Source organism: Hakea prostrata, chromosome 2, assembly GCF_041222555.1.
Source record: "Hakea prostrata isolate BN-2017 chromosome 2, UWA_Hpros_2, whole genome shotgun sequence".
NCBI lineage: Eukaryota > Viridiplantae > Streptophyta > Magnoliopsida > Proteales > Proteaceae > Hakea > Hakea prostrata.
The window spans coordinates 60,253,994-60,311,775 of NC_142601.1; the positions used below are offsets into that span (position 1 = coordinate 60,253,994).

Genomic DNA, 57,782 nt, shown 5'->3' on the forward strand with positions numbered 1-57,782 from the left:
TGTTATCTCCCAGGCCACAGACCTGGTCAGATGACCCTAGGCATCTGATCTACTGCATTGTAGCCATAGAAAAATTCTTGCTAACTGTTTCAGTTTACGAACTGTTCATAGGCTTGTTCTATATGGCTGTTATATTTCAACATAGAACTAAATGAACATTCCTGATGGCACCTTCTGGGGGAGCATTAGTCCCTACGTGTGTGTGTGCGCTAAAAGTTTTGTCCTGAGAAGAAGTATGTCTCTCCTGTACTGCTTCAAGCCTCCTAGTAAGACATTTACCTTGCTGAAACTTTATTTTGACTATTGTTCTAATTGCCATTAGTCTTAGCCAACCTGTGCTAATGCCCTTTTACTGCTCAAAATTTCCTGTTGCTGGGATTGTTAAAACAAACACCACGAAATAGCCAATCAAAATAGAAACAAAACAAAAACACACAAAGATTTAACGTGGTTTACATATCGATGTAGTATGCTACGTCCACGGGCAAAGAGGAAGAGTTTTTCACTATGCAGAAGAAGAACAAAAGGAGATCTCACAACCAATTGCCAAGAACAGCGTTACAAGAACTCTCACTCAATACCCTAATCGAAAATCTCAAATCTTTCGATAATGTGGTAGGCAAAGATAAGATACAAACACACATATATAGACTCCGATCGAGTAAACGGGTCATACTGTAAGATATATATGTCTGAAACCTTCTCGGCCATATCAACCTACAGAAATTGGTAGCAGGTTTTGGACAACTGATTTAGAAAAGTTAAAAAAACCACTAAGAGAATGATCCCACTGGTGAGGTTACCACTTGTCCTCGAGTTTCACCATTTAAATCCCTGCATTACAAATCCAAGGACCTCCACAAGCTCTGCATGTAAACATCAACTTCCCCAGAGACTCCCTCAGTTCCAGGGATGCAAAACTCATGTTCTTGGCTTTAAGCTCCGAAACAAGTGAATGTGGTGGTTGTAACAATCTGAATAGCTTGAACCACGGGGCTTTGGTGTTTTTAATTAAGGCAATCTCAGCACTTCAAATATCAGAAACAGCCCCAAATTGGATAGTGAATATGCGGACGCAATTTATATGCTAAGTCAAAACATTAATGCAATCAAAACTTCCAAAGGATCAGTTAGATTGAGAAACAGTATTGAGACTTGCATCTTCAACATCAGATTCTGAAGCAACCCACATGAACTGAAGTAATTGTTCAAACGGAAACCCCTAAAGCTGCTGCAAGTCATTGGGAACTAGTGGTGACAAGAAATAACCAGGAAAAGAAGAAGAGAAAAACAACTGAAGAGATATCTGAAAGTGATGCAGCAAAAACACCGCTTAATGGCAGCTCACATGCTCATGTAAAAAGCAAAGATGGCCACATCAAGGCTAGATGTCCGGGTAAAGAGAAGCAAAATCTAATTTGAGGAGTAATAAAAAATGGCGATGGCATTGAAGATGAAATAGGGAATATGACAAAATTCATTCATGAAAGGAATAGAACATCCAAAAGGCCTTGATAAGCAGTATGTAGTGTTAGTCTATTCCATAAATAGTTCTTTCTTGTTACCATCCATGGTTGGAGAGATGTACAGAGAGATGTTAAGTGGTATGAGATGTTTGTGAGGCTTAAACTTCTACTGTCGAAAGACCTGGTTTGAAACCAGCAAAGATGTAAGATGCCGCTCCTCTTATGATCATAACATTTGATACTGTGGAAATGTCTTGTGCACTTCTCCCCTGCCCCTCCTATTGTTGCACTTGATCTGTTTGGTTGCTGTCTCAATTATGTCTCAACAAGCATCATTTGAAGAAGAAGAAGAAGAAAGAAACGGTCACTGAACCATTCTAGCTATTTTATGATCGGTAGCTCACTCATTTGCCCTTGCCTAGTCCCCCCCCCCTTGTGGTGCTTGACTTACAAGCAATCTAAAATCCTCGAAGACAACCAATCGATAATCCCAACTGTTGGAGTGATTGAAATCGGGTGTATGTTGGTTAATAAACGAAGTGCAAGAGCTCTCATTGTGTCAGTCAAATTATACAGAAATACCAGAAGCCAAGTTACTTATTACTCAGAACATGACCTTCTGGAAAAACAAAATCAATAATATTTGTTTTTCCATAGATAATTGCAGTGAAAGATCATCTAGACAGCAACAATCTTTAAATCAAACCCAAAAACAGAAGCCCTAAAATTGGTTGAATTCCAAATACTGGGAAATTGGAATCTTGTATCAAATGATTGTACTCTCCATACCATTTGAAACCTTGAACTCCATACACAGATGCCATCATAAAAGTTCTGCCAGCACAATCTTTTTTTTTTTTTTGGATAGATAAGAAAAGGTATAGCAGAAGAAGAATTAATTGTTTCAGCTGAATTTTTCACTGTATAAACATACCAAAAAAATCAGCCAGTCATAACTTTCAAAGGTCTTACATGGGCATCAAAACAGAGTTTTTTCGGCTGGATGGGAGCCTTGGTTGCTATTACTTTTTGGTGTAACCTCAGTTTTTAGATCACTTTGGATCACAACTTCACAAAGATGTTCACATTGATAGGAAAATCCTTTCTAGTACTAGTGCTGCAACTAAAACAGACTTTGTTATAAGGAATTTAAGACACACAGGTAAATCCAAGTTAATTTACTCAGAGCATAACATTTTTTCTCCTTTTTTGGTAACCAGAGAATAGGCTTTTTAGGATCTAGGAAACTCTGATCCTAGTGTTACTCGCTTCAGTTGGTACAAGAAGCTTTCACTTTGGCAACCATTAAGCAAGAGCAAAGCCACGTTATGTTCTCCTGGAAACATGACTTTTGATTGCCCTAAAATCTGAACATAGAAGGGCTCAATGTACCTATTCACTTCTCCACTTATTTAACCAACTGACCCAAAGAATGAGCAAAAGTCATGGTTAAGAGTGCCAAATGGGTCTTCTTGAGTTATGAAGTCTTTAACTAGATAGTTGTCAACTTGAAAATCATAGAGGCCTTAACTATCTTGTGATAAGTTTAATTACGGTTATTCTCTTCGGGAGGTCACCAAAGTTTGTCTGAGACAAAGGATGATTCTAAGAAGCACCTTGATGCCAACGCAGAGCTGTTCTAGTGGTTGAAACTAGGGGTGTCAATTTTCAACCCAAACCGTTAAAACCGGACCGAACCGGCCTGTTATAGCCCGAACCGGCCCAAACCGACCTCCTGACGGCGGGCGGCCCGGCCCAGCCCGGGGGCCCGCAGCCGAGTCTTACATAAATAAAATTAAAATATAAAATGTAATTAATTTTTTTTTGGTATTGTTTAAATGTAATTAATGATCCATGAATTGGTGTTTGAGACGTGAGACTGAGTTTGAGTAGTTGAGTGTTAACACATTTAACGGTTAAGTTTTAAGTTTTAAACTTTTAATTTCAAATTTTATTTAGTTTTATTATTTTAAAATTTTAAATCTTAATTGATAACTCAAGTCTTTAGTCAATCTAATCGTAGCTTTTAATTTCAAATTTATTTAGTTTTATTATTTTAAAATTTTAAAGTCTAATTGATAACTATTAACCTAAGTCTTAATCTTAATTGTTAACTTTTTATTTTCAAATTTCATTTAGTTTTATTATTTTAAAATTTAAAGTCTTAATGATAACTATTAAGCTTAAAATCGAAGCCGGACGCAATCACGGAAATGGCACGGATTCTAATGCATCACATCGTGATTCTAGGAGTCTCATCCTCTATCTTTTGTACTTTGTGTGTAAGAAACTAGGATTTGAAGTTGAGGAAAAATAAAATAAATCAATATTGATTTTTATGTCCAAAATAGCAAACCGACCAAATATTAGGAAACCGTAGTAACCCGACCACCACCAAAGAGAAACCGTTATCTTTAAAATGGGGGTTTTTCAGCCAAACAGCCCGAAACCGCTCAACCGACCATTGACACCCCTAGTTGAAACCAACACCTCTTAGTGAAGAATGTCGTGGGTTTGACTCTCTGAGACATATTAATATCTCCATACCCCGGCTTAATAAAGCCCCTCCGGCCCTCCGTAACAAAAAAAAAAGAGAAGCACCTTGATCGGCATAAGTTTCCTCTCTTGGATGTTAGAAAAGTTTATTCTTTTCACTAATCACTGTTTTGAATTAGTCAATAACCTTCAAGTTAGTATTAACATCAGAACTGCATAACATATCCAATAACCTATTACAACAACAACAATGGTAGACGAATGGTGTAATCATTTATACATGAAGTATGTTTATTTAGTATACAAGAAAAATAAAATTCCCATCTCTTTTTTATATCCTCATGTCGTACTATTATGTTTCATATATAAATATGAGAATTCAAGGTCTTTTCTAGTATATCCAGTACAGAAATATAAAACATAAATACAAGATAATTAGCTAAAATCCCAAATATTGTACAGACACAAGTATCATCATTTAGGATCAAATTGGAAAGACAAAATGTCGAATTACAGAATGTGATTGATCATGACCAAAGTTACTTCAGAACCATAGATGTTAAAGAGGAAGAACATCAGTATTTCCCCTTCAAAGAGCTAACTTCATACGTCAATTACAAGAAACTGCTGCAAAAACAATAAAATACACCATCATCCCAAATCCAGTCATCAATTAATTTCTTCCCAGCGGGAGAGATCTGCAACTATACGTCTCTTTAAAATTTGATTTCCTCGAGGAGGTGAAAATAGAAGCGTAAACTTCCTTGGTAGCATTAGGTGGTGCAATATCAGTTGCTTTGAAACGTTTCACTGGCGCATTATTTGTTACCTTTCCAGCACCAGCTCCATTAGCAATCTTCCCATTTCCTTCAGTCTTAGCCCGAGCCTTCTCTATAGCCTGATCATCAACACCATGCTTTGTACCACTTAACCGATGAGGTTCCAGGCAAGCAGTGTCAGACCCAGTTACTTCCCCATTTTTCATCTTCTTCTCCTTCTTCTCTCTCAACTTCGCCTTCTCTTCTTCCATCCTTTCCCTCAAAGCCGCCACTTCCTCAGGGCTACCATTAATTACGATCTTATCAGACTCTAAGAATTCTTTGTGACAAACCAGACAAGCCGAAGACTTAACTTCCTTCAATGCTTTGGCACTCACAACATGGCCGCAGCTCCTCAGCGCAAAGAACTTGTACTTCCCGTTGAACTCAAGACCCGTAATTGGGCATTGAAACTTCGTCTCGAAGCTGAGATCATCAACTATAACCCCAGGAATAGCAGAGAGCTCAATTGGGATCATATCCTTCAAACCCTTAATATGCCCAAATCCCTTTGGTAACTTTTTCCCTATCAACGCCTCCACAAGCGGCTCCTTATTGAACACGTTTCCAAGGCGATCGATAACGCAAGGATGCTTTAGGGGCTCGAAAGAGAGAGCGCAATTCGTCCAACGCGATAACCTAGTTTCATTAGGATCCACTTTATCTGGCTTTTTCGTAGCATACATGTTGAGATAGCAATCGCGAGATTCGGCACCCGTTGCACCGCCATCCCCACCACCACCAGAAACCTTAATTCGAAGAATCAAATTGGAGAAAGGGAGAACTCGGGAATCAAAGAGAGTGGTGGAGTCGTGAAGGGGTTTTCCGTTGAAAGAGAAGAATAGGGATTCTAGGGTTTGCAAGGGAGTGGTTGGAGGGAGAAAGGAAAGCTTGAGATGGCGGAAAGTCTGATTAGGGTTCACAGTTAGGGCACGAGATGGGAGTCGAAGTTCTGGGGATTGAACAAATACCTGCATCTGATCTTGCGATTTCATCGTATTTCCTCTCCAAAAGAGCCTACAGCTTCCGTCTCCAATCTGTGAAGTTATGCAATGACAAAGGATGAAACAGCCGTTCTGCTACTTGCTTCTTGCTTCTTCTACGCCGTTCTCAACCCGAGAGTACTTATAACTTCGGGGTTGGGCTAGGCCTGGATCGCTCGATTCATGGTGTCGTCTCAATCGATCGGTTTCGGTTTCTCAGAAAAATACCGATTTTGATAAGAAATCGAAGGGTTTCTGGGTTGGGGATCGGTAGTTTGGATCCCGTTTTAGAGTAGGACTTAAACTCTGCGTTGTATACTTTTAGTGCCCAAGTTATAGATTGCACATTCTTAACATTCAATCTAAGATTCTGTTAACTCATGTCTTAAATGTTCATATTACTCTCATTTAAAGGTGTCAATTGGGTACCGAAACCGTTTAACCGTATCGAATAACGCTGTCTAAAACCGCACCGTACTGTACCTTTCAAAATTCGGTATGGTACATACCGAAACCGAATTTCTTAGTATGGTTCCGGTTTTAAGTACTCATACCGTCGGTACGTACCGAAACCGTACCAAATTGGTACGGTACCAAATTAAGAGATATAAATTGTAATTTTACAATTAAAACACTTAACCTTTTCCCTATCCCTAATTTCTTATTTTAATTTTTTGTTTCAACATTCACTTCTCTTCTTAGATTTACTTGTTTTGTCTCTATTAGTTAAATTTATTTGCTTTATCTATGTTAATTTCAAATTATATCGATTGGTTGATCACAATTTCATTAGGAACTTAATGAACTAATAACAAAAGTGGCATAAGTTCATTTGTACCAAAATTGTACCGCACTAGATACCGTGTTTAAACCGTTTTTCCTTACCGATTTAATACCGAAACGTACCAAACTATTTTTGTAAATACCGAATCCGTACTGTACCATTTAAATTCAGTACGGTACGGTTCTGGTTTTCGGTATTCAAAGTTAGTATCGCACCTAAAACCGTACCAATTGACACCCTTACTCTCATTAAAGCCAAATGATATAAATATCTTTTTTAAACCCTTTATATTCTAACTCTTGAAGTGGGTTCTCCCTTCACCCATTTTCTACCTACACTCATTCCATCAAAAACTGCCACCATTGTTGGACCCTGCTGAAAAATCTCTCTTTCTCTATGATGTGTCTAAGAATTGTTCAGCCCTTGGATTCATGAAAAATAACGTCATATATGAGCCGACTCAGCAATTGGGAAGCCACCTCCAAATGTTAAGTTAGTAGTTAAAACACCACAGAGCTCTGGCTAGATCAGAGCTTAATTAAATAACGTTAATGGAGGGAAATGATTCAGATACATCTACTTTGTGCGACTCTTTAGTTTAGATAGGGTTTACCTCTTATTCTTTATCATTTTGGGTAGTCGGAGAGTTGAATATTTTGATTTGGTTCATCAACCACCATTTTCTATAGTCAAAAAAATGTTCTACACTTGTTCAAGAAGTCACCATGTTTCTGTGGTTGTGAAGCCATATGCTAAATCGCGAGGCGGAGAGTTGTTCGGCAAGCGAAGTATTAGCATTAATGCTTGTGTTGGATCAACCCCCTTTGTTGGACGATCTTGCCCTTGGCCCTCTTATACTTTATTTTTGTTGTAAAATTCCTTGATTAACCCTTGATCGTGGTTTTCATATTTTTTGCAACAATTGCTATTTAACTAAGGAAGGAAACAAAAGAACCTAAGGATTCCATGGACCCATTATAGCTATTTATAATAGAAATTTCAAACTCTAGTCTCCTTCTACAATTGACCAATTTGGTTTATCTCAAACCCAATGGCAATGCATTGCCCGATATGTTAAACTCATATCAATTATTAACCCTACCAATTAATCCAAGTCCACATATTATTTAGGATTGTTAATAACTAAAATAGTCATTCTATGATATCCAACCTGACCCAGGTTTAGATGGTCCGACCATCTGTTTATATGACTTGGTCCGACCATACGGTCTAATGGTATATGGTAGAGCCGACCACCATATTGAGAATGTAAAACTTTATTTGATGTCAATCACCTAGAAGGATAAGATAGGTACCTCTCTATTCTGGGTGTTGCATTTCGAACATAATTCTTCTTAAACTTATATTTCAAGTCTAACTTTTATATATAAAAAGGGTAATTTTCATATGGACCCCCTCGCCAGCCTTCTTTTCGTCCATGTCATTTTTTGTCCAAAAAAAATTGAGAGTTTGTGTCATTTTTAGTCCAAAAAAGCTAAAACTTTGCATTTGCCTCCACAGTACTATAAAAAAGTAAATTTAAGGATAAATTGGTCACAGAAATGATAATTTGTCATTAAATTGACTTTTTCTATTGGAATGGGGAGGCATATGCAATGTCTCAATTTTTTTGAACTAAAAATGACATAGAGCGAACGTCAGGTCCATATGAAAATTATTCATAAATAAATTATATAAACACCTCAAGCAGCAATAACAAAGAAATATCATAAGAACATTGGAGAACATTGGAGTGTCTTCCTGATCCTTCTACAAACTTCGTCTCACCTCAAAAAATTAAATAGAATTGTAATCCTGAAATTTCTCAAGAGTTTCGATTCCACTGGACATGGCGGCCAGAACGAGTAGGCTTGCAAGGTCAGCCTATGCTGCTATCAACGCCGGAAAGAATGGAAAGAATGGCGTCTCTACTCTTAATAACACTGTCGAACTACCTGTTGTGTCAATTTCTTCTTCTTCAAAAGGTATTTCTTCGGTTGCTTACTCACCGACTGGACTCAAAGATGGCGTTTCTGACGGTGTTGTCAAGCCTACCAAGTCATTCAGTGGGCTGGATAAGGGTCAGCTTCGTCTGTTTCATTCCTCTACTCCTTCGTATTCTGCTTCTGCAAGTTCCTCTCAGGTTGGCTCTTTTTATTTTGAAAGTTGTTTTGATTGGTAGTACCATTTTATGTTGAATTCAGAATGCTTGGCTTGTTTCTCTTCCGTTTGCTTAATTGGTATCAATTGGATTGGAGGAATGTTACTAAACAGCGTTCCTGAAATATGAATGTTGTAGGGGCATCCAATTGAAAATTACATGCATCTCATGATTAGGTTTGTTATTTTCTGCAACTGATCTACACCTTCCTTGGTTAAATAGCAATTGTGTGCTTTTCTTGATCATTTCGAATTGGCATTAATTCGTATATGAATACTTCTCCGTTAGATGCCCCATTTCAAATAGGGGAAGGCTAGCATTTCAAGTAGTAGGTTTTCGACAAGCAGTGTAGAAACCTGGCTGGAAAAACGTTGAAAGTTCTGCAATCCGTGTGGCCTGGAACTTGTGAATCATATGAATGATTTTTCAACAGCTACTAGGCTTCAACCGGGAATTATCAACATGTTAACATGTTCCTCTGAGCATTATGGATCAGGTCAACTGCGCTTTAACGTGCATCTCAGTATGTAAATCATTTGTATTTTGACTATTTTGCCATTGTTTTATCACTTTTCAGTGATTGTGTGGTAAATAGAGTGGTCTGATTTGGTTCTTTTCTCTGGTTCGGTTCCCCTGGTAGTGTGGAATGTAACTAGATGAATTGTAGTGTGCATATTCATTACATACATCATAAACATGTTACTTGTGCTAGTGTTGATGGTGCAATCATTCCAATTTAACTAGATTACCAATGGTATCTAAATTCATTACAGACATTCTGCAGAGGTTAATTGTGCAATCATTCCACATGTTGTGTTAATTGTGCACGATCATTCCATCTTTGTTTTATTCTCTTCCTGTTATTTCTCAACTAGTTGTAATTGTCCTTCCAAATTTTTCTGATCCGTATTATTGGCTACCTCATTTTCTATGAAAACATCAAGGTCTGCAAGCACTTATTGACCTCTAAGCCAAAGAATAATTCCCATCTGTTCACATGCACACACCCACTCTTACCTACCTATTACCTGTCCGTTGATCCATCCATTCAGCCAGTGTCAGATACATGACACTAATCAAACAGGGGAAGCACTTGAGGACTTGAAGAAATGGTAGGTTCTTTGCTTCTTTCCCTGAAGGAATGCAAGTTATGCAACCATCAATGGAGAATAACTTCTATTAGCAGGTCTGCAGCTACAATCTCTTCATGGTTTATTTTGTTCTTATCAGGTTAATCAGTCAGAGTTCACTGAGATGGCATGGGAGGGAATTATTGGGGCTGTTGATGCAGCACGTCTTAGCAAGCAACAAGTGGTGGAAACAGAACATTTGATGAAAGCACTTCTAGAGCAAAGGGATGGTTTGGCTCGTAGAATTTTCACAAAAGCAGGCATTGACAATACTTCAGTCTTGCAGGCTACCGATGACTTTATCAGTCAGCAACCTAAGGTACTTGATGTGAGCTACATATTAACAATTTAACACTAGCATAATGGTGGAGTTTTAATGACTTATTTATGGTCGCAGGTTATGGGTGACACTAATGGCCCCATTGTAGGTTCACATCTTCAATCTCTCTTAGACAATGCTAGGAAACATAAAAAGGAGATGAGAGATGACTTTCTATCAGTGGAACACCTACTATTGGCATTTCTGAATGATAAGAGGTTCGGTCAGCAGTTATTGAAGAACTTACAACTTGGTGAGAAGGAATTGAAAGATGCTGTCCAAGCTGTTCGTGGAAATCAAAGAGTTACCGACCAGAGTATGGACCATCCCCTTTATATGTTTGATTTTCGAAGACACTATGGTTACTTATAAAATTGAATTGTTATCCTTTATTGGACACTGCTGGTTGTTTCAATGAGGTTGAGCTTTGGTGCTGTGTCAATTCCCATGCTTACTTGTGAGGAAATCCTCCCAACCTGCAACCTATATATATATATATATATATATACACACAACTATGGTCTCCATTCTTCTCCTCTTTCCAGGAATAGTTTGCAAGCATTAAAAGCTGATCTAATTTAGTTGGATAAGGCTTAGTGTTTTCATTTTTATAAGCTTGTATCTGTTGTTTTGTGAATCGGTTGGATGCTTAAGTTATATAGCACACACAGCACATGCCAATATCCATTTTTAGTTGATTTATGGAAGGCTTTTGGTGATCTTATGGAAGAGCAAAGAATTATCCATTAATAAAACAAAAATGTAATTACAATTATACTCCCATCCCAGTGATTCTTTTATATATTAGTATATCATGCCAACCAAACAAATGCTTACTCAGCCAACTGGCCGTCAATAGTATTTCCAAGAAAGAGAGCTTGATCCCAATGAATGCGGGTCTGCCTACATGTGGGTACTGTTTTGTATAAGTCCTTATTCCCGATACCCGTCCATTTTCTCTGAAGACATCCCTCTTCTGCGTTTTCATTGTGCCCAAATAAATTGCAAAAGAAACAGCATCTGTTGGATTAGCTTTTATCATGGATATTAGTTATAGTGAGATCATCTGGTTAGATATAGATCTGTCAGTTGAAGAACAAGCAAGACATTAATAAGACAGCCATGCTACTTCACACTTCTATAAAAGATTAAAAGGTGTATTTTAGTCTATTTCCTTGCACAGGTAGCAGTCAATTGAAACCATTTTCTCAATAGTTTCCCCTCTGAGATGATGCTGAGCTCTTCCAGCTGTATTTCTTTTAGCCTCTATGTACGGACTGCCATAATATGATATAGCAGCTTAGATCCTGATCATTTCTGTCAATCAAGCACAGTTCTCCCTAAGAGTGCCAAATCTGCAACCCTACAATCATTGAAATAGATTAGTGAATCTTTGTATTCTTTGCCCGAAATTGGGGGTTAAACCAGTGAGGTAGCCTCAAGTGAATGAGGACCAGTTCTTCTAAGATCTTTTAAGAGAACCAACTCATATGGGACCAAGAAAGGGTTCCTTGAAATTTTGGTCTTGGGGTGTATGGGTGGTTGCTCCCTAATTGGTCCCTAACAATCGTGTTCTAGTTTCCTGCTTGGGGATTGGTCGGTTTGATGGGATATAGATGGATAAAGGTATAAGAATATTTAGGGTATCAAGATACTTTGACCCATCCCACGAGAGGTTGATAAGTTCATTGTTATGGAGTATATTTGTGACGGGATGAAAACTTGGGGGAATGGGATAAAACTTGAAAAGAATATATATTTTGATCCTTAGAATAATCTTTCAAGTCTCAATGACTCTGGATGGGTGGTTCAGGAGACACTGGGGTTTCTTGATTTTGGAGGGAAAATAGGGTGCTAATAGCAAGGATGGGTAAATATAGGGTTTGGTTGGTCCTATGGGGCTGAAATGGGGATGAAAGGTCACTAAGGTTGGGAGGATGAGGTTCCTAAAGGTTGGGACGGATCTAATGGTTAGATTGGTATAGATGTGACCTTGAATTTTGGCTCTCTTAAAAAAAAATCCGAGATTTCAAGAAAATAAAAAGAGGATGACATGAGAAGGGGGATGGAATTAAGTGTTGACTTGTTCCTTGTAACACAAGCCTTGTAATGGGGTGTGATGGAGATGGAAAGAAGTGGTGGCAGGGCTACAAGCGCTGCCAAAGAAGAACCCTTCAACAAGAAAACTTAGGTTGCTTACTTGATCACGTGGAGGTCTCTTACACCTAACAAAAAGCTTACAAGTACATTGCTCTTAGGCAGCAACACACTTGATTAATTGTATTCTCAAATTTGACCTATGTTAAATGCCCAGGGGCTTTATTTATAGCCTTACATAAGAAGTCCTGGTGAAATTATGAATTGGTCAATGACTGCATAAACCTGTTGGACAAAGACCCAACACCCATATCTATCAACCCAAAGTTGATTCCAAAGGGAAGTTGGCCAATTTGGTGCCAGACTTGCATCAACCAAACTCCCATTTACCATTTGTTAAAACTAGCCATTGTAATTAAAGACTGCCTATGGTCATTAATTCTTGGGTGCTTGTTTCTTACAAGTTGCCTATCCTACCAGCAAAAAATTATTGGATACTATTTTTAGGAATGACATTCATTTGATCTGGTTTTGGTTGGTCATTCATTATCCATCTTAGTTTCTTGGGGAAATCGGTTTTGGTTGGTCATTCTTTATCAATTTTAGTTCCTGAAGGCTGTCTCACTCTTTTTATTTTTTCTTTTTCTTTTTATTTAAATTTTTCTGTATGGCTTATATTTGACAGAAACAAACACAGACACACACACATGTACACAGTGAGAGAGAGAGAGAGAGACTTTCTTTTTCTGACGATGCATTATTCTTCCCCTATTCCCCTTCGGAAAAAAATGGCATCGTTTATTTCCCTGTTGCTGGAGACAAAATTATGTCCATGTTATACTGTTGAGCTGCTCTCTAGTTTTTGTAGCCTTACATGTGTTATCACCTCAATGTAGATCCTGAAGGAAAATACGAGGCACTAGATAAGTATGGGAATGACTTGACTGAACTTGCAAGGCGTGGTAAACTTGATCCTGTTATAGGTCGGGACGATGAAATCCGGCGTTGTATCCAGATATTGTCTAGGAGAACAAAAAATAATCCTGTTATCATTGGTGAGCCTGGTGTTGGGAAAACTGCAATTGCTGAAGGGTAAGCTCTAAAAGTACTGCCCTTATAAGCTTTGCTATATGTACAAGGAGATTCCTTTCTATCTGTGACTGAGGATCGGTTGATTTCAGTAATATTTCCTTTATGAAATTGAAACATTTTTCTTTTGCAGGTTAGCTCAAAGAATTGTGCGAGGAGATGTTCCTGAACCTCTACTGAATCGGAAGGTTACTATCTTCTTCATCTACCCCCCCTCTTTTTCTGTGTGATATCACGGGAGAATGAGAATGTTCCTTTTTTCTCTATATTCATTTAAGCACCATTTCACACAATATGCATATGCGCACAAACTTGTTAAAGAACTGTAATATTTTAGTAATGGAAGAATGTGGAGCATTTACGAGGAAAGGAATAAATTTTGGCTTTGATCCTGGTTTGGTACGTCCAATGACTTTATTCCACATTACTATTGTTTTTTTATGGTCTCATTTTTGTTAAATGACGCGTATGTGTAAGTTTTAAAACCATCCCCATGTCTTTACCCCCCCCCCCCCCCCCCCCAAAAAAAAAAAAAAAAAACCACCTCCATGGAGCAGATTACAGTCTAATGGAGTGAAATTGACATTTGGGTAGTTACATTATAGGTTGAGCCGTTTATTTTTGGGGTTTATTGTTAGTGATCTTAACTCATAAAATCATTAAAGGGGAACAAAGTTAGTGCATGAGAGTAGTAAAGTGTTTGACTAATTTCCCCCCCCCCCCCCAAAAAAAAAGAAAAGGAAAAGGTTAAATTGGAATAGTTAATTGCTAAATTGTGTTCTGAAGTCTATTTTCTTTATTGATGTTAGTAAAACTTTAATGAGCCAAATCTATGTTCTTTATTGATGTTAGAAATTAAACTTTAATGAGCCAAAACAGTGCAGCAATAAGAAGAACAGAGAAGAAGAAGTGAGAGGAACCACACAACACCTGCGATTCTAGCTAGGAGAACTAGAATCACAAGTAACCTTTATTTATAGCCTTCAATACTACAACTTGAGGGACAAGACGTTTGTCATCCAATTAAGAAATAAAAAAAATACAATATGTGGACAGAAAATACTACCTCTTTAACTCCTAAGATCTGTTCAAAATAGAAACTACAGAAAAGTAAAGTTTTAGAATTAGTAGCTAAAGAAAATTAGAAAGTATGAATTCCAAAACTCCCAAACCTTGTTCACCGTGGCTCTTACACCAAAAATAGAAAGTAATGCAACACATCCAAAAGAGGAAAGATCCTCAAAAGAAAGCTTGTGCACCAAGGCAGCAACCTTGGTGCTTCCACACATTCTTCAACGCTCCCCTTCAAGCTGGAGCATACAAATCTCCTATGCCCAACTTGCAACAAATAGTCTGAAAACTTGGCTTGAACAGAGCTTTGGTCAGTTGAACTCACAAAGGGAGTCTCAATAACTTTCTTTTTGACTGCGTCATGAACAAAGTGACAGTCAACCTTTGTATGCGTTGTCTTCTTATGGAACACTGGATTATTGGCAATATAGGTAGCAACCTGAAGAAGAATGGAATGGACGATGGTGACTTGTTAGAGGATGTCCATCGTTACACGAGTCTTATTGGAAAGCTTATTTATCTCACCTTTACTCATCCTGATATTTCCTATTTTGTTGGTGTGTTAAGCTAGTTTATGCAGTCTCCTAGAAAGGCCTATTGGAGTGCTGCGATGAGAGTACTTCGGTATCTTAAGAGTGCGCCTGGGAAGGGACTGATTTATCAGCCAAATTAGAGTATGGATTTGGTGGCTTTTTCTAATGCTGATTGGGTAAGGTCTCAACTGATCGCTGGTCTACTACGGGTCATTGCATTTTTGTGTGGAAATATTGTAACTTGGAGGAGTAAGAAGTAATCTACTATTCCCCGATCTAGTGCTGAAGCAGAGTATAGAGCCAGGGCTCACACGACTGCCGAGTTGATGTGGCTTTATTCCGTATTAGGGGAAATGGGATTCCCATTTACTGTGCCTATGAAAATGTTTTGTGATAATCAAGTTGCTACCTATATTGCCACTAATCCAGTGTTCCATAAGAGGACAAAGCATATAGAGGTTGACTGTCACTTTATTTGTGATGCAGTCAAGAAGAAAATTATTGAAACTCCCTTTGTGAGTTCAATTAACCAACTGGCAGATTTGTTTGCTGAAGTTTTTTTTTTTTTTGGATGAATAAATAATCAAAATAAAAACCAAGAAAGTACAAGAGAGACCAGCCTTCAAGGAGACCGGAAAGATGATCTGAGACCCCAAGAGACAACAATAAGCTTGTTTCTTGGGTATCAACAACCGGGGGGTGGGGAATGGAAATGAGTCTAGCCGAAACATCAAAATAGATGGCATTCCAAATCATGTCTAAAGAGCGGGATTTGGATGTCCATCTTCTAAGGTTGCGCTCCCACCACAGATGGTGGATAGTGGCATAGAAGACTAGCTTATCGATCCGGTCACAAATGGAGGAGCTAGAAAAATTTCTCAAAACCCAAGACCAATCTTGAGCAAAGCCAAAAGAACGCCTCAAATAGGGCCAAATGGAAGCTAGGGCTTTTCCCCAGAGGAAACTAGAGAAAGGGCAAGAAAGAAAAAAAAGGTGTTCGGGGTCCTTTAAACCATTTCAGCAAGGATGTAATTGGGGCTAACAGGGATATGGCGGCCAATAAGGAAGGATTGGGTGGGGAGAGCAAGGTTGAGGGCCTTTCTAAGGGTGAGAGAATGGCAAGGGATGTGGCCTTTAAACCAAACCAGAGGGAGCCAAGGGGGCTAAGGGGAAGGGGTACGAAGAAGGTTCCAGGCTGAAGTAGTGGAAAAAGTTTTGGTTGGGGACAGGAGTGAAACAGCGAGGTCGTGAGAGGAATCCAAAAGGGTGGGGAGCGAATCCCAAACCTGTGTGAGACTAGGGTTTTTTTTTTTTTGGGGGGGGGGGGCCCAAGAGCCATCAGTGATGAAAGTGGAAAGGGGGGATGGATTTGGGGATGTGGGTGTCATAAACAACAAAGGGACCAAAAAGGGTGAAAAGAATGCCATCGGATGCCACTGGTCAAGCCAAAGAGAGGTGGTGGAGCCAATGGAGATAGAGGTAGAGATAGCAGAGAAAGCATCTAGTCTCAACAGGAGGAGCTTGCTCCAGATCCATAAGGGATTGGAGGGGGCAGTTTAAAAGGAGTCGGATTGGAGGAGATAAGAGTAGACCCAATTAACCCAGATGGAATCATGCTTGGAAACAATTTTCCAGATGAATTTAAGGAGACAGACCATGTTGACATCAAGAATCCGACAGATTCCAAGGCCACCTTTGGATATTGGACGGTAGACGGCTGACCAGCTAACGGGATGGATAAAGCGTGTGGCTTCCCAACCCTTCCAAAGGAAAGCATTAAAAAGGGACTGCATGGCATGGATGGTGGATTTAGGGATGGAGAAGATTCCACACCAATAGAGGTAGGAAAATCGGAGGACAGAGCGAATGAACACCACTCTACCAGCAAAAGAGAGGAGCTTGTGTTTCCAAAGTTGAAGCTTCTTACGGATATGGTCAAGCTTTGTTCAAGCCAAGTTTTCAAACTATTTGTTGCAAGCTGGGCATGGGAGATTTTTATGCTCCAGCTTGAGGGGGAGTGTTGTAGAGTGCACAAAAGCACCAAGGCTGCTGCCTTGGTGTGCAATCTTACTTTTGAGGATCTTCCTCTTTTGAATATGTTGCATTACTTTCTATTTTTGCTGTTGGATCCTTGGTGAACAAGGTTTGGGAGTTTTGGAAGTCATACTTTCTAATTTTCTATTAGTAACTAATTCTAAAACTTTCCTTTTCTATTTTTGGACAGATCTTAGGAGTTATAGTGCTAGTATTTTCTGTCCACAAATTGTATTTTTTATTCCTTTTTTGAAGGACAAGTTTCTTGTCTCTCAAGTTGTAGTGTTGAAGGCTATAAATAACAGTTACCTGCGATTCTAGTGCTCCTTGCTAGAATCGTAGGACTTGTGTGGTTCCTCTGACTTCTTCTCTGTTCTCCTTATTGATGCACTGTTTTGGGTCAATAAAGCTTTAATGCCATGTTAGAAAATAAACTCTAATGAGCCAAAACAGTGCAACAATAAGGAAAAATAAAAAGAAGTGTGAGGAACCACACAAGACATGTGATTCTAGCAAGGAGCATTAGAATCGCAGGTAACCTTAATTTATACCCTTCAACCCTACAACTTGAGAGACAAGAAACTTGTCCTCCAAAAAGGAAATAAAAAATAAAAAACACAATCTGTGAGTAGAAAATACTAGCACTTTTAACTCCTAAGATCTATAAAAAAATAAAAACTACAGAAAAGGAAATTTCTAGAATTAGTAACTAAACAGAAAATTAGAAACTATGACTTCCAAAACCGCCAAACCTTGTTCACCAGGGCTCCTACACCAAACATAGAAAGTAATGCAACACATCCAAAAGAGGAAAGATCCTCAAAAGTGAGCTTGCGCACCAAGGCAGCAGCCTTGGTGCTTCTGCGCATTCTTCAACAATTGAGTTGTGTGAGAATAGGAGTCTTTTCTATTGGTCAGTCGGGATTTTTTTTTTTTTTTTTTTTTTGGGGGGGGGGGGGGGGTTAAGGTCATTTAGGGATTTTAGGAAGTCCACCACCATTTGGAGATGATTAGTGTTGAGTTAAAGGAGATTCCCTTTTAACAGTTTTGGTGTCGTTGGGCAATGCATACCAGATTGTTGTTCATATGCTTGATTTCTTCTCCTGTTTTCCAACTACCTCCGGGAAGATCAATCTCATCTCTTTCCCTCACAATTTATCGATCTTATCACAGATTCAGTTACTGGTTGCCTCAAGATCCATAAATAGGATCTTTCAGATTGCATTTTTGGTATCAAAGCTGAATCTTGCAATGATGACCTCGTGGTAAAAAATTCGAGGGAAACTCAAGTTTCGACCGGGTGAAAATGGGAAACTTAGGTGGAAACTTGGGAAATTTCGAGGAAACCGAGGACTTTTCCGTACAAGTTTCGACAGATTTTAGAGAGTACTTTGGGGTGGGATCCTGTATTTAAGCTAATTAGAGTATAAAGAATGCATTTGTTGTATTTTGCTAAAAAAATCAATGTAGATATGTCATTCAATGTACATAACATCAATGTAGAGTTGTCCAAAAGTACATTAAACTTAACTACTTAAGCACTTAACATTCAATATATAATTTCTAACTTCAAAATAGTTGACAATAAAAGGAAAATACAACTTAGTGTTAAGAGGAGTGCCAAGAGTGGATTCATCCTATGAGCTGAGTAGTACTATGCCTGTAACATCCTCTCCTCCAACCAACGAACATAGACATCCCATGACATTTTATGCCTATGGTTGTCAAGTTAATTGACAACTGTAACTTTATGAGTCTGGTCATCAATATGCTTAAAAGAAGTAGATAACCAACCTGAGGGAATACGCACTTTGGATAGAGAAGTCCTGATGGAGGGGGTATTTGTTGTGGGTATTTGGGGAAACATGAAAAAAACAAAAAAATTGAAAATTTGGGAAGCTACAAAATTTACAGGAAAAAAGTCCCAAGTTTCCACAAAATTTTCCAGGTTTCCACGAAATTTCCCAAGTTTCCACGAAATTTCCTAGGTTTTCACGAAATTTCCCAAGTTTTCCCAAAATTTTCCAAATTTCCCACAAAATTTCCCAAGTTTCCCACGAAATTTGGGAATTTTTTTCCTCATGAACCAGCTGGGCCAACTGGGTTGAACCAAGTTTCGACAAGTTTCGACAGGTTTCGATAGCTTTCGAGGTTTCGCCAAGTTTCGACGAAATTTCGAAAGTTTCGATAGAAACTGAGGACTTTTTTTGGTCCTCATGAGTTTCGTTTCGCATTTTCCAAAATGGGAAATTTCGGTGGAAATTTCGCAAGTTTCGATGGAATTTTGTTCTATGGATGACCTACATTTCCATGACCAGAGTTCACCTCATCATCTATGCTGGAGATGCCATCAAAAACCAATTGGACCATCATTAAGTTTGAGAATGATGTCATCTATGTCCTCGTTGAATTCTCAAGTTTTCCTTGCCATGAGATATAATACATATTTGAGGTTGTTTGACAACAAATGGAAGAGCAAAATGTGTAGTTTGCTGTGAAAAGGTCATATGTTTCAAAACCCTTCTCGTTTTCAACATAATTTACTGATATACATATATTATTATTATGATTTTTTTTATTATTATTATTTTGGGGGTGGTTGCACTGGTTAACAAAGTGGGTAGGGACACCAACAATGCAGTCATAGGAAGAGCTGAACATGCCAACCAAAGGGAAGACCACTTCGATAACGGACCATAAGAAATGGCTAAGAGAGATTTGGCAATCAATGTGAGTGAAGAGGGTAAATGAAGTCTCTGCAGTGATAGATGTTCTACATATTAAGATTGTTACCCCCATATACTTCAATATGGTGAAAGGCCATCAAAATTTCGTCTTCCATTTCATGATATTGGTATGGAATATAAACATTCTCCCCAGCTCTTATATTTCAACTTTCTGTCAGCTTTATTACTAGTTCTCTTTTGATTGGGGAGGAACTGATGCTGTTGAATTAGACATTAATTGCAGGAACTTGTAAGTCTAGAAGGGTTCCTTAGGAGGAGTTGGCTGTCCAATAGTGTTGAAAACATGGATTGGGGTTTCCTAATTAGAATAGGATTATGTTTCCTCATAAGTCTAGAGTTTTATTTTTATATTTCTTTTTCCTACTTAGTATAGGACTTAACTAGGTTGTAACTATAAATACCCTATTCGGGTCTTGTTAATAATATATTTTTAGAGGAGCAATTCCTCACATTACAACAAATAGACTAAGATTGAACTTTGGGTAGTTGTATTTTAGGCTTGGCCTAGTTCTATAAGCCTATAAATGGGCATAAATTTAGTCAATAGGATTAGTGGTTGAGTGTTCGAGTTAGATTAGAATACCTGGTAGCTAGATAAAGTTATGTTTAACTGAATAATATTTTATTCGAGTTAAAAGTAATCATGGTATGTAATCTGTGGGAGATTTTTTGAGTGTACAATTTATGTTTTATTTTATGTGCTTTGATTTGTTGAGCAGTGCATACAAGATCGGTATTCAAACTAAGGGCTTCGTCTCTTCCAATTTTATCTTTTCTCTTCTTCCTCCGACTAAGATTGATTTCATTTTTTTCCCCCTTCCCTTCTGTCAGTCATGTTGGTTCTCTTTATCTCACCTGATCCTAGATTTGATCACTGCACTCGATCTGACATCCATAACCTGAGTTTTGTACTGTATTATATTCATCCTGAGATCTGAAGTCTAAACCGTGACTGACAACAATGTAGCTGGAAGGTCTCGCATTATCCAGAAAAGCATGAAGAGGAAAAGATAATACATGACTGCATTTTTTCCTTTTATTGCCAAGGCTCAGTTTGGCTTGTGAGAGTTCTAACACAGGTTTTATACATGGTGACATTAGTGGTGCTGGTGTATTAGTAGACCACTTGAGCCACTGTATCTCACTTCTCTATGAAAATTGGGTTCCAGAGCTTGACTTCAAGATATGTAATGCTGTCTCTTGATACAATCACGGAAGTCAAATTCTCACAGTTTTAAACCCAATTATGACATGGTTACTTTGTTTCCCATTTGTTTGTCCTCTTGAAATCTAAAATTGAATTTGAATTTCTTTTAAATACCCAAAGAGAATTTGGGTATCGTAGGGTCCTATATGATTAACTTCTTGCAGACAATGCAATAAATTGTGATTGGAATGATCTCTGTACAATTTACCTGATAAATCTATGCTAGGCTTTTATGTACATTTTATTCAAGAGTTCCTATCATGTTTAGGATTTCCTTTCTTCCCAGTTACATCCTTTCATTTTCATTGATTCTAACTTTTTCTTACCTCTAAGTTGGAATTTGAATAATTGCATACGGTGACGCTGTACATATCTAGTCTGTACATTTATACCTCAAATAGTTGGATGTATTGTGGATGGACTGTTTCTGAATGGAGGATATATTGGGGCATTGCAGTGTAAGTATTCTGTGATAGCTGGATTAGTTGATGATGGAGTTTGGTACTGGATGATCTGAGAAAATGGTTAATTCTAGTCTATCCAAAGCTTCTTTTTATTTATTTTCTATTTATTTTTTATGAATGTATCTGAAGCTTTTAGTTTATCTATGTCTTTGATATTCTAGGATGTAAAAATGTTCTATTCTTGTTCACTTTAATCAATTCTTGTTTATATTTGTTCTGGTATGGGTGCAGTTGATCTCTCTAGACATGGGTTCATTAGTTGCCGGTGCTAAATTCCGTGGTGATTTCGAGGAAAGACTGAAAGCTGTCTTGAAGGAAGTCACTGCTTCAAATGGACAGATTGTCTTGTTCATTGATGAGATCCACACTGTTGTTGGTGCTGGTGAGTTTTTTTCGCTATTCAAGCTTTATTTAGTTCATTTTTGTTTGGACAAGAAAACACAACTATTTAGCCTGTTTATTTTACATTTCTACTTTTTTATTCTTTCTTTCTCATGAGTGCTACTCTAGGCCTTGGAAGTATCCTGCTTTGTTTAAGCTCATCTTTAATTAGTAAAGAAGAGAAAGGAGTTCTCATGCTGGAGGGAAGAAGGTTTTGAGTGCTTATGAAATCACCAAATTTTGCTTTGAAGAGATTTTGGGTAATTGTAATGTTCTAACAATTGAACAAAGTCACCAAACTTTACAGTAATGAGACCTATATGAACTGTTTCTGGTTTTTAATTTAGCGAGACTTTATGCATTACTCTCAAATTATTCTTTCTCTCGCGAGGGCGCTCTCTCTCTCTCTCATTTATTTATTTATTATTTTTTTTTTTGGGGGGGGGGGGGGGGGGGGGGCTTGGCTGTGCTGGAAACCCTCTCTCTCTGATCTTATTCTTTTGTTCTCTCTTGGCTCCTTAGCCTTCTTCCGGTATCTCTTTGATATCTCTCTTCTTGTTTTTAATCAAATTTTATTCATACAAAAAAGGTTCAGAAAAAAGTTTTGATTTCTTTATTTACTTTATTCACTTTATTCTGTAAGTTGAAAGGTGAAACTTCTTATAAAAAATACAAGTTCATCTTGTTCTGACAGAGCATCCAGAAGCTCAATGGAAAATGAAATGAAAGAGAGAAATAACTGAGGAAAAGAAATCAATGCTCCATTAAATAACCATTTTTATCCTTAGGCTCTAACTTATTCATTCGAGGTTCTTGTATTTTCTCTTTCTCGAAAGGTGCTGATTAAGGTGGCATTCTTGTTGGAATAAATGTAGGGGCTACGGGTGGTGCAATGGATGCTGGCAATTTGTTGAAACCAATGCTTGGTCGAGGTGAGCTCCGATGTATTGGAGCAACCACACTAAATGAATACAGGAAATACATTGAGAAGGATCCTGCTCTTGAGCGTAGATTCCAGCAGGTATTCTGTGGTCAGCCATCTGTTGAAGACACAATTTCCATTCTTCGTGGATTGCGTGAACGCTATGAGTTACATCATGGTGTTAAAATATCAGACAGTGCCCTTGTTTCAGCTGCGGTTCTTGCCGACCGATACATTACGGAGCGCTTTTTGCCGGACAAAGGTATAAAATGCTGCTAGCTTACAGTTGGATTGTTTTAGTCATATTTATTCTGCTTTGACCAATGCTCGAGCTGCCAGAAGTAACAAGGAGGAAGCTTAAGCTGTTTCTGCTTTGATACACTTAAGATTGAATGACAGACTAATGGATTCTCCCTGCAGCCATTGATCTTGTAGATGAAGCAGCAGCAAAGCTGAAAATGGAGATTACATCAAAGCCCACTGAGCTGGATGAGATTGATAGAGCAGTCCTGAAGTTAGAGATGGAGAAACTTTCTCTTAAAAATGACACTGATAAAGCATCTAAAGAACGGCTAAGCAAGCTGGAAAATGATCTAGATTCACTCAAAAAGAAACAGAAAGAACTCACGGAACAGTGGGATCATGAGAAGGCTCTAATGACACAGATTCGATCAATTAAAGAGGAGGTAGGGCTTTAACAACTTGATTCATGTCCTGTCTGGAGAAAATATAATGTGGAATATCCCTTTTACCACCTGTTGAATTTGTTTTTGTAGATTGATAGAGTCAACCTAGAGATGGAAGCTGCTGAGCGTGAGTATGATTTGAATCGTGCTGCTGAGCTCAAGTATGGGACACTGATCTCTCTTCAACGGAAGCTGGAGGAAGCTGAGAAAAACCTCTCTAATTTTCAGAAGTCTGGCAAGTCACTGCTCCGAGAAGAAGTCACAGACCTTGACATTGCTGAAATTGTAAGCAAGTGGACTGGTATACCACTCTCGAACCTGCAACAGACAGAGAGGGACAAGTTAGTCTTTCTAGAGCAAGTTCTCCACAAGAGGGTTGTTGGTCAGGATATCGCTGTAAAATCAGTGGCTGATGCAATCAGGCGTTCAAGGGCAGGGTTGTCAGACCCAAATAGGCCGATTGCAAGCTTTATGTTTATGGGCCCCACTGGTGTTGGTAAGACAGAGCTTGCAAAAGCTCTTGCAGGTTATCTATTCAACACAGAGAATGCACTTGTTAGGATCGACATGAGTGAGTACATGGAGAAACATGCTGTTTCACGGCTGGTTGGTGCTCCACCTGGTTATGTTGGTTATGAAGAAGGTGGACAGCTGACTGAAGTGGTTCGTCGAAGACCATATTGTGTGGTCTTGTTTGATGAAATTGAAAAGGCACATCATGATGTGTTCAACATTCTATTGCAGTTATTGGATGATGGAAGGATTACTGATTCACAAGGCAGGACTGTTAGTTTCACAAATTGTGTTGTTATAATGACATCGAACATTGGGTCCCACTATATCCTTGAAACTCTTCGTAACACACATGATACTAAGGACGCAGTGTATGATATGATGAAAAGACAGGTGGTGGAGTTGGCAAGACAAACTTTTCGCCCAGAGTTTATGAATCGTATTGATGAGTACATCGTTTTCCAACCTCTGGATGCCAAAGAAATTAGTAGAATTGTGGAGATACAGGTAATTACCTATTGAAAGGATTTTTGCTAAATCCATGTACTTTTGTTATTTATTTATTTTCTTATATTAAATCTTTTCATATGTTCCAGTACTATTTATGCTTCTTTGCTGTTTAGGTAGTTAATTGCAACCATCTAGTGCAGCAAATTATTTAAAATCATCAAAGATTTTCAGATACCAATAGTTTTTTTCTTTTTATGGTTGAGATTTTGAATGTTGTATAATTTCTTACCGATCCTGTATATGTGCTCACTGTTCTTGTTAATATGTCCTTCGCAGCTTAACCGTTTGAAAGACAGGCTTAAACAAAAGAAGATTGATCTCCATTATACAAAGGAAGCTGTTGAGCTATTGGGCACATTGGGCTTTGATCCGAACTTTGGAGCAAGGCCTGTCAAAAGAGTTATACAGCAGATGGTCGAAAATGAAATCGCTTTGGGCGTCTTAAGAGGAGAATTTGAGGAAGAATCATCGATCATCGTTGATGCCGACACATCTACATCAGCTAAAGACATTCTTCCACAAAAGAAACTGGTCATCAAGAAACTGAAAGATGGTTCTTTTGCAGATGCCATGGTGGCCAATGATTGATGCTGCATATTTCTGAGCCGTAAATTCTAGTGGTGGATTTAGTGAGCCAGTTGCACTGATATTCTCTCCCACTTATATGCAGCTTCCGGATTGAATTGTAGAAATATGGGAGTCTATGGTACTGAGAGAATCGCCCTAGTTCATTTGGTCCTTTTTGGGGAGGGTTTAGCAGTTTAGGTTTAGGTTTAGCGTGCTGAATGTTTGAGGAAAGCTAGGGAGGTATGAAAAGGAGTTGGCTTTTTTGTTTTGAACAGAATAATTTCTGTCTTTGAATATATTTTCCTCAACACCAGTAGGGATATGTATGTTTGTGGATTGGTTTTCACTTTTTTTCCTTACTTTTCTAGTCAAGAAAGCTTTTGGAAGTGTAAATGAGATATTCCAATTCTAAAAAGGAATGGGTGTAGAGATAACATATCCTAACATTCCTCAACTGGAGGTGTATATTTCTTACGTGAATTATCCTATCTGGTTTTTCCAATCTGTGGATTTTTCACCATTTCTCTTTGTTTAGATGTCCATCTTAGACAATTTGATCCCCACCCCAATATTGGTAAAGGTGCTCCGGCTCCCTTACGTATTGAAATTTTGCACTGTAACTCATTTTTGTGAAGCCCTTCATTTCTCAGTAGTGTTCAGATAAGCCAAGTTTTTTACTTGTCAAAAACGTCATCTCCCATTCTCCTGTGTTTTTATGTGTTTGCTCGTGCTCGACGTATGTTGAAAAATGTTGAACAAACTCTACTATGGAATCATTCAATAACAAAGGAGTTTCTGAAAGTGCCAGGCTTTGTGACACTGGAATGAGATTTTATTTTTCTTGTAAATTCTCTCTACTCTTTTGCCATTCTCACGTAATGTTTTTTGTTTCTTGTGTTTCTTATTAGTTTTGGAACAAAAATAGTCCAACATTGTATTCTGTTAGTTTTAGTTTTTTTTTTTTTTCGTCTATATATATATATTTCTCTTTAAAAGGTTGAGGGCAGTCTTTTTTTTTTTTTTTTTTTTTTACATCAAAACATAATCTTTATTTTAAAAATTCAATTTTTTCAATTTTATTCGTTCTTTTTTATTATAAGAACTTTGTTTTACATACAGAACTGTAGGAAAACAAAGAAATGTTAATACATTCTCTTATTGCCCTATTTTTTTTCTTTCGGGTGAATCTATTTTTTTTATTAAAAAATTAAAAAAATTACCGTATTTTTTTACTTAAATAGAAAATTATTGTCACATAAGGCGTCAAAATAACATGACTACTGACTAATTGTTTAAGAATGGGGCTAATTCGAAGAGAGGGTCGAATCATCTTCATAGGGATTCTCTCTTCTCAAGAGTTTTTGATTTCGTTTTGTTTTGTTTCTATTTCGTGGGTCTATCCTAAACAAAAAAAAACAAACCATTGCGCTATGGCTGATGTAACCGTGCAGGTACACAACCAATCGGGTTGGCTTCAGTGCTTGCCTTAACGAGCTTGAATAGTTTTTTTTACTTTCTGAATTACCCACTGAAACCCAAAAACAAAAAAAAAAATGGTCGAGACTCGAGATCATCATTTTACATTTGGACCATAAGTAGTTCAATTTACAAGAATGGGCTTACAATACTTCGAATAGCGTCCTCGTGTCGTGCGCAGTGCAGAAGGGTGTTTTTGTAATTAAATAACTATTCACGCTCGTTAGGGTTTCTTCTACTACGGACTAGGGTATAAGAACACAACTAGTCATTTTTGCCTTGTTTCCTCTCCGCTACGAGATCGAAGAAGAAGGCGCTGCCCCCTCAGTGTAGGTAAAGTACCGACGTCGCCTGCTTGAGTTCTCAGTTCTTCAGCTTCTTCTTGTAGCGTGTATCAGTAATTCTCATTCAGTTTTCTTTAAAAATTTTGTGTTTGATTATGGCCTTCAGCCTTTTCCTTTGATAATAATTATTGTTCTCTGTTTCTTTTCGTTGTTCATATTTGATTGGGAACGTTAGTTGGTCCTGTTTGTTGATTGAAAAGAAAATTCCGGGGTGTTAATTGAAAAGAAAAATCTGTATTTTCTGTTTTTGGTTTTAAGGCGAATGTGGTGGTATTTTAAGTGGAAAATGTGTCAAAATTTTCGAATGTACACATATTGGAGTAGTCCTAGGGATCAATATAGAATCGTAGATCTATCCTGTAGGAAAATCCATTTATGTTGAAGACCGTGATCTGATAATGTTGACTAAGATTCGTTTGTCTCATGAAGAAACCTCCTCCCACTCAGTTGATGATCACCCTATATTTTGTGAGGTTGAACCGTGTGTAGGAAGCTCTTTTGGTCATTCTTTGTCTTTATACAATTTGACTGTTAAGAGAGTTTTCATATTTGATCTCATGATAGAAGTCTACATTTTTGCGGCAAGGTAGTTGATGAAATTTCATCATATCATAAAACAGTGCAAGTTTTGTCATCTTTACAGGATATATATGGAGTCCTTTTTCTACCTGGCAGAGGCTGATTTCAATTATCTGTTCTGGTTTTCCTTTATCTAACCTGATTCATTACCTTTCTTTAATTACAGGAAGGAGATCCTAGATTTGAATTTTCGAGTGCAAAAATGTCTGGGTATGTGGATGGTTCTTGTTTATTGTTTGTATCTCCTGCTGATTATTATGTTTTGCATTACAGTCTGTCATCTGTTTGGTAAAAGTGAACAATGATACTCCTAAGACAGTTTGACGTAATTACAGAACTTTATTCATTGAAACTTTCATTTATGGATTGTTTTCCAACTGAATGTCACTTATAATTGTTGATCAAATGAATAATGCATTTTGCATTTTAAGAGACTGAATGAATTGGCAAGACTTTGTGCCTTCAATCTTCCTTAAAAGCATGGAGAGTTTCTGATTGCAGAGCATTTTTTATAGCCAACCTTCTTGTGGGGTGTCATTTCGGTAGGTTTTTAGAAATGTATTAATAAAATTATTAAGCATAGTATGAAATTTTCTCTACATTCATACAAGGAATAAACTTCTGAGAATGGCAAATAGGGAAGTTGTCCATAATGCTTTGATGGTCAATCTTTTTTGTGACCCTTGCACGTAGGGAACTCTTTTGATTTTACTGACCTATGAATGATAAGCATACTTTCTTAATTTAGCAATGTGTCAAGTTTTGAGTTCATCTTTGTTTGTGGTACACCGTGTTAGGAGTTATTTTGAGTAATTTGGGGCATGTTTTGTAAATTTGATCACCAACTTAGTTCCCATGTCTCATATACATGGTCCATTAAGAAAGATTGCCATGAAGGACCAACCATGGAATATTTGCCTTACCAAATAAATTAGTTATCTTGTAGGCCAGCAAGATCTTTGTAGGCATTTAAAGTTTTAGCCATATAAGTAATTGATCACTTTTTCTTTTACATTTTTTTTCCTCCAGTTTACATTTCAATTTTATCTTTATAACAAAATAAAGGTTGTTGCTATTTTGAAATCCAATGTTTTGATGTATTTTATTTATTTATATTTTCAGTGAACCAGTGGTTGAAGTCGAAAAGCCTGTGCCTGCTCTTGGCGAGCCCATGGATATCATGACAGCCTTACAACTTGTCTTGAAGAAATCAATGGCCCATAATGGGCTTGCTCGAGGGCTCCATGAAGGTGCTAAGGTTATTGAGAAGCATGCAGCACAGCTCTGTGTGGTGGCCGAAGACTGCAACCAACCAGATTATGTAAAACTGGTCAGAGCACTTTGTGCAGACCATAACGTGAGCTTGATATCAGTACCCAGTGCCAAAACTCTTGGTGAATGGGCTGGGGTAAGTATAATTCAGTCCCATGTTTCACATCAGCAATCAATTTTTTTCTGGAAACAACACCCCCCCCCCCCCCCCCCCCCAAAACCCCAACCTGCCAAAAAAAAAAAGAAAAGAGAAAGGAAAAAGGTAGAACAACAAAACAAATTCAGAATTAAAGGGAGTTCCTATTCCATCAAAATTTGTTGTTTCTTGTTTATAGGACAGTACTGGGTTCATTTTACTTGTAGAAATCTTAAATGATCAACAAGGTGGTTCATCACATCAGTTAATTGGGGATTTGCTATATGTTTTGAGGCACATTATGAAGGAATGTTTGAACGTGCTTGTGATTGCATGTGCAGATGTACTATTTATATGTACTTCTTGTCGAAAGATACTGCTAAATAGACTTCATATTCAAGAAATTAATAGGTTTCTTGTTCGCCCCCCTTTTTTCCTTTTTTTCTTTTACAGTTGTGTAAAATTGATGCTGAGGGCAAGGCTAGAAAAGTGGTGGGTTGTTCCTGTGTTGTTGTGAAGGTGAGGGCACATGCAATACATTCGATGTTTGCTCATTTGTGCTTTAGGATTTGGCTGATAAGTTTTTCCTTTTTATAATGTTTGCAGGACTATGGAGAAGAATCGGAGGGTCTTAACATTGTGCAGGAGTATGTGAAGTCACACTAAGTTAAAATAGTAAGGAACTGAATTTTTTGACCTGAGAATTGACAATTAGCTATCTTCCTTTAAAATTTTCCCCTTATGTTTCAGGGATTAGTCAGGAAGTTCTGAACTTAAACAATTTTTGCTGTATGTGAGCTACAAGGGAGAAACTATGGTTCTCCAGAATTTTCATAGTTTAGATTTTGCTTACAACTTCTTGCCATTGATTTTTGTCCTGCTTTAGTTGAAAATTTTGGGGTTGGGAAGTTTTAAGGTTTATAACCAAAAATAAGTGCAAAGTTGTTGCAAGTACAAAAAATCCAACTGTGCCTAGTGTGAGAGCACTTGACTTAGAAAACACTCTTGTAGTTGAATATCCTCGAACTACCATTCTCTAGTTACCCATGCCTGACGACTTCACTCTGTTTGATTTGGGAATCCTGATCAAATCCTAGTCTCTAATCAGTATTGCGGTGACTCTAAGGAAAAAGATACCAGCATTCTCTTACTAAAGATGTGATTCTCTCTTATTTTTTCTCTACCACATGTGGAGATCCGTGACAGTTGGACATTAAATTGAATATATGGGTTTTCCACAATTTCAAAAGTATACTCGCTTACTATAATATTTTCACAGGTCGATTTTCAAATTGAGATTCCACTTATGTTCCTACATGTGTACTTATCCAGTTATCCTATTCTCTGTTTTCATTTCCATTGACCGCACCATGGATACTTTGCATCACTCTGAAATTTTTTCTATTCGTTTTCTTTGTAGAATTTGGTTGTAGTTTTTTTTATCATTCGTCTCAGATCTGTTGTTAACTCCTCCCTCTATTTGAACCCTCCTGTTTGGGCTGGATTTCACTTTTTTCAATGATGCAGAAGCCAATATCCTACATGAAAAGTGTTCTAGTTGGTTCTTTGGATGTTGCATTTTGACATCTGGAAATTTGGTTCGTCGCCAATGTGTCTCTTTAAGTTCTTTGCTAGACGTAAATCAGAAATTTTAATTTGTTACCCGGGTTTTGAGCCTTCCAAATTCGTTGTCAAAGGTGTTTGGATTCAATTACTTTGCAACATTAACATAAAGCTGAGCTAAAATGTGAAATTTCCAAACTAAAAAAAGTTAATCAAACATCAAGATTAACATGAAATTTGTAAATTCACGTAGAGTAATTTGACTGAACTACTTCGATAGATTTGAGTTAAGTAAAAAGTTAATTTTTTAAACCATCATGGATTTGATTTGATTTCATTTCAAATTTCTGAATTCTTGTAACCAAACTGCCCTAATGCTTTAGCAACTATGAGGTTTTTTTTTCTTTCTTTCCCTGTGATTAGCCTTGAAGAGAGTTATAGCTCTAAAACCTAAGGTTATTACTTATGGAAAGCCTGATGGCCAGTGTGAAGTGCTGGAACAACACCAAGTGTCTTCTTTATGAATGAAAACACTACAAAATTTTTATCCTAGTGAATACAAACTTGATGATTTGAGTGCTTGAGATGAGAGGGACCCTATGGCAGGGTGTTCCTCATGACCAGGGCTCAAATTCCAAATGCCAGGCCATCCTTTTACACTTCTAGGGTCACAGATTTCATGCTAAGTCACATCAAAATGGTACATCTTCTTAGTCTTTGGGTCCTGTGTTTTCTTTGGCCGAGGTTAGCTTAAACTCAATTATATTTTGGGTTTTAGAGAACCAATTAATCTTGCTACCAATAGAACAGTGCTGTTCCAAGGTAGGTTGGCAGTTGGCTAATGGTTTAAAAAGCCTCACATATCGCCAGCTAACAGAATGGTAAGAAGAGAGACATAAGGCATCAAAAGTCCCACAGCCTTCCTAAATGTGTTACGAGCTCAAACTCTTCTAATATTTTATCAAACTGGGAAGCTAGGTCTTTTGCATCCAAGGGTTTCTTTGTTTGGATAGTTTAACCTAAAACGAAGATGAGGGTGAAGGTTTGCGTTATTTTCCAATTACTTTTAGGAAGATCTATCGTGCTTCTGTTTGAAAATTGGGCAAATTACATATACACCACCCCTTGTGTTGGTAATGAATTATGTCTACTACTCTTGAAAAAAAGTCAATTACAAATGCTCCATGCTATTAAGAATTGAAAGCTATAAATGGGTAATTCTACTCAGCTAGTAAAGGGGCATTTGTAATTGATTTTTTTCCAGTGATAGTAGATATAGTTGATTATAAACAAGAGGGGTCTAAATGTAATTTATCCTTTGAGAGTTAGGTAAGAAAGAATTGAAGTAAAATTGTCTGGGCACCCCCTGAATTGTGAATAGAACTTCAGTGCTGTGCAATTAATGTTCATCATTGAGCTATGTACAATGAGGATGGAACTAGTGGTTGAGGTAAAAATCTCCACTTCTTTTTTTTTTTTTTCTTTTTCTTCAATTACTTTTTCAACCATACTTGTAACAAAAAAAAAATGCAAAATGAGTAGTCAGAATTTTGACCTCAATTACATTCGATCTTGATCATAAGTAGCTCAGCGCTTTGCATTTATGAAGGTGAACCTTTGAATTGTCATTGCTATCAATTTTATTCTTTCCTTGATCTGAAATTCCTCCATTTGACTAGACTGAGAATAGACAAATTACAGCTGTTGTACTTAAGAACTTGACTGACGAAGGGTAGATAGGGTTTGGTTGTTTTGATAGTTTCTGAAAGGTTTCAATATTCGTTTTTGTTAGGTTTTGGTAACATCACGAAAAGGACTATTGAGTGTAACGCATTGCTTCATACGGATAAAAGTACACAAGATCCAGCTGGTGGATGTCTTATTGGGCAGAAGATGCTGTTTGGTTAGGCAGCTCTTACATTTTCTTTTTTCTCCATGTTTTTTTGGGGTAAAAGCTCCTACATTTCAAGGGAGATTAATCAATAATGTTACATGCCCATGTTTGGATTTTATTATGAGAACTGGAATCTCAAAATCTCGAAGCTGTGCATATTTCATTTTCTTCCAGCTTCTTGATATGCACTCACTGTCTTCAAAATTGAAATACGTTTACCGGGGGTGGTGTTCTAGTGGTCCCAAGCTTACTCCCAAGTCGTTTGGTAAAACTCATGTTTTAGGTTTGAATTCCCTCTGCTCTGTTTCTTGCATTGAACAAGTTGTGTGTTCTTTGGCTTGAGCATGAGTCATATCAACTTCTGTTAAGTATACTAGGCCTCCGATGGGGCTTTGCTGACGGAGACAGTGCTTGCACTGGTAGTGCACAAGGCTAATGCTTGCATAAGTTGCATTCATAAAAAGTCCGAACATTGCATAGCAGGGGGCGCTAGATTACCACTAGTGCATCACCTTTTTTATTTACCTAATATATATATACACTTCATTTTATACTTCATTTGCCAGTCAAGTCAACAGCAATTTATGAACCGTGGGAAACCTTATGAAGACAGTTCCTTATGATGCTTCGTGTCGTACTTCCTAGCCTCATCATAGGAGAACTGTTCCAGCCATTTATCACCTCCTTTTACTCTTCCATCTTCGAGTATCATTTTGTCTCCAATGGTTTATGTTGTTTAACACTTCAACATCTAATGGTACCCACTGCATTAAATCATTCAGATGGTTATCACTCTCAGTCTCAAATCTTAACCAACAACCCCTTTTTAGATTTTTGATAAAGTTTCAATTCCAAATTAAAACGTGGGCCACTGTACAGCTGATGAGAAGCAATTGCAATAATATATTATGATGTTGAGCACGAATGACTGCACCAGTTTGATTGGTTTTCTCTTTTGTGTTTGTGTAAAGGGTCTTTCTGGATCACTTCAGCTTCAGCTTCATTGCTGTAACTCTTCTTACATGAGATGATGGAGTAGGCATTTATTCTATTTAAGAAATAAATAACAAAAAGATAAACATGCATTTATCCCATAAGTTATAAATAACTTTTTTTTTTGGAAGTTGAAGTTCATCGGCCAGCTTGTGCGCACCTTGATTCCATTCTCAGGGGAAAAACGTTGTCTGCAAAGGTTGAACCCACAACCTCTCCACTGAAAGCATGAATTTCCACTTCAGCCATTGGGTTTGGGCTATAGAATACTTGCCATGTGATAGACGTTAGTGAATCATGTGGCATGTTTTAAGATCAAATATATTTCTCATTAGTCTATATCTTTTTTGGGGGTTTTTGTTCTTTATTTAGAGTTTCTTCTTATGTTGATGGTTATGTTAAATGTGGAAAGGTTTTTTTTTCTAATTTTAAGCCAAGGGATTTTTGGGTTATTCCTTATAAGTTCAAAAACTGCTATGTTCTCGGATTTCTTAAAATTTGCCTACAAAACAACATTAGACGTGGGCCGAACGTGCGGTCGGAAAACCACCTCCAAAGGTCAAGTCAGTAGTTGGAACACCACAAAGCTTTGGCTAGTTGCAGAGTTTAATTGAATGACGTTAGTGGAGAGAAAACGATTCAAATATCTTCATTGTGTGTTAACCTTTAGTTTATATTGGATTTACTTTTCATTCCTGATCATTGGATTCGTTCATGATCCTTCTTAGTGGCCATCCAATCATAAGGTTTTTCCCATTTTCCGACATTAGTTGCAATTTCCTAGTATGACACAATCATGGATCCCGAATTTCACGGGAATACTTTTCTTCCCATAACCGTTGGGTTCCTTCTTCTTCATGCTACTTATCGGTTCACCCCTCGAACCAACCCGAGCCCAGTTCAATGTTATTTTATCCTTATCAATTCCAAGAAGAAAGGGAAAAGAAAAAAAGTTAAAGGATCATGGGATTCGACTTTATTATTGTTTTCCAAACTGATACCTATCTTATAAGAAAATTTTGTTAATTTCTATAAACTAAAAATATAATTGTTAAGAGATTGAACGGCAACTTTTCTGTTTCCTTTCACGTTTTTAGGCAAGAAATAGTTTTTCTGTTTATATACATTTAAATAGTTATATATATATTTTTTTTGTTACCAACTCCGGTTTTCAAGGCTTTGCCCTGACTAATCCGGTGTTCGACCTGGGTGGCACACTTAGCTGTGGTGGGTGAGTCTCTCAGCGAGAATTTTTTGCATCCACAAGGTTTCAATATCGGAACCTTGCTTAAGCGAACCAAGCTGCTTACCACTTGGACCAACCCCCGTTGATGAGATGTGGATTTAATTTTTGGGGAAAGTTTAAATATTTATTCTTTCAGAATAAAAAAAATGAACATATTTTAAGGTAAGCAATCACATGAGGAATCCATGGTGGGTCTCCTAGTAATCATGTCAATCAATGTACTTCCACTGTAAAAATTTATTTTCTTACTCCAACATGGTGGAGAACCCTCTTCCCCACCCCTTTTAATCTAGTGTGTGTAATTATTTGATTGACCATCATCCCTAATTATTAGTCATTAGGAAAAGGAAAAGCTAACTAATTCGTATGCAAATCAATAATTAAGGTTCCTTTAAAAGTAAATTAAAAACTTCAACATACTTTCATGGTCAAAGATACCGTCTCTTTTACTTGTCTTCTGCTAAAATGGTTTTATTTGCCATGAACAGAATGGTCATAGACCATATTAGATTTCAAAGATCTCCATATGTCAAAATTTTCTCCCTAAAATTGAAACCTCTTTCTTAAAATCAATCAATTCATTGAATAAAGAAAAAAAAATATTATACTGTGGACCTGTGGTTACTGATCTACAATAATTGAGCCAATTTGCTTTTAACAACTTGCTTGCGTTATGCAAGGACATAAAGGGAGTTCTTGGGGAAGAAGAGGCACTTTCTGATAGATTGCATGTGGATTTTGTCTTATAGGTTTGTTCTTTCTTTGTATTGTAATTAAATTGTGTTTCACTTCTTATCAAAAAAAAAAATAATTGTGTTTCACTTCTTTTAAGGAATTTATAGCTCATCTCCAATAACATATTTCTCTTTGTATCAGTTAGCTTTCTAAGATCATACCTTGTAGGTCCTGTTTATCATTTAAGTCTTGACACTTTGAACATTAGAAGGACAAACTCATCATTTCACCATCTATATAAGTTAAGTTATTTTTTTTCTTTTTGGAGGGGGTGTTTAATATGGTCTACCATAAAAGTTGTAGTCTCTTACATCTGATGAACACATTTATGTGTGAAATCGTATGGCATAAAGCATGCATTTTATACACTTATAGTGGAGCAACCTTGAGTTTTACTGTGTGCGTGTGGATACTTTTAATTTCACAAACATCTCCCATAAGAGTTGTAGTTTCTTACATAGAAGCAGCTAGTTCAAGGAAGTTTTAAGTTTAAGCATCATCCCTCCTCACTTCTCCTTCTCTTTTTCCCATCTCTTGGCCTATGATCCTCAGCCTGCAATGGTGGTGGTTACCAAAGAATTGGTTTGATTGGCAATGATCAACATCTCTTAGTGAAAAATCCCGAGTTTAAATCTCCTTGTGGTATATGAAATAATCTCACTCTCGACTTATAAAAAAATAAATAAATAAATAAAACCAAGGAGAGATCACATTGGAATAGGGCTACAACAGGGCTAGGCGTTTGCAATCCCAAACCTAGTCCTATATATTCTAATCCAAGCTCATTCCCGCTCTAACCGTAATTCAAGTCCAAGAATTATTGTTTTTGGCCCTAAGTCTTACAGGGCCAAGCCAAACCCATTCCCGCCCTAATTGGCCCTAACCATGGCCGTGATTGGCCATATATTTGGCCATGTCCCTAGCCTTAATTGGCCATTTATTTGGCCTTGGCCCTCATTGGTCCTATCATTGTCTTTGTTTCTAATTCATTGAGATCAAGCATCAAGGATAAAATTAAAGCTAGGATTAGGGCCAAAATCAGGTTCAGGATCAAGGCCAAAAATCAAGAACGGGTATGGATAGGTATGGCGGGCCAAAGAGTAATCTCAGGCTCGCCTTGGCCCTAATCAGGACCATAATATTTTGGCCATAATCCATCTTCACGGTCAAAATCTTGAGCCCCCGGGCCGGGAGCAAAGGGCAGGCCAAAAAAGAACAGATAGAGAAGCCCGACGGGCAAGTCTCGGCCCGCCCTTAACCCTAATCAGGACCATAATATTTTGACTCTAACCTATCCTTACGGCCTATCCTTAGGGCCAGAATCTTGAGTTCAGGTCCTATTTTGGTTCAAGGCAAACTTAAACTTGCACCCTTACATCGTATACTAACCTCACCTTCGTTCTTTTTTTTTTCAAAATTTTAGGTGAAACTCTCCGGACCAAAAAACCCCTCACCAACCCCTTCCTTCCCTGAAGTGTGATACCAAAGTTACCAACCCCTTTTGGCTTGATTCCATGTCTCTCAATCCTTACTCCCCTCCCAATTCCACGGGCCCACCACCACGTCACTTTTGTGGTAAAAATCCGTTGGAATCTCCTGCATTTTTTATTTATTTATTATTTTTTCGCCCAAAAAACTGAAGCGGCATTTTCCTTGATATACCGCGTATGATGTTCGCTCCTGCCTAATAAATGCAACGTGGCCTCCCACAGAATTCTGGCCAGAAAAATAAATCCCACCACCGTGTGTCCGCTAACCAAACCTCCTCCAAAATCAGTAGTCATGTCCTCCAGATCAAATCATCGAATCTCCGACTCAGTGGCAATCAGCGTAAATAAACATAAAATGGTGCCTATACGTATAAACAAGAGACACTGCTTCCCAAGATTAGCATTAAGTTTCTCGATTGACTAATCACCAAAGATTAGTAGCTCCCACTGTCCTACACACTCCTCCACACACTTCCACTACCACGTCTCCCAATCCCCAAGCGTTCTAATCCTTCTTTATTAAGAATTAATTTCCACCATTATCCTAATATTATAAATATATTAAAACCTTCTAATTCCATTATCCGTTATCCACACCTCGCGCATGCGCTACACTTGTTTTCTTAATTCGCCCCCACGTTTGCTCACATGCTTAAGATAAAACTTACTTTTTTTCTGCTTAAAACTTGATACCAATCGTGTGGTTCCGATCTTCTCTGACAACTTGGCATTTTCATATGTATACGTATATGGTACGCGCTATACAGTGGATCCAAACGTGACCCAACACTCGTGGATCACGCTTTGTTTATTGTGGAATGGACGGTAGAGATGGTACGATTTCTTTAATGTTTTTTTACCCTTTTGGTAGAAAGAACTCAAGAAGATCGTACAGGTTAATGACGGAGGGGAAGGAGAATTTATATGAGCTGGAAGGCAGAGGGAGAAGAAGCAGCAGAGTTATGGCATGAGCGCGCAAATGCACAATACTCATAAGTCTACCAGAAAAGCAAAGCAGACCAGAGCATTGAAATGGCTTCTTTAAATGGAAGACTTTGTTGGTTTCCTTGGGTCTTCTAGACTTCTAGTACTCTTTTCTCATCGTTGCTTTCGCTCGCCATCACTCACTCACTCTGGCACTATAAGTTTTTATATCTTTATACAGTACAATTCAATAGATCTCTCTTTCTTTATTTCGTACCTTCTGAGGCTCCGTTCGACTTTTCTTTTCTTTCTCAACTCTCAAGGAGCAATGTAGATATTTTCCGACAAATCTGCTGCGAAAACAGGTGGAAAATGACGAAGATTCACCGTAACGATGTCGGATCTTTGGTTCTTGACCGTTCTGGCGGTGGAAATTTTAGGTTATGGTCTTCATTTTCCGGTGGTGCATTTCGCCGGAAACTCTTCGATACAATGCTATGTGGTGTTTCTCGGCACCATTATGATGCTGATGCGGATTTTGTTGAATCACCTGTTGAGAAACCGTACCAGAAGCAACAGCAACAGAAGAAATCGGATTTGAAGAAAAATGCTGGATCGGAGAGGTTAAAGGAGCTTTTGAACCTTTCGGAAGGGTCGGAGACTGGAGTGTGCGAAGTGGAGGTGGAAACCAAAAGAAGGTTGAGGTTTTTCATGAGCTTCAACGAGTTGTCAAGAGATTGCAGTTTGAAGAGGGAACACTACAGAAGGAAGCAGCTCTGGACGTTAGGAGGCTTGCCAAGGATGATCCCGAAGCGAGGTCGATGCTCGCCATGCTTGGAGCGATTCCTCCTCTTGTAGGAATGCTTGATTCTAGTGATCAAGATTTTCAGATAGCCTCGCTCTATGCTCTTCTCAACTTAGGGATTGGAAACGATGAGTAAGTTGAGTTCAGTTTTCTTTCAAATTCATCAGCTTCGACATTCTCCTGTCACACGCTTGTTTATGTGCTTTTTGATTTTTAGTTTCTACGCTTCCAGCATTTTGAGTAGCCTTGAATTATAGTTTTCTCCGAGATCTGTTTTTCGCCTCTTTTTTTCGGGGCCTGTTTTCTGAATTTCATCAAAAAATTGCTAGCAAGTAGCAATGCATTTCTCATGCTCTTTTTCTTCCATACGGATTAGCATTATACTTCGTCTGTTTCTAATTGTGGCGGATATCGCGCGGATTTTGTGACTTCCTGTTTTTTTGTTGATCAAGGTTTTCGTGACTTCTTGTCTTGTTCAATGCTTTTGATCTTTCTTCCGTTCAACGAACGTTACTCTAATTTTTTAGTGTCACACTAGCTTTCAATTGTAGGTACCTTTATTTATTTATTTATTTTACTGCTAATAAGGTTGAAATTCGTTTGGCTTTTTTCACTTGAAGCTGAATGGAATTCCTCTTTCTTCATCTTCTCTGTTCTTGCAGGAATAAAGCAGCTATCGTCAAAACCGGAGCTGTTCACAAGATGCTTAAGCTCGTCGAAAGCCCTGACGAGTCTCCAAATTTGTCCGTTTCGGAAGCCATAGTTGCAAATTTCCTCGGTTTGAGCGCTCTGGACTCGAATAAACCGATTATTGGCTCATCTGGCGCGATTCAGTTCTTGGTGAAAACCCTCCGGAACGTGCACAACAGAAGCAGCGCCCACGCAAGGCAAGATTCTCTCCGAGCTCTTTATAACCTTTCCATCTCGAGTTCAAACATTAACCAAATTCTGGAAATGGACTTCGTCCCTTACCTCCTGAGCATGGTTGACGACATGGAAGTGAGTGAAAGAATCCTTTCAATCCTCAGCAATATAGTTTCAACGCCGGAGGGAAGGAAAGCAATTAGCAGTTCACGGGAAGGATTTTCGATTCTGATCGACGTTTTGAGTTGGACGGACTCGCCAGGTTGCCAGGAGAAAGCGTCCTACATTCTAATGGTGATGGCCCACAAATCTTATGGAGATAGACAGACCATGATCGAAGAGGGTATTGTATCGTCCCTGTTGGAGTTAACACTTCTAGGTAGTACATTAGCACAGAAGAGGGCTTCCAGAATACTGGAATGTCTCAGAGTGGATAAAGGGAAGCAAGTTTCCGGAGGCTATAGTGGGGCTGTGATTTCAGCGCCAATTTGTGGGTCATCGTCTTCTACTGTGCCGAACGGGGAGTCAAAAGAAGGATTGATTGAGGATGATGATGAAATGATGAGCGAGGAGAAGAAGGCAGTTAAGCAATTGGTACAGCAGAGTTTGCAGAACAACATGAGAAGGATAGTTAAGAGGGCAAACTTGCCGCAAGATTTTGTTCCTTCTGATCACTTCAAGACTCTCACCTCTACTTCCACTTCGAAGAGCTTACCATTTTGAGTACCTGGTATGATATCTTCTCGTCGGCATGATTAATTTACTACTATAGCTTATATTTTTCCTTTCAAAATAATCTTTTAGGTCCTGTGGAAACTTGAAGCCCAATCTTTGGTATGATAGATCATGGTTTAGTCTTAAAAGCAGATCTTGTTGTCCCTTATAGGAAGTCCTTACACTTGTCAACTTGTGGGCTTTTGACGTTGTTGTTTAAAAGATGCGTGCGATCTCTATGCGTTCGGATTGTCTTTTGGTGTTTGGACAAGAAGGATCTGCCGAAGTTCCGGTGAGAATGACTCTCAAAACAATTATAATCTGATTCTGGAGAGTCATATTCTTCGGTTCCATAATTGGAGCCTTGGGAGCTTCTTCGGTCCAGAGTTTTAACACCGAAGAGTCATTTTCACCACTTTGGTCGAGATTCGTATTCTGTAATGTAGTTTTTGTACGTATGTATGTCCAAACACCAGATACGTTGGACGGAGTGGTGGTGGCCATCTTTTCCTCTTCAAAATTGGCTTTTATTGTTGGCTTTCATCTTTTGGTTTTTTTTCTTTCTTTCATGGAGAGTCTTAGGATAATTAGTTCAAGACTTGAGATTTGAGTTTCTTAGTAACTGCAGAATCAATTAACAACCCCCCCCCCCCCCACCACCACCTCCTCCCTTTTAGCTCTCTCCCCATGTTTTTCTAAGTCAAGGGTGCTTAGTTTTGTGATCAACCCGGTGAATTTTCTTTTAACTGCCATTTCCAAAATGAAAACGACTGAAATGGCAGTTTTTTCTAGTCTTTCGTTGAAAGAAATAATATACAGTATTAAACAGACAAAAAACTAAAATCACAATTTTCTTTCACCAATTGTCTACCTTTAATGCTCTGCCTTCTATAACCGACTTCTTTGCTCACATTTTTTTCAGGGAGCAGGTGAAAGGGACTAATATCCAAGTGAAAGGAACAGAGTAATAGAAGTTAAAGACAGGTTATTTTTGTTAATATCATGTGTGATTTCTTTCCCTCCCCGCAGGTATATAAATAATGTTACGTCCATTCGCAGGATTTAGTTAGTCACCATAATTTTCCCTCCCTATCGCATTTCTTTTGCTCTCTGTAAAATTTTACCTGTAGTAATTTCATTTGCCCGTGAGCAACTTTTGATTAGTTCTTCATGAACTTGATCTAATGGTGTTTGCCTGATCTGCCCATCAGTTATATGACTATTTTATGGAACAGGTTTGCTATTAGAACTCAGGGTAACTTTTTCCAACAAAATAAAGATACATCATACAAGACCTATTTCCGCAGGTTGAGCTGCCGTTGGTGCAATTGAACTCTAGGTTTCATGGTTCTGGTTGATTTTGGATTTTCTGGGATTTTTCCATTTTCAGAACGATTGACCCCATATATTTTAGCGTTTCCTCTTGTCTTTCTCACCCACACCTTATCTCATCTCGCATATCCAGACTCGGCAATCGATGCTCGGTTTCAGAATGTGCGCTGTAAGTCTGCTAACTTCTCTTCTTCCAAATTGACCCGAACGGTCGTGATCATGGGACACAAGAAAAAGGTACGGTAGTCTTCTAAGTCCTAACCTTAAACCTATGTGTTTAACTTCAATCAAGATCTGCACAATCTCATCAAATAAACAAATCTGGACAAGTGGCAAGTTAGGATGGTCAAAAACCTTACGCATATCTAACTTGAAAGAGATGTAGAATATTTTTCCACCCTTCTGATCTGAAAAGGGGAGAGAAAATCTATTCGAGCAATCATTAAATTGTGGGTAATTGAACACTTAGAATGGTTTATGATCTCATTGCCAATAGACATGTCTGTTTTACCCTCTTGATGCGAGTATGTGGATCTTATTTGATTGATATCTTTTCTAGGACAACACTGGTATTTCATTAAGATTCATCCCCACATACTAATATTAGTATGAGAGGGACCTATCCTCAGAAAGAAAAGAAGAAAAAAAGCACGTTAAAGTAGAACCTGAACGTGGTCCAGGATCAGAGAGATGATGATGCCAAAGCATGATTTAGGGACATGGAATTCATAAGCTTTATGAGATTCGCTATCACCCTCACATTTATTATGACTGTCGCAATGTGAAGATAAGTTATCAGTTTTCTCTTCACCCATTCTATCTTTATTGTGGTTGAATGGGACTTTCAAGTGTTTGGATTTTCGCTGCAACAAGTAGGAGGGTGAAGAGGTATAAAGTCCGACATGACACTTAGCCCAAAAGAAAAAAAAAAAAAAAAAACACTTTGCCAAAGAGAAGATCCATCATTGTGCATGGATTTTCTCATGCTGCCAGCATGGGAGTTTTCCTGCACCCCACCAATCACGGCACAAGAGGAATGATTCGTTTCACAGAAGGCTCACATGCTGTTTGATAAAAGAGAACATTAGCGTTGAGCTCACAATTCATTATCTGAGAGGCTGAGAAGGCATAGGAAAGAATCCCCCTGGCACCTGCTTGTGAATCCTTTTGCTGTAAGCTTTCCCTTCATTTTTCCGCCCTTTCTTTCTTCTTGCAACTCTCCAGCATATTGAACCCTTATAATTAGCCCAATGACCTCTCCCTCATCTTGCATCTCCGAATTGGGTTATGGACCAGAGACCAACAGGTTCACCATCGTTATGATTTCATGGAATCATGTTTCTGTTGAAGGGCTGGGACCTTTTAGTGTTGTCCTGTCCATATTCCTTCACCTTTACTGCCTTGGAGAAAGGAGACCAACAAAGTGGGCTTCGCCAGTGTTGTCCTCTTCATTTCTCTCTCTACCTCGTTTCTTTCATAAACTTCTTTTTAAGGACTGTATGGATTGATTGAGGGTACTTTGGCTGATGCGGGACTCGAATAAAGTGGCGCAAATATAGGTCTCACTGATTTTAGTCTTTTGCGAGAATTGGTTCTCGGTGAGAGCTGGGTTGATGGTTCTCCCAGAACGAGAAAAATTTATGTTGGGTGGGGTCTTACTTTTGCTTGCCTTTTATTATTATTATGACATGACCTTGTGATCTCTCGATCTTAGCTGTATTACATATTTACATTCTTGAAGGATGATCACAACCATAATTGTGTGATTAGCAAACCACCACATATAGAAGAGAAAACCTCAAAGGTTTAGCAATAAATATAAGGTGGGGTCTTTATATTTTGTTTGAGGATTTCAAGAAATTTTTAGGTCACTGTGTCCTCTAATTTTCCACCGACCATATTTATGAGGAATTAGACGATACTAACAGGGACTTTGCTTGGATTATGCGCATTAAATGCACATAATCATCAAGCCAAACATTTCAATCGAGATCTCGGTCCAAATTCAATGACTGAAACTTCTGATCAGGCTTGATGGTCATGCACAAGACCCAAGCCAAATTATACCAACAGGAATGTTGTATTCCTCTAATTTTGACTTGTGGTTATGCCATAACTCAATCGTTGACAATTGGCCCTGATTTTTTTTGAGATACCTATTAGGTGGGTTAAGATTCCCCTAGCTGTTGGGTGGAAATGCAAGGTAGAGTCTGGCTTTACCGATGCATGGCCCTAGCAGGTTAGCCTATCGGTGCTATGGACCATAACTTGCTTTGTTTAAGCAGATGATGGAGAGTACCAAAAGTGTCTTTCACATTATTAGGATTTGACTCACTGTTTTCTGGTTGTTAGTCACACCTGTGGTTGACAATTGACGTGACCGTAATATCAAATAAAAATGTAGATAGAGTGTGAAAGTGAAACCCATTGAAGCCAGTTGTCCATGGCCATGCCTATAGAGTCATTTTCAGGATAGACCGGCCAACCGGCCAAGCGTGATCTAAATTTGGTCGAAATTTTAACTGATTTAATCTCGACTATTGATTTTCAACGGCCGAGATCAAGATTTCGACAGCCGATTTGGTTGGCAGGACTGCCCTGTGCTATTATGGTGTAGATTTGAAGCAAAATCCCACGCATGGATGGATCTAGGTGACAAACCTAAGTGAGATTATCTGGTGGGCCAAACCACCATCGATGACTTTTGGGTCCCCATGAGAACCAGGCCCGGCCCAGTTATTTCCAGGTAATAACATATTAAACATTCATGTAAAGACTACAACGACAAAATGACTATACTTTTCCCGAGGGTGATAAGGATATCCAAACACCTAATTACTTTAATCAGGGTGCACATAGTCCACCACATATTTGGGGGCGGAGGAGGGTAGGAATGGGGAACAAACATGGTTAACAAAAACCCAATGTCTCATGTGGTATAGAGTTTTAAATAGTAATAAAACTATAACTTAAGAATATAATCAAAGTGCACGCAAACTGACCCGTACAAACTTTGGTACTTAAAAAAAAAATGGTTAGGGTCGTCACCAAGGGTGAATGCAATGGACAGAAATAAAGAATATGAGGTTCCCAAGAAGTTTGCAATGGTAAGGTACACTAGCAAGAAAAAGACACATCCAAGGGTTATATAAACTATAAAATCCAAACACAGACACCATATCTAACTTCCATAAGATCTACCAAAAAAGATTGATGAAGAGGTTTCTAGATCTCTACACGGTGAGTGGAAGCTCAAGTCTACAAGCATACAAGGGCTCTCGATATGAATCAGTTGATAGCTAGTTACATGGATTTGATTATACTACTGTATTGCTCCTGGAAGTATGCTTTCAGTACCTATTATCACCATAACCTGTTTCTCTCAATCTTTTTTCAGCATTAGCAAGAGCTGGCAATGAAGTCTACTTAGTTTCAGTGACTGGAAGGTATACTCCTTCTGCTGCCAACCAAACATTATCAGGACGTTTATCTGGCACACCGCAAACCTGTGGGTGTATGAGCATGTCAGCATACAAATTTCCACCAATATGACATTCCAAAGTGAAGAATTTCACATTGATTCATGTGATCTTAAAAGTGGCACACTAATTTTAATCTTACCTCTTGCTGACCTCCAGCTATCCTTTGGTATTTCTTGTCGTGACTGAGTAGATAACCACCGGTGTCGACATGCTGAAGCCTGATCCTTTGGTCTTGCCGCCATGTTTTCCCACTCCCTTCAATCTCAAGCCTGCGAAGAATACATGACGTCATCCATCCCATCAAGAAAGACGTTATGGGTCACTTGAAAATTTTTCCTACAAGCTTACCTCCAATAATCGCCTGTATCAGATGAATCATCTCCTCCAAAGCAGCTAACCTACACGAGCAAGGTAAATTAGATATAATTTAGCACGAGAATTAAGCATATGTTATGCAACATAAGAAAAGGACACAGGATTCAAGCAAAGTGATTGAGTTTTCCAACAAGACCCAATCCCATGCATGAAATACTGTGCATCTATGCTTTGAAGTGTATGGGAACTTTACAGCAAATTGTTAGCCCCTCACCCACCACTCCAACTCCTTACACACATGCACCCCACACACATGTCACACACACACAGAGACAGAGAGACAAACACACACATACACGTATAAAAGAAAAGGCTAACAGAAAAATCAAGAGAATAATAAGCAATCAAGGCAAGGAGGCACACCTTGCATGGATGCACCGGTATGGTTGTGCTTCACGATCGTGTACAGGCTTAGATGGGAGTGAGATTTTGCACAGGGCGTGACAAGTGACAAGTGAGAAGTGAGAACTAATCAAGTTTAAGATTCAAGCGGTAGCACATTCTTGTTGGGAAGTTGAGATATAGAAGCATGATAATGGTTCTAGTTTTGGGTCAACTTTCTGGTTCACACCCATGGTTCTAAGTTCAGATTTAAACCAGCAAAAGCAGTCCCCCTATCATGAGGCATTGTTTCTTACTTTAGCCTCAATCTTATCTTGCTACTTCTAGTAGGTGAGCTCCAGCCTGTAGGGCCTCTTGTCTAGCCCTTTTTTATCTTGCTTGTTAGATTTAAGTCCATATGATTTATGAGTTTTATTCTTCTATCTTTTGTTATCCTTTATTTCTAACTTGAAGTAGTAGATAATATAGTTCTCACACATTAGAACTCCATCCTATCTTATCCTAACTATTGCAGTAAAATTTCAAGTTAGAAATACTCTAAAAGTAGAGGTCTGACAAAGGGAGTTCCTCTTCTGTTCTATTTGTTTGTTTCATTCCTTGTTGAGTTTGGTTTTCATTCTTTTCCATTGCTTTTAAGTGAATGCATTAACCAGCTACAGACCATGATTTGATGATAATAGAGATTTGCATTTGAAGTGAGATTAAGATCTCCCCATCTACCCTCACTATTTCCCCATCTCACCATAACCCTTTTTTCCCCCTCTAGCAGATCACTCCTCTGCCTCCTTCAATAGTTCGATCCAAATTTCAAACCCGATCACCCCCAATTTCTCTTCTGTCTCCACATTGCAGTACCTATTCTTCCCCTTCACTGTTAGACTGCTAGAGGTACCAAAACAACGCCATTCCACAGTCTGATCTTTACTACAAACAGAAGAAGAGTCAGCAAAGAATCCCTCCCCTATTGTTCAATTAAGTAGACATGATCCCAGCTATACCTTGAGACCCACCAGCGGCAGATTCATCTCACCAAATCAGCATCAAATATCCTTTAAAATGGCCAAAATGTGCATGTTGTAAGCATTAAAGACATTGACAAAGGACATGATCATCTCCCAAGATCAAAGTTGCGGAAAGGGGTTTTATGAGGCAAAACATGATTTGCTACCTTGACATGATGCAAAAGTACAAATATTTGCAAACACCAACAGCATAATTTACAAATCAAAATTGTGAAGAAGGGAGGTGAAACACTTGGGAACTACTATTGTATCTTTTTGTATTAACGTGGTACATTGAAGTTTTCATTTATTAAGGATTTCTGAACCTTTGGGAGATCAAGTAGACTGTGATATGTCAGACAATAGCAAAAACAGTTAACAGTGACTTTGAGGGGCCCAACAAAAAAAAGAAAACTAATAACAAAAACTTGACATATTAAAACCAAAGACATGGCAGCAACAGTGATGTGATCCTGGGGTTCAAAAGCCCCTAAACTTGGGCAACTTTCGGCCAACCCAAACAAGTGAAACCTGATGGAAAGGATCATTCTCAATCCTGCAAATACAGGGAAGGATCCCTGTAAATGTCCCCATTTAGTTGGAATAACGCTGAGAAGTGATTGTAGCTGTGGTTTAGGGTATGATATGGATGAGCGAGACACATTCAGGACGCCATTAGAATCCAGTCACAAGTGATGACCAGTCCACAACAGAATCGATAAATTCAGGTCCAGCAATGCTAATGCTTCAATTGATTCTCAGCTTTGCAGGAAATTCAGAATAATAAAATAAAACAAGGAGGAAATAAAAAGAAAGAAGATGGGGTGCTCTATAATCTATATTAAACTTCAGTCACCCACAATCTTACACATACTTTCCTGCAAAGAGAAGCACAAAGCTATGTTTTTCTCCCCTTAATATCATTAATTCAATTTACAAGGCCATATCCGATCACAAATCAGAAACTTATACAGAAGACTCAACTCAGAAGGAAAGTGATGCCGATCTGCGGTTCCAAAATCCAACAAGGAATGCAAACAGGCCCATGTGATCAACCAATAGCTCATATCTATTATCCAGTGAATCTCGTAAAAGAGCGAACCCAGAGCCAGAAGCTTACATACAAAGTGTCCAGGGCAATTTTCCTATGCAGCATCATCCCAGTAATTTTGCTGAGAGGCTGTTTCGAAGCCTTGACCACAGGCTACAACTGCACTCCTGTGAATTTCATAATATATCAGAAATTTCATGGGGGCCATTAAGCAACCCCTCCACTCCCTTATACTTATTTTTCAAGCAACCATCTCCATATTTACCTCTTCTTTTCTTTCTTTCCAAGTGTGCAACAATCATTTCTAGAAAACATTTTCACAACTCCAGAAGCATGCCATGGTAACCATGGTTGTGAACTTCACTAAACGGCTTCATTATAGATCACATTGTGGTTCATGGTTAACAACCATAGGTGGAGTGTCAATATCACAGTACACCTTTTATCTTCAAGTTGGACTGGTACTTCAGCTCCAATATTGAAGCTAGACTAGAATACTAGGATATCTATTCCTATAGCAGTTATGTTTCACTTAGATTACAGTCTATCATATAACCTCATTTCTCTGTTTCTCTCTCTCTGTTCCCAGCTCTCTTCTTCTTCCCTTTAAGATTCTGGTTTGATTTCTTTTGTCTTCCTTACAGGCTTCAACATCATTATTCAAATGTTACTGATCCTATAAAAAAATAAAAAAATTCATCAAAAGTCAGCTACCTGACAATCTCAATGGGAAGCATATCAATTTTGCACATTCCAAAGGATGACTTTTGTGGTTTCCCATTCTGCTGGAAATGAGTAAAGACCTGATCCACTTTCACACTAGATACCTCATGCTGGTCCAGCATAGGCTACTTTTCTTTGGGCCACTTTCATACAACAAACCTACTGCTCCTCCCCACTGTAAAGATGCGAGGAAGAGTTCAAACCAAGGACTTCTAGGGCATTGATCCAGGAGAGCTAGCGAAGCACATTCATCGGGAGATGAATGTTTTCAAGAAGGGGAGTATTGATGTATCTACCACCTAGGCAGCCCCAAAAGAGCCTAGAAGTGGCCCAAGACCATCCAGAATAGGGATCAAACTAGGGGGCCCAAATCTGACCAAGTTGCAAAATGGTCATTTTCACCCCTCAGGATTGAGTCTCTGTCAGTAGGGTTGAGTTCAGAATAATTTCTGATTTTTTTTTCTATTCCATTTTTTAATTTCGAGTCTTAGTAGTTGAGTTAATGTTGGTCTTTGATTGTTAGTTGGAGTTATTAGTAGGTGAGGATAGGGTTCCCTAATTTTTGGAACCTTATTTGAAAAGGAGTTCTATTTTAGTTAAGCTCTATTTAAGTGGATAATTGGACACCAACTTAGTACAGATTCATTAAGTGAGTCTAAGAAGGTCAGTGCAGGGTATAAATAGCCTAGTTATTCATGTAATTTTTCAGTTTTTGAGTTAATGAAAATTATGAGTTGAAGAAAGACTTGAGAGAAGTCATGGGATCCCTGGGAGGGTGACTTGTGGCTGAGTTTTGAACTTTGTTTCTGCAATTTTCAGTTTCTTCTTCTACTTCCAGCAATCAAGCAACATTCACAGCTTTCCATCTCAACATACAAGTAAGCTACAGCCCCTATTCCAAACCCTAGAAGCCATCTCCCATCCCCTCCTTCCCACGTTTTCAGATCCAGCCCCAACAAGGATTCCCTCATTCTAGCGCCAAAACACCCCATTATACCCTTCTTAGGATCACCCAAGCCTGCTGAACAAAGATCTAATCTTAGTTTCTGCAAACCTACCTTCGTTAGTTTCTTCTAGAAATTCTGCACTTCATCTTCTTCGTAAAGAAAGTTGCAGAATTCTTAAAATTCCAGAAAACCCTAATTCCTTCACACCTTAACCCTTCTTCCCCTAAATCAGTTTCTAAACTATAGATTAGAGGCACTACCACTTCTAGACTGCAGAACAACAGCCCGATTCCCCAAACCCTAACTCAACTAGGATTCAAAATTCAAGTTTGAATTTTGAATCCTAATAATATTCAGGTTTGATTTATCATATCCAGCAGCTATATAGGCCCTTTAAACCCTAGCCGAAACACCTAGAAGCCCTACAGTGCTGGTTCTTATTTAAGAGGGTCCTGGATATCCAACCCTAAACCCTGGGTTGCATCACTCCCCTTCCCTCTTCTTACCCTTAATTTGTTTCATTGAAACCCAATCAGAACCCATCGAGTTAACACCTAATCCTGACCTCAGAAACCTATATTCCAAGAAGGGACATTCATCAGTTTGATCCCAACTTTCAGTGAAAGATTCCCCTCTTTAACTCGTCCATTTGATACCTATTACAGTCCCAGCTTTGATACCTAAACTTCATTAAAGCTTCAACTGCCTGAAACCCCCTCTCCTTCTTAGGGAATCAGAACCCCCCCCCCCCCCCCCCAAAAAAAAAAAACTACTCTGCCCTACCTCTACCCAAAACCCAGCCCAAAGGAGCCCCTTTGGACCCCCACAGACCTTGAATTCCTAATTCTTCTCAACCACCCTTCAGTTTGGGAAATCACAAACAGCCATCAGAACTGATGCAGTAGGATCAAATCACCTCCTTAACCCTTTCATCACTGTCCCAAAGTTACAGCTGAACTGAATAGGTCCCTTAAAACCATAAACCAATTCCCCTTTGTGACACCCAAAACCCTAACCAACATTGATTCTCGTTACAAGATCTTGGTTTTGACCACCCCCTAAACTTGAGGCTACATCGGCACTTTTCTTGGAAGTTATAAATCAATATCAGCAATAGAAATCACAATTAATTGCTATTCTCCCTTAGATGAGAATACATATCCCAAAAAAATGAAGTTCATTCCAAGTTTGCCGTCTGTTTTTCCTCTTCCCAATGCATCTATTTTTACAAAGACAAAAGAAAAGAACCAGAAACCATAGAGGGAGAAGTAGAGGAGCTGGGAAGAGCACTGGACCATAGATGATGCTTCCACAAAGAAAATATGAGAAGACTGTTTTTGGCATGTTGATCAAGTGCTCACTTTCTGAATGCTTGATGGGTTCAAGTCTGAAACAGTGGTAAGGTTGCGTATATATTGCTAAATGCAGGAGCATTATGCACTGGGTATGGCCTTTTTTGACAAAGGGTATATGAAACTAACACCTAAAAGCTCATATCTAGATAATCTTAGAACCTAATTACTATAGGAAATTGGAACATAATGCCACCTAAGAATGAGCTCAACGGTATAAGTAAAAACAAGGTTGAACTATTAATAGATCATCTTTGACATGAACTGATTACGGATAGTTACTGAAGTAAAATGGTTAAAAAGAAGTGACTAACATGGGAAACTGAATCACCACTTGTCTGACTGAAGTCAAATTGAAGGTTAGGATCTGATGAGTTTGTTAACTAAGAGAAACATAGAAAACAAACAATTGTAGTGTTTGCCTCCATAAAAGTAGGATATCAGGCAGAAAATTGATGTATATTTTTATGGTTGTCCTAATGCATAATCCTCTTAACTCTTTTCTGCAACAAATGGATCACTAAGGCTATCCTCCTCCTCCATTAAGCTCTATTGAAGGCAACATCAGAGTTTGTCACTTGATACAATCCCCTTATTAGAGAATGCTGGATCCTTTTGTATGGTTATGCACTATCTAGTGTATAAGCTATGCATTCCTTAGTTCATAGTTATCTCCTAAATTTTGCTAAGGTCTTAACTTGACTGTGACAAAACAGCACACCCAGTTTAGAAGGCTCCCACCAACTTCCATTTCCACACCTGGTGACGGCATATGTCCCTTATTCTCTGCTACTGACTCAGGTCGCCTGAATGCAGACTTCCGAAATATCATATATATCCCAACCAGGTTGCCAACTGCCTTATTACCTAGCTTATTAATGCTGCAACATTAGGGCTTTATATCTCTTGCACACTTAAACAGTCCAAGCTAAGATTTTAGGAGGTAGCCACTGTTGGTCAGTCTAGAATTGATTACCTTTTATTTTTGTAATCTGCCTATTTCTCTATAAGCCATTGTTTGAAATCTGAAACCAGCACCTTTATAAATGTTACTTGTGGTCCTGCCTGGGGCTAGGTCGCTTCTCATCCAGCCTTACATCAACGTACTAACTGCCAATATCTTTTATTAAGAAGAAAAAAAATTTACACATAATGTAAATTATTTAAATTCACCGAACAGCTTCCATAAAAGTACTCCAGGGCATTACACTATGTATTACTCCACTGTGGAGCTTCATACCCCATATCTTCGTTCAGGCCATGCCTGGCAGGAGTATAAGCGAAAGAAGAACACCATTATTCTCTATAATGAACCAACTTAAATAAACAAAATCTAGGAACTCTTGCTTTAACTGCTGAGCCCTTAGGAATAAATAAGAAAAAATAAAAACAGATGAAACTCAGGATAAACATCCATCAATAAGCACTCCTTTTTAAACTGGTTCTCCTTTTCTTTTTTTTTTCTTTTTTGGTTGAAAATGTATAGTATTTCTAGAGTTAGAATTGGGCTTCTGCCATCAAGATACACTCTGTTGATAGAAAGAATAAGCTCACATGTTCTAAAAGTATTTCACGTTCACTCTAGAGGACACTTTAGGACCTGCTTCTTGCTTTCCTTCTTCAAGTGAATAAATTCAATCATACTCAGGGTAGAAGAAAGGGTTTTGGAATCACATCATTTCTCAAGAGGCATTATCTCTAGTACCAACAGGCAAATGTGGAAAAAAAAAATTCTCCCATCAATTTGGAGAATCGTAAACATATTAAAAGAAGCACCTTGCCGTCATGCCTAGAGCCAAGTGAACCTATGTGGAACAAAGAGCCAAGTGAACCTATGTGTAACAAATTAACCAAATACCTGGAAATGAACACAACACAGTGTTGGATACTTACGTTTGCAATTTTGTCTGTTTCAAGACTACAATAATATCATCCCCCTCCTAATGTCAAGAAGCATTCACGGTAATATAAACACACAAACTGCACATCAGTGATGTCTACAGAACACACCATGCAAAATACATCAACCACCAACAACTCTGACGTGCTTTTAATATGATAATTCTTCTCAACGTTGGAACACACTAGTATTCACGCAAAATATTCCTCTCAAAACACGAGAATTTGTTTAAAAAGTAAAACCAGATCCATTTCTCCCACATAGATCCATATCTTCAAAATGCAATAGTACATTGTTTCCAAATTCACACTTAAATAAGATGCTATGGTTTCATTATAAACAAATTTGCATATTCAAATATTTCTTCACAGTGTTTCCTTCATATAGTGAAATATGAGTACGTATAGTAACCAACCTCGAGGTTGCCCGATATTGGTGATGCGTGGAGGTGGCTGTGCAGCCATTTCCGCGTTTTCATGTGCTGCAACCTGATAATATTTCCACTTTTGATTCTATCACCTTGTTTGGCATTTGTGTCTGGCACAGGCTTAACGATCTGCACAGGAAGCAAAACAATTAAACTCAAAACCCCTCATGACAAATAGAAGGGGGGGGGGAATTAGCGGGTCAAATCAATATCTTTGGAAAAAAAATTGGGCAGGGATTGCGGAAGATACCCAATAGCTATTCGAGTCATCAACATTGGGAAATGAAGTAACCGATTGTTGTCCACTGCCAGAGCCGTAAGGCACATCATGTGAATGCAGCCGGAACCTCGTCCTCTCGTGCATCAACTTAAGCACCGTCCCATACGTAACCTAGTGAAATGAGAAAAGCAACAAAATGAAAATTTTAAACTTACCAACTAATTCACAAATTAACCAAAAAAAAAAAACAGACTAATGAGGAATTTTGTGAGCTTCACCTCGACACCTTCAGATTTGGCAGCAGAAGCAGGAGAAGGAGAGGCATTATCCAAGTCAAGACCGAGGTAGAGGAAAATAGCCAGGGCAAAGAAGGAGACAGCCATGAAAAAGAGGAATATGATGAACCAGGTTTGCTGCCAGAAAGGGAGATCGGAGTTAGAAGGAGGTAATGAACCTCTGTAAACAATCCGAGTCGGCCTTGAAACTGGGGTTTGTGGAGATGAAGAAGAGGATGAGGGTTTCCTCCGAGACAGGCCCTGCGACCCTGAAGAAGCCACGATTCGCTATGTTGGAGACTCGAATCGGATCTTTGAGATGACGAACTCTTCCCCTCTCAGTTTGATCTCTCAGGTTTCTCTATCTAGTTGTTCTAACTTTTTCTCTGGTAAATCGAACTCCCAACTCGTTCCGACAGGGTGCCACGTTAAGAAGGCAGTGTTGTTGCGAATGAGATTTTCACAAGTGTAATCAAGATGACGTGGGAATTTCTGATTGGCTGTGAGTGAAGCTACTTTACGTGGCAGTTTTTTTAGAAAGTTGAACGTTTGCTTGTTTTACGGGGCATGTCCCAACCGTGTTCAGCCCAGTCCGGCCCAAGCATTTTTAACATTGACTGGGATGGTTGGGCGGGTTGTCAACGGTTCGGGTTGGGCCAGTTTCAGGCTGGACCTAACGGTTTTGGGCTGAAAAACAGTCAGCTCATTAAAAAATTAGTAGTTTGGGGCCTGTTCAGTTTGGGTTCTGGTTGACTAACGGTTTAGAATTGCGGTATGTTTTGAGTACCTTGTTGATGTGTGGAATTTATCAAGATAAGCATTCAGTTCTCTTCAAGTCTCTTGTGTTGGTTGTTCAAAACCAAAAACATTTTTTTCTACAGATAAATAAAAATTATAGAATATACAAAAGAAAGCTAGAATATTGATGAATTTTAGTGGGTTGTCTCTGGGTATTCTCCCCTTCCTTCTTGACACTTGTAAAAATGAATCAAAATAAAGCATTAAAAGATTTTCAAATGATAATACACTTGCTAAATATTTACTAAGGGCCTGTTTGGTTACTTGAGTCTGTAAATTTCAAAAATCTAGAGATTTCAAATCTATAGACTTCAAATCTCTGGAATCATGGTTCATAAAATTAACTGTTTGGTTAGCTTAAATCTTTGGAATAAAATTTGTAGATTTATCCTGAAAAAATATTTATTGAGTCATAGTTCAAATATTTAACACTTTTATAATAGGGATGAAATCTCTGGATTTCACCTCATACCCATAAATCTATAGATTCACGTTTTTAGTGTAAAAATGTGAATCTCTAGATTTCATGAATCTAGAGATTCACACAACCAAACGGGTAAAAATCTCCCATTTGTGAATCCAGAGATTTCAAATCTCTGGATTCAAGTAACCAAACAGGCCCTAAGCTCATCTTCCAAATGGCAAAGACTTTGACAAGCTTATTGTTTGCATATTTCTAGGCCTGTAAACAGACCGGATTCGGCTCGGATATACCAGTATCCGAATCCGAATCCGATTAGCAAATCCGCTATCCGAATCCGAATCTGAAACTTTATCGGATATCCGATAATAATCCAATCCGATAAAATATCCGATAATTGATTGATAATTGTCACTTTTTTACATTTTTTATTATAGATTTCTAATTTTCGATTACCGAATCCGATTACCGGTATCTGAATCCACTATCATCTATTTTTAAAGAAAAAATGTTAAATACTTTACTCTATCCGGATAAAAATTTATCCAGATATTATCCGATCTGATAAGCAATTATCCAAATCCGAATCCGGTTGCTTAGCGGACGGATACGAATATTTTTCAGTAAGAAAATTTTCAGATACAGATACCCTTAAACGAATACGAATGCGAATTCGGAGACAGATTTTGGCTACCCATTTACATGTCTACATATTCCAAGCAAAAACAATCAAGAAAAACAAATAGATACTTGGGGGTTTTCTTGTCTTTTACATTTAAATTTATTTTATTTATTTATTTATAACGGGTTTAACGGGTTGGCTTCAAGCCAAATGGTTCGAGCTAGCGAGCCACACACAAGCTAACCTGGACCAACCCGAACCATTGCGGGCTAAAGTTGTTCAGCCCAAACACAACCCATTAAGCTTCGGTTGGGCCGGTTTGGGCTATAAGCAATCCGATTTTAACGGTTTGGATTAGGTTTTGACAACCTTAGTTGGGCCTCACGATTGTGGTTTCGTTTCCTGGTAGGAAGTAAAAATTAGAAAGACTTAGCGATAACTTTAGTTCTAGGTCAACATCTAAAATTTTACTTGTGGAAGAGCATTCCAATGTTTGTGTTGTTATGAATAAAAGACTTACCCAAAAAATAAGAAAAAATAGCATTAATATAAATTTTATATTTAGAGAAAAGGGAAATGACTAAAATATTTTTCAGGTAAAATTTTATATCAGCAACAGATAGAGCTAGTGTCTTTGGCCTAGTGAAAGTTTCCAATATGATAAATACTTTAAATTAAAATAAATAAATAAATAAATAAAGAAGAAGTAGATTTATGATGAAAAGTGAATCTATGCCTAGATAAATTTATTTGTCACAATGCTAGAAAGATTATCCATGATTTTTTTGTGGAGACACAACTTTAATAAAGATATTGCTTGAGCTAAATTGGAGTCTTATGGAGACGTGAACTTAGAATTATAGAGAAGCTTATGTTCCCATTCTTCAAATTTGAGGGAAGTAGTCCTATACACATGTTAGATGCAGTGTTTTTTTTCAAAAAAAATAAGTGATGCCTTTATTCTATCTGGAAATATGGTGAATTGAACAAAAGTGGAATCTATCATATGTTTAAAAGTGGGGTTTATTTTGACGTATTTGTGTTATACTCAACTTATGTTCTAACATAGGTCATCATATTAGCTACGATTTAACAATACAGGAGCCTTTAAGGGAGAGTCCTTTAACTGTAAAACCTAGTGTTGTTATAAAATACTGGATTGAAGGGTTTCTTCTTCTTCTTCTTATTTTTTTTGGGGGGGGAGTGGTTCAGGTAACGAGTGAGCCAATTCTAGGTGGGTTCACTCAAGGTTGAGACATACAAAACCTTGCGAAATTAAGAACCCACTTAAGAAAGAAGCTTAGGATTTGTTCCCCTCCCCCCCTTTTTGTTTGGTAGGAAAATTTCACCAAGGAGAACTAGTAAGTGAGAAATAGAAATCAGAAGTGTCAAGGCCAGCAGCTTACATGCACTTCAATTAATCTTTAGGAGGAGAGGCCTTGGATCCAAAAAGTCTTGAATTCTTGACTTCTTACTTACAATGTGTAAGTCTTTGCAACTAAACCCACTCCTTGAAATTAACGATTGAATATGTTTGTCATGCTAAATTATCCATATAGCTATCTCCCACAAAAACTATATAAAGTGACCCCCTTGCCTAGCCAACTTGCTTTCCTCGTTTGGGTATGCAGGAAGTTCAAAAAAACATAAATTATTATATTTAATAAATACCAATGTGAAGTATTTTTTTCCCTCTTTATTCTCTTTGAATTTCAATAACTCAATTAATTGGTCCTCTGTGGGATAATTTGAAAATTTAAGATGTTTTCATCCAAAACAATAAATAAAAAGAAAAAAATTGCTTCATTACATATAAATACTCAATAAGATTTATATTTTCCCATACGCTTGGAAGTAAAAACAGAATAAGCTTTTGCGTTCCTCCCCCCCCCCGGTATATTGTACTTCTAAAAGCCAAAAAAAGGAAAAACCGAATAGGTGAAACTTGCTGCATATTGCAAGAAGGCGGCAAAATGGGAAAAGGGAAGGGTTCGTCCCTACACTGGGTAAAGAAAAACATCATCCACAAGGTGTGCCACACCGACAATTGAGCACTTGGCAACGAGCAAAGAATAGAGCAAATGAAAAAGAATGCAAGGGAGATTCTTTGAAGAGGAGCAGAGGTCAGGTAGCTATTGAAGACGAAAGAATAAGAGCTATTAATTTGATTTATTGAGTGATGATCAAAATTCTAGTAAGGGCAATATTGTAAAATCATTTAAAAATTAGAAACACGTGGTCAAGGGTAATATTGTAAAGTCACAAAATATTAAGGACAATTTGAGAATTATGAATTATTTAAAGAGACACTTTGGGGCGTCTCTATCAATTTGATATATTTTTTAGGTATTTGTGGTATTTACTACATATTTTGGAGTGTCCTACAATTTTTCCACTAAAAAAATGGCATTTTATGACTTATGAGCATTGCCTAATTTTAACATAAGGGGGAAAGTTTTGTTACATGGACTCATGTTGGTTTAAAGCTGCTCAAGGTAGGT

General features: G+C 38.1%; 4 protein-coding genes and 1 pseudogene across 6 annotated transcripts; 3 read left to right on the forward strand and 2 right to left on the reverse strand.

Moving 5' to 3' along the window:
* Positions 1 to 4,485: 4,485 nt before the first annotated feature.
* Positions 4,486 to 5,876, reverse strand: LOC149025381 (RTF2 RING-finger protein). Its single transcript, XM_089143116.1, has one exon. The coding sequence runs from the start codon at positions 5,773 to 5,775 to the stop codon at positions 4,636 to 4,638; it is 1,140 nt and encodes a 379-aa protein (XP_088999242.1). The 5' UTR covers positions 5,776 to 5,876; the 3' UTR covers positions 4,486 to 4,635.
* Positions 5,877 to 8,290: 2,414 nt separating this feature from the next.
* LOC149025382 (chaperone protein ClpB3, mitochondrial-like) lies at positions 8,291 to 25,569 on the forward strand. Its single transcript, XM_089145605.1, has 10 exons — positions 8,291 to 8,690; positions 9,939 to 10,157; positions 10,236 to 10,473; positions 13,151 to 13,346; positions 13,477 to 13,531; positions 21,631 to 21,781; positions 22,656 to 22,964; positions 23,123 to 23,388; positions 23,479 to 24,408; positions 24,688 to 25,569. The coding sequence occupies exons 1-10, from the start codon at positions 8,397 to 8,399 to the stop codon at positions 24,997 to 24,999; spliced, it is 2,970 nt and encodes a 989-aa protein (XP_089001731.1). The 5' UTR covers positions 8,291 to 8,396; the 3' UTR covers positions 25,000 to 25,569.
* Positions 25,570 to 26,723: 1,154 nt separating this feature from the next.
* On the forward strand, positions 26,724 to 30,125 carry LOC149025383 (small ribosomal subunit protein eS12-like). Of its 2 annotated transcripts, none has more exons than XM_089145606.1 (5): positions 26,724 to 26,787; positions 27,544 to 27,587; positions 28,500 to 28,785; positions 29,239 to 29,304; positions 29,392 to 30,124. In XM_089145606.1, exons 2-5 carry the CDS (start codon positions 27,580 to 27,582, stop codon positions 29,449 to 29,451), a joined length of 420 nt encoding a protein of 139 aa, XP_089001732.1. In that variant the 5' UTR covers positions 26,724 to 26,787; positions 27,544 to 27,579; the 3' UTR covers positions 29,452 to 30,124. The 2 variants fall into 2 exon arrangements, with proteins under 2 accessions (XP_089001732.1, XP_089001733.1); XM_089145607.1 differs by having other exon boundaries at positions 26,765 to 26,783; positions 29,392 to 30,125.
* A 7,495-nt stretch (positions 30,126 to 37,620) lies between these two features.
* Positions 37,621 to 41,176, forward strand: LOC149025384 (U-box domain-containing protein 45-like; annotated as a pseudogene). Its single transcript, XR_016171729.1, has 3 exons — positions 37,621 to 38,567; positions 39,098 to 40,029; positions 40,936 to 41,176. The product of XR_016171729.1 is annotated as a U-box domain-containing protein 45-like (transcript).
* Positions 41,177 to 44,272: 3,096 nt separating this feature from the next.
* Positions 44,273 to 53,852, reverse strand: SDF2 (stromal cell-derived factor 2-like protein precursor). The gene is made up of 6 exons (XM_089145609.1): positions 53,444 to 53,852; positions 53,196 to 53,336; positions 52,934 to 53,074; positions 45,176 to 45,225; positions 44,967 to 45,096; positions 44,273 to 44,851 (listed from the first exon to the last, which is right to left on the reverse strand). The coding sequence occupies exons 1-6, from the start codon at positions 53,546 to 53,548 to the stop codon at positions 44,768 to 44,770; spliced, it is 651 nt and encodes a 216-aa protein (XP_089001735.1). The 5' UTR covers positions 53,549 to 53,852; the 3' UTR covers positions 44,273 to 44,767.
* Between the last annotated feature and the right edge of the window lie 3,930 nt (positions 53,853 to 57,782).

Bases quoted from the DNA above. Each gene is read 5' to 3' on its own strand.
- LOC149025381 (XM_089143116.1), bottom strand. From the start codon at position 5,775: ATGAAATCGCAAGATCAGATGCAGGTATTTGTTCAATCCCCAGAACTT.
- LOC149025382 (XM_089145605.1), top strand. From the start codon at position 8,397: ATGGCGGCCAGAACGAGTAGGCTTGCAAGGTCAGCCTATGCTGCTATC. The intron at 8,691-9,938 runs GTTGGCTCTTTT...TGTTCTTATCAG, and splicing joins CTTCTGCAAGTTCCTCTCAG to GTTAATCAGTCAGAGTTCAC. The intron at 24,409-24,687 runs GTAATTACCTAT...TGTCCTTCGCAG, and splicing joins GTAGAATTGTGGAGATACAG to CTTAACCGTTTGAAAGACAG.
- SDF2 (XM_089145609.1), bottom strand. From the start codon at position 53,548: ATGGCTGTCTCCTTCTTTGCCCTGGCTATTTTCCTCTACCTCGGTCTT. The intron at 53,337-53,443 runs GTGAAGCTCACA...TCATTTCACTAG, and splicing joins CCAAATCTGAAGGTGTCGAG to GTTACGTATGGGACGGTGCT. The intron at 53,075-53,195 runs GTATCTTCCGCA...CTTCCTGTGCAG, and splicing joins ATGACTCGAATAGCTATTGG to ATCGTTAAGCCTGTGCCAGA.
- LOC149025383 (XM_089145606.1), top strand. The intron at 28,786-29,238 runs GTAAGTATAATT...TTTCTTTTACAG, and splicing joins CTCTTGGTGAATGGGCTGGG to TTGTGTAAAATTGATGCTGA. The intron at 29,305-29,391 runs GTGAGGGCACAT...TAATGTTTGCAG, and splicing joins GTTCCTGTGTTGTTGTGAAG to GACTATGGAGAAGAATCGGA.